General features: G+C 39.7%; 2 protein-coding genes and 1 long non-coding RNA gene across 18 annotated transcripts; 2 read left to right on the top strand and 1 right to left on the bottom strand.

The window, feature by feature from the left end:
* Positions 1–1,643: 1,643 nt before the first annotated feature.
* LOC104595029 (uncharacterized) lies at positions 1,644–9,728 on the top strand. 2 transcript variants are annotated; one of them, XM_010255573.3, is made up of 4 exons: positions 1,644–2,013; positions 3,187–3,456; positions 3,553–6,272; positions 6,362–9,728. In XM_010255573.3, the coding sequence occupies exons 2-4, from the start codon at positions 3,433–3,435 to the stop codon at positions 7,728–7,730; spliced, it is 4,113 nt and encodes a 1,370-aa protein (XP_010253875.1). In that variant the 5' UTR covers positions 1,644–2,013; positions 3,187–3,432; the 3' UTR covers positions 7,731–9,728. The 2 variants fall into 2 exon arrangements, with proteins under 2 accessions (XP_010253875.1, XP_010253874.1); XM_010255572.3 differs by having other exon boundaries at positions 1,927–2,170.
* Positions 9,729–11,831: 2,103 nt separating this feature from the next.
* ATH9 (ABC2 homolog 9) lies at positions 11,832–50,849 on the bottom strand. 12 transcript variants are annotated; one of them, XR_016082684.1, is made up of 17 exons: positions 50,368–50,812; positions 49,127–49,281; positions 48,699–48,824; positions 48,462–48,557; positions 48,208–48,308; positions 48,003–48,039; positions 46,821–47,039; positions 45,988–46,099; positions 44,713–44,804; positions 44,440–44,619; positions 43,999–44,112; positions 41,877–42,317; positions 41,083–41,688; positions 34,942–39,857; positions 34,731–34,828; positions 31,010–31,104; positions 11,832–12,182 (listed from the first exon to the last, which is right to left on the bottom strand). XR_016082684.1 is itself a non-coding variant. In XM_010255571.3 (12 exons), exons 1-12 carry the CDS (start codon positions 50,549–50,551, stop codon positions 42,117–42,119), a joined length of 1,617 nt encoding a protein of 538 aa, XP_010253873.1. In that variant the 5' UTR covers positions 50,552–50,849; the 3' UTR covers positions 41,702–42,116. The 12 variants fall into 12 exon arrangements, 1 of the variants encoding a protein (XP_010253873.1); XR_016082683.1 differs by lacking the exon at positions 31,010–31,104 and adding an exon at positions 30,788–30,943; XR_016082682.1 differs by lacking the exon at positions 31,010–31,104 and adding an exon at positions 30,803–30,943.
* Positions 50,850–57,599: 6,750 nt separating this feature from the next.
* On the top strand, positions 57,600–71,365 carry LOC104595026 (uncharacterized). Of its 4 annotated transcripts, none has more exons than XR_016083060.1 (4): positions 57,637–61,937; positions 63,104–63,208; positions 70,036–70,110; positions 70,873–71,365. It is a non-coding gene; the product is annotated as an uncharacterized LOC104595026 (long non-coding RNA). The 4 variants fall into 4 exon arrangements; XR_016083059.1 differs by having other exon boundaries at positions 57,638–57,996; positions 59,231–63,208; XR_016083057.1 differs by having other exon boundaries at positions 57,645–63,208.
* The last annotated feature ends 724 nt before the right edge of the window (positions 71,366–72,089 follow it).

The following is a 72,089-nucleotide window of genomic DNA, read 5'->3' as shown; positions in this document are numbered from 1 at the left end:
TTTGGGTCGATTTTTTGGTTTGGTGAGTCAGTTCAAAATATTTAAACTTGAATGAAGAAGTAGTGGGTCTTTCACCCTCTTTCTAGTGACTCGGGGAGCTGATAAATGCACTTCAAAGGGAGGGAAGCTAGGTTTCCCATGTTGGTATGGCCGGGGCATTAGTGAAACCAAAAGGCATGACAAGGAACTCAAATGCGCCATACCTTGTTACACAAGTAGTCTTAGGCCTTCCGCAATCCGAACCTAGCGATTAAAGGTCCAAAAATTAAATTAAATTTTAAAAATTATAGTGCAATTTTTAAAAAATAAATTTAAAAATTAGATTTATGATATAAAACATTTTAGACTAAGAAATATGGGAAATTTCTCACTTTTTCATATTAAAAGTTATATTTAAAATATAAAATATTAATATATATCCATGGTTAGGTCATTTAATTTTTGTCAGTTTATAAATGGTCAGAGTGAAACTAATCCAACTTGGTCGAATTGGGAAATTTTTGAACCAAATCTAACCTAAATATTAGAAAACTGACCAACTCGGGTCAAGTTGATCGGGTTAGTCGATTTCATCAATTTGATGAATAAAACTAATAGAAAATAATTATTGTTATTTTTGTATTATAAAAAATCTATTAAAAGTGGTATATAAGATATGAATAATTATTAATTATTTAAAAAAGTTGAAAATATAAAACAATTGTATACTCTTATGTGTTTCTATTAGATCACACCTTATAGTTTTACATATTTACTTAAACCTACCTTATAGTTTTAATTTTACTAAAAATCCCATATATTTTACAAATTATTTACTTAATCAACATTTCATTAAGGAGTGTTTATTTTGCCATTAAGCCCATATTTTTTTTTTATTTCAAAAATACCTTTAACACTTTTTTTGTACAGAAAACAAAATTGACCAAATATAACCAATAAAGTGGTTGTCCGTATCTTATTAAGAGTAAAATTGGTATTTATTTTTATTTTCTTTTAATTAAATTTATTTGAATGAACATTAAAGTCAATACTGTCATTTTCTAATGTCATTTAATAGAAGATTGATTAAATCCATTATAAATTATAAATGATGTTTTAATAGAATGCTAACTATAAAGTAGAGTTTACTAAATCCATAAATTATAAACACGGTCCCCGCTAGTTTGATTTAAAATAAAAGGTAGGAAAATGAAGGATTAAACCAGACACAACCATATTGAAAATCATTAGTAAGATAGAGAGGAAGAGAGAGAGAGAGAGAAAGAAGCGGGTTAATAGGACGGTTTAATTTGAATTCATAATTTTATGGAGTCAAGACTGTCGTTAGGTCTGGATTCGGTTACCAAATGGATTTGGAGTGACGTGTTTGGTCTTGATTGGATTTTTTTTTTATCTCTAAAGCTGTATTTGGTTGATTTGCATTAATATAAAATTATGGTAATATAAATTATTTTGATACAAGTTTTGATTTATTTTTGTTTTAAATTTTAGTTTACTTGATTTGATAACATTAAAAATGAAGTAAAATAAAAGACAAAATAGAATAAGGTAAAATCTAAAATAAAATTAAACCAAAATTTGCATTTTTTTCTTTTATTTACAATCTCATACATTTATTGAACAAGTACGGATACACACGATGCAGAATTCTGAATTCCAATCCCTCTTACTACTAGCCCCCTCCTCCCTGTAAACCATATGTTGTCCGTGCATCAATTCACGGTCAGAATGCATTCCCCTTGTGCTTTGGGGCTATAAAATTCTGATCTGGGCTGATTGATCATTCTCCCATACCAGTGTAACATAAAATTTCACTGCAACCAAACACAGCCGATGTGGATGCGAGCACAAATTTGTCCAGGAGCGACACGCGTCGGGAAAAGAAGTCAAAAAAAGACAAAAACCGCGTGGAATAAATCGCTTAGAACCGCGGAAACCCTAAGCAACAGGAACGAACATCAGAGTTCAGACCCCAAGAAAACTGCATGCTCTCCCGATTCTCTTCCGCTGCAAGTAAAATTACTCATCTCCTTCTCCTTTGAACAATTCTATCTCTTACCCCTCAGAATCCTCTGCTTGAAGATAGCCTTGATTGTTACGGAGGCTGCATCTTCCAATCTAGGTCGCAAAAGTCCTTTTTTTTCCTGAAGCGAGTAATGGTTGGCTCTAGGTACTTCTGCAAAAAGATGGGTTTTCAGTTTTCGATTTTAAACCTTCTTCTTTTTCAGGATTTAGCAGCTAGTTGGTAGGATTTACCCGATTTTTCTGTAAATGATCTTTCATGTAGAAATGTTTAGAATTGTAGTAGCTAACACAGTGGATGGCGCTCGAATAGATTGACTCAAACGTGATTATGATTGCTTATCTATCTTGGATTTGTATTTGCTAAAGCAAATTTTTCCTCGGCTGGTTAGGTTTGTTGAGGTAATTTCTTTTGTTACTTATAGTCTTTGGTGATGGATAAGGGATCCGTGAAGGAAGGGAAGTTTTTTATTTTTTTAAAGATAAAATATTCATTAAGAGCTCAGAATGATACAAACCTCTTCGTGACTAGCCTCAATTAAGAGCCAAGGAGGCTGATACAGGTGGAGAAATGAACCAAACATACGGGCTCTGTGAGCAATTACATGAGCAGAATTGTTTTGCTCATGTTTGTGAAGATGGATAGAAATTTGCCTTGTTTTTATTTAATTTTACCAATCACGCACGAGGGATTGCAAACATCACATGTTTATGAGGAACCTTGTCCTTGATTTGCAGTGCGTGCTTTTAATGTAATATATATATTGCTTCTTTCTTACGTAAAATGTTATACTTGCTACTTTTATACAGATGAGGACTTTCAACCGTGACGTTTTTTTTCCTTTTTTCGGGGATCTATGTATTTACAAGACTTAGAAAAATTTCAGAGTCATTGGTATGCGGCAATCTTAACATGTTTATCTCTTGCAAGAGAAATTTCAGCCTTTTATGGTGCCTAGTTATTTGCCTTCCTCTTCTCTACTGTGCAGCTTATCAAAGTTTTGTTTTTCAGGTTATTTTGTTTGAGTGACTATTTTCATTTTGGCTGCATGAGGACCTGATAAAATATAGAACATTTTATTTCATTCATCTTTGATATGGTGCGCTTACTGGATCGATGGATTATGCTGCCTTGTAATGATTAAATTTCTCATTGTTCTGCAGGTCATTCAGAACCTATCATTTCTATCCTCCAGTGATGATTAGGAATCTCTTTGAGGGTGCTAGAAACTGCATGGATTTGTATAACCAACTGTTTCTTTTGTTATAAATCAAATCGAATCGACTTTTGGTAGAAACTTCAGAGAGCAAATCTTTTCACGGAGATTAATCTGGAGTCTTATCTGGGACTTGAATTTCAACTTTTACGTTAGGATACAATTACTCTAAGAACTAGAGCATCTTGAAGACATGCCAGTTTCTGGACACGAAGAGGTGTTTATTCCTTTCTAAAATACTGCTAAATAGCATTAGGGGAGTAAAGATAATTCTGTTTTCTTCAATATTAATTATTCAATTTTCTATTGGCAGCGTGGGGTTAAACTCCTTGCCCAGAATTCTAGTGATTCTGCTGCAGTTGTGCCTATCAAGAAAAGGAGGTTTCTATTGGTTCCACCATCATCACCTTCATCTCAGGCACTGTCCTCACAGTCAGTTGAACCTAATCTACCAGAGAAGGAACAATCTGACTCAACACTAGTTTTTTCTTCTTCAAATGCCAGTGATACGGTGCTTTCTACAATTTCTTCTAACTCAAATCCTGAGAAATCTTCTCCAAATGTGTTCAATGCGAAAGAAGTTTGTGGGATTTCTCATACCAATACAATCTCTTCCCTGAAGACGGAAGGAAATTCTTCTGAGAGAAATGTTAACTTGGTCCCAAGCAATGCTTACACCCCTGGGTTGAGTATTCCAGAACAGAATCTCCTTTTATCCTCTGGTTCTAGGTCTGCAGTTGAGAGTAAAGATGGAAGTATGGTAGCTGAAAATTCTTTATTCCAGGAGAATACAAAACTGCAGTTAGTAGAAAATGAAGGTTTTGCACCACAAATAAGGGAACACATAAATGACAAGGGAGAGTATGGTGTAGAGAATAAAGTTAAGTTTCTAATAGTTCCAGGAAATATAGAGTTGTCTTTAGTGCCAAAGAAACATTCTGTTTCAGCCTTGGCATGCCAAACCAGTCGAGGGAGTTGTGAGAAGCAGGGGAGGTTGGATTCCTGTTTTTTGAATTTAGCTTTGAGCAAAGGGAAAAGTTCTTTTCAGAGTGAAAGCAATGATACTGAATTAAAGATTGGTTGCACTCCTGTACTTGCAAATAGGTCACACTGGGATTTGAATACTATGATGGATACATGGGAGGTTTCTACAAGCAGTGAGGTCATTGGTGATATTGATGCGTCTCATGCAACCAGTTTGCATGATGTAAGCACTGTCTTAAAAGAGATGATTAATAGTGAAGGGAGCACCAATCCTACTTTTCAGAAATATGACCTTGATGTAAATGAGAACAAATCCAAGTTGTCCAGCAGGACTATCTCTTTTCGTCAACAACATGAAATCCAAAATCTTCGTCTGCATCTTAGCACATCTGGTCCAGAGTCAAGCTTATGTCAAGAACACCCATATACCTCAGCAAAGGTTGACTTTAAAGAAGCAGGACCTAGTCTGATTTCATCTGGAACTCTAGTTTCACCTGCCAGTGGTTCAAACATGATTAGTTGCAGGAGCGTTAAGTCTGAACCATTTGATGACAGTAATAAACGGGAATTGAGGGCTGTGGAAGGCAGTTCTTCAAAACTTTATTATGGAATTGTAAAGCCTGAACCAGTTGAAGGGTACAACCAGGGGCCTCTTAAATCATTGAGTATCAGCAATATGCAATTGATAGGCCAGAGATTTGTAAAATCAGAACCAGTTCATGAGGGTCATCATGATAACCTCAATGCAGTGGAAGGGTCATCTAGCCAGTTAGAGATTCCAACTGATACTTCTGGAATGCCTATGAGTGGCCATTTAGAGAATTCTGCTTGTACATTGGTCACACCTACTTGTACAGAAAAGTTGCCAATTACTGGGGAGGTTTCAAATAATTCAGAAGTTCCCACTTGCACCAAAGGGATGCCCTATAATGTGGATGTAACCCAAAAAACTTGTGATAATTATAAGAGAATGCCTTCACATACAGTTCCGAATTCTGTGGTTCCTGATGGTAATGAGTCTAAGGTTGCCAATGTTATGTTAGATGCTCCAAATAAAGAAGTGGATTTAAATAATGCAGATACTGTGTCATCTACGCTAAAACCATTGGATGAGCATTGTGTAGTTTCACACAGGAATAACGAGATAGCTGAAAGTGATGAGGAAAGGATTAATATACCTGCTGATATGGAAGAAGAAGAGTCTTATGATATTGATTATGAGTCAGATGGTAATCATGCTGCAGGTTGTGTAATGGACGAAGATAAACAACATAGTGGTGAGGATGATGATTATGAGGATGGAGAGGTCCGAGAACCATTGCTACTTAATGCTGTTGAAGATAATGCATGTGAGGAAAAGGAAGCAGATCATGTTGAATATGGGAAATCTGATAATAGGGATGCCAATGTTTCTGGATATCTGGATGATCGGGGTGTAAATACTTCCTCAAATGTCAAAGAGGGAGATGTTAAAGTGGAAGATCTTAGTGAATCAAAGAATGCTCATTGTAGCAGACCATGTGACAATAATCTGGTTAATGAAAAGAGTGATCAAGACATTCATCAAAGTGCATTGTTGCAAAAACCATTGACAGTTTTAGTGCCATCCACTGAATTGAGTAAAAAGAGGCATGTCAAGATTGTTCGTAGGAAACCACCAGACCACTCAAGAGGTGGAGGTGGTCCACGGAGCCAAGAGATCAAAATAACATCTAATCAAGGACTTAGTTCTGGCCAAGAGACTTCAGCTGGAGTTGCTCAGGTTGACATGGATGTTCAACATGAGAATGCCAAAGTAACAGGCACTGCAGAAATGAGCAATATTATTTTTCCAAAAGTGGAATCTTCTGGGCTTGGTGATGATGCAGTTAAAGATGTTGATAATAGAGGTACTCGTGGCAGGATTATAACTTTAGTTGGAGGTTCAAGTGGCTCATCATCCAGTAAAACAAGGTCTATTCCTGGCAGAGTGTCACCATCGCAAATTGAAAGGGAACAGCATACTGATGTGGTGCTCCTGGGTGATAAATTACATCCCTGGGGTTGTAGGTGATTATTTTTTCTTTTCTTGCCTGCTATTTCTTTATTTTTCATGTAAGTGCAGTTTGTATTTGATGCTTATTGCTTATCCTTTTCAGAGATGCAAGCTGCATGGATAGACCTCGCAAATTTGAACAAGTTAGGAATCAAGATCAACCTGTTAGGTATCCTGGATCTGGTTTTATGCATGGCAGGGGAAGGGTTGATAGCCAGGTAGACAATCTACGTGGTGACTGGGATTCTGGTCGTGAATTTGTTGCTGAACGCTATAATTGTTCATCTGGATTTCGATACACTAGGCCAAAAAATGCAGCAACAACTGCTGCTGCTAAGCTTGAAAACAGTGGTTATATTGTTGCACCAGATGGTACTATCTTAGGTGGTGGTAGAGGAGGGAGAAAATCCTTAAACAATGAGTTGCCAAACTTTCGGCATCCCCTCTCTAGGAGACGGTCTCCTAGAGGGAGAGAAGGACATGTTTCCCATGGTGTGCAAATGGTACGTAGACCTCCTAGAGACATTAGCCCTGATAGATGCATCCGTGGAAGTGGTTCTGAATTTGTTGGATTGAGGCACAGAGAAAAACTTGTTAGGGGTTTGCCAGATGATGTGATGGATCCTATTTTTTCACGTTCCCAATCTCAGTATGAGCGAGGAGATTCCTTTGTCCGTGGAGAGAGGGGCTTTTCACCCCTTCAGAGGGGGCCTCTGCACATACCTCAAATTCATTCAAAATCTCCACCAAGGTCCAGATCACACTCTCCTGACCCTTGGTCATCTCCTAGAGGAAGATCTGATGGTTTTAATGGGCATCCTTCTCTATCTCATTGGAGATCACCAATTTACAGAACTGATCGGGTCCAGTCTTATCGGCGCCCTTTTTTTTCAGAAGATATGGTGGGAAGAAGACCTTGTTCCCCTCCATTCATTCCCCCAATCTCTAATGACCTTAGAGAAATGGGTTCAGCTACGGAGCATGATCATCCAAGATCATTCAAACTGAGGAGCCCATCTGGCAGGATAATGCCACAGGGCATGAGGAGGTTTGATATGTTTGAGCCCTGTGAAAGGACTGAGAATGATGATTACTTTGGTGGGCCAATGCATTCTGAAAGGTTTAATGATATTGGAGGTGATGGATGTATGGATGAGAGAAGGAAGTGTAGTGAGAGACGTGGACCTGTTCGTTCTTTTCGACCTTTGTACGATGATGCTGATATTGATAACTTCCGTTACGATGTGGAAGATACTCCTCGGCCTTTTAGGTTTTGTCCAGAAACAGAGTCTGAGTTCCATGGAAGAGGCAACTTAAGGGAAAGGGAATTTGATAGGCGTATAAAAAGTACAGTGGGGAATACACCTAGTACAAGATGTGTCGAAGAACAGGAAGATAATTATGGTCATTGTGACCGGAGGTGGAGTGATACTTGTTTCAATGATGTTGAAATGAAGAGGAGAAGATATTGATATTTTTGTTCTCGATTGCCTTGCATAGTGATGCTGTATGGGGAAATAAAGCAACTTCTTGGCTAGAACAAGCAGCCAGGTTTCTGACTTTATAAGAGCCCGAATCAATGTTATCTTCTTAGCTATTAAAACTAAAAAGATGTTCTGGCTGGTCGTACTTGGCTATTCTAACTTTAAAGAAGTTGTGGGCGATCCTAATTGCATTTTTGCTGCCCATCTCTGAATAATACATGCCACTGGTTCTGCTATTGATCTGTACAGTAAACTTTGCTTTCTATAGTGTCTGGATTACCTTTTTAAAGGGGACATACATTGTCAGTTGCTTCGGTATCTAGTTGTGTGGTTTTCAGTATAACATCAAGCGCTTTTACTGTCAGTTGCGGCCTCTGGATATGTCAGACTCATTCGTCTGCCTGTATTTAACAATCATGTAAGTTCTGGGATATTGTCCCCTAAGAATCTTTTGTCTTTACATGGAGTTTATACTTTGTTTGGAGAAGGTGTTGTGGAGAGCATAGTTGCTAGTTTCTTGAATATGGTATGGCGCCAGGAATCTCCACATAACTTGTTATAACCTAAATGTTATTTGTTTATCATCAACCATCTGTCAGATAATATCCATAAGATCTTCATTATGTGCCTGAATGTTTGTTATGTGGACTGGTTGATTTCCTTGCAGCAATGCAGCCTTGTTCTATTAGACCCTTTGTTTATATGGCCAACAGTAATTAACTGATTGGATTCTGTTTTGCTGCATACTCTTTAATGGTTTCAATAAATAATACTACAAGCAGGTCCCGATCTGGTTTTCTTGCTGACATGGTATCTCACCAAGTTCTTGCTTCTTGTATTGTGGTTGGAGTTTTGGAGTTACTGGTCTTGCCTGGTTGAATGAGAGATGTCTGTAGTATCATAACTTTGCAGATAGGGGACTTACAAATTCTGTTTATCGAGGCTGAATATTTAGAGGTAGGGCAGGAGTTTACATGGATGGGCCTGTTTGCTTTCTCGTTCTAAAAGGCTGTGAAGGATGAAATGGATAGAATCCTGTTTATGGGTGGATGTAACGTTCTGCAGTTGTGATTTTGATGATGCAGGTCATAAGGGGTGTTATTTTTTTTATCAGCAACACAAAATTGATTCATTAGATTAAAAAAGAGGTACAACAAAGATTTGTTGTTATTAGTTAGCTGGGTTGGGAGTTGGACTTCCTTCAACTAATGTAGTTGGTGATCCGAAAATTGTACCTTGTCATCTTACAAATTGTCAGCATTAGTGTGGTTCTGATCATGAAGAACTTCAATTTTGGAGTGTTAACCATATCCAAATGTGAATGACAGCCTGAAGTAACTCCCCTGCGGGGGTTAGATATTTCATATTTGCATGGAGTTGGAATACAATGCTATCTGATCTTCGGGGCATAGAAAGCAATAGATGAATTACATTGAATCTCCGGTGAGCTGCTTATTAATGTCTTCTTTAAGCATTGTTTTTCATGGGGTAGTGCAACTCTTGAACCTTGGTGTCCTGGTTGCTGATCTGATATGGGAATTATCTATATCAAGAGAAAGGGGCTACTCTTGAACCTTGGTGTCATAGTTACTAATCTGATACGGAAATTTACCATATTAAAAGAAAGGCGAAGTTAACAATCTTTTAAACTGTTGAATAGTACAGGTTACTGCTTGAACTGCCAACTTAGAGATTCCAGACAAACATATGTGACAACTGACAACTTTCCTCTAAGAGATGGTTGTCCACATCTGAGGGCTAGGAATGATCACCCCTAATCGAATCTTTCATATATTATAAGTTTTCATGCTTTTTTACTTGTATAATAGAAAGTTTGCAGAAAAATGAAAATGCGCCTAAAAGTATGCTCTGGGGTGCAACTTGAGTCAAGAATAATTTCGACATTTTAAATGGGGTCAAAGTTCAGACCCGAACCTGAGCTCGTTGTAGTTGAAAATTTTTAAATTTTACTTTCTCATTTTCATCTCTTTAAGTCTCCCTGCATAAATCATTTGAGAAGTGGTTCAAATTTCTTTTTCAGTTTACTGGAACTGGAAAACGTATCTTGGAACTGGAATTAAGAGGATGGTGCTGGGTTGGTTGTCATTCTGACCTGGTGTTCTGTAAAGAGAGGAGGGGCGAGGGCTGTAGAGTGTAGAGTTGGTTTGTACTTGAATTGGGTTGAGTGGGAATAGAGAGTTTCTTTAAGCATCATGGATAATGGTGTTCTGACCAAGAAAATGAAAAGAAGGCTTAGCTAGTTATCCATGGTTGAATAAAATGGGTATACCATGAATTCCTGCACCCCCTCCCAATCCTTGTGTTCTGGGTTTCGATATTTATGGGTACACCATTAATGAATGTTTGCGACCTCGCCAAATCTTCTGAGTTGCTCCCAAGCACCTCTTTTCCCCGACTTGTGCGGGGAACAATGTTGTAAAAGCATATGTTAATACGCTTGGAACTTTTTTTCTTACACAGTTCTATGATTTTGTTCTATTTCATTTTTTTTAAGAAAAAACAAGGAGCATGTAAAACAAAGATTCTCCATGGCATTAATAGAACCATGTAATTGCAATTGGGTGGATTGGGTTGGGTTTGGTTTGGGATGAGGTTCAACCCAACCCATCTGACCTGTCAACCCATTGACCCAGTTATATAAAATTAAATGGGTTGAGTTTGACCCAATCTAACCTGTTCAATCCATTAATCTTATATTTATGTACTTAAAATTACAATTAACTCCATTTTGATGAACAAGTTGGTCATAGTTTGGTGGTAATAATAGTTGTTATTTGCACAAGTGGTGAAGGTTCAAAATTTATTTACATGCATAATATTTTTACAATGAGAATAAAAGGCAATTAATCTCTTGAAGCCATCTGATTATATTTGGGTTTTGGGTTTGATAGAACCACTTAGGTTCAAAGCGGTCAGACCAACTTGAACTATCTAATTGGGTTTGTTTTCGAACTAATCACATAAAGAGTGGCAGATTGACTTGGGTCGGTCCATATCGGGTTGTGCACAGGTTTGGGACTGAGTTGATCGATCAGAACCAGGTCAGGGCAAGTAGGTCAAGCCGGTCCAAATCGGGTTGTGCACAGGTTTGGGACTGAGTTGATCGATCAGAACCAGGTCAGGGCAAGTAGGTCAGGCCGGTCCAAATTCAGGTTGGGTTGGTCTGAATTGCATGACTGGCAGAACCAAACCAGATTAAAATGAGTAGACCAAGTCGACTCGGGTTGGGCTGATTCAGGTTGCACAGGCTTGAGACGAGCATGCTGATCCAAACTGGGTTAAAACGAGTAATCCAAGTTGATTTGGGGCAAACCATACTTATTCTGAATTTGGGTTGGTTTAGATCGATGTAACCCGGATCAGGCTGACTGACCTAAATGGGTCAAACCGAGGTGATTGGGCCTGTTCATATCTAGACTTGGGTTGGGTTGATTTGGATTTATGTCGATTTGGGTGATGTGTATTAATTTGAAACAAAACTAATTTTAATTAATAATTAATAAATATGATCATTTGCCCAAGACTTCTCCCCAAGTCATGTCCTTTCCACACCCGTATTTGCTTTTCTAACCAGATAAGATAATTAACCATATCCATTATTTGGTGTCATTCCTGTGCTTTTATTTTTTTTTCCATACCCGTATTTGCTAATACTTGGAACCTGTCACCGCAGACATACAGTTGTGCTTCAAGCTAAAGTCACCCATACTTTGGGCCTTGGCACTCTTAGATATGGTGCCAGAAGGAAAACACCTTGTCTAAGGCTGTTATCTGGACTCTGGAGACTACAAGCGATGAAGGGAAACATTGCGTGATAGAAAAACAGAAGAATTGTACAATTCAATGTTTATTTATGACCATCTCCCATGCCCCGACGTCTGTAAGTATGCATAACCTTTGCATACCTGAACACATGGATCTATAGAGTAATATAAACAATACACACTTAACACAGAGGAATGACACCAAAACTTGGCCACGCCACTTTGCACATCTCAGTCCATTTGGATACTGATATTATACGCTTTATCGGATGTATTATATCTATCTATATTTTGAACATCGAGATTAGATTTACCCTTGGTGGTGGTATCCATCTTTTATAATTCAATTGCCACAGGACATTGTACCAAGCTGTACACGTCACCAACTTTTGTCAATTACTATGCCACGCACGCACAAATCATCGACATGCTTAAATATCACATCTTAACGAGCATATTCTAATTCCACAAGCACAATCCCTTGGTGGTGGGTTCAATCTTTCCCATGGACTAATGTTATCAGGTGTTGCACTGCGCTTCCTACTTTTGGGTGGAGTCCTCTTCTTTGTTTTAGGATTCCTGCTGTAACAAGGGCTTCTTGATCTCTCCTCATGCTCAACGCGCTTTGCTCTTTCCTTGGGGTGATCTATATTGGCTGGCAACAAAACAAATCTGTGTTATAACGTAATTAAAGGGCATTAAAATTAAAATGTAAACCATAGAAGCAGACAGATCTCATTGTGAATTATGCAATGTCAACTTGCGCGCCTAGACATGACCTCCACAGCATAGTTTTCAAGGCACCAAGGTGAGGCTAGGCAACAGGGGGGTGCCTTGTCGCCTAGGCGATGGATTTTTTTATAAGTAAAACCATATATCCTAGGGTGGTTCCCTAGGTTCCATAACCATCTTTCCTTAATAATTATCCATAATTTTCATAAGAGAAGTATAAATTTCATGTTTAAGTCTATAAAATCAACATTTTGAGAAGAAAAAGAAAAAAGGGAAGAAAATTCAAAAAATATAAGGGCTGAACCCCTACTTTCGTTATAGGAAAAGAGGAAAAGAAAAGGTGGAAGAAGACAATGTGTTGATTAGACAAAATTTTAAGTTCTTCCCTTGCTTATTGGTTCAGGTTTTGAAATCCTTGAGGGTTCAATCAAGGATCAAATTTTCAATACCATATGCCCCGTATTGGGCGTATTGTATTACATCTTTGGAGTCCCGAACAGGTGTTTTTGGGGACCTGTTTTTTAAAAAATATATACATATATATATATTTAAAAATGAAATTGAAAAACAAAGAAATAAAACAATAGGGGTATTGGTACAAGTACCGATACACCTCTGCCGATACAGAGGTGTATTGATACTTTGAACCATGGGTTTGATACAACAGTTAGCAATGTTTGTGTTGATTAAACCCTAACAAATAAGAAAATAATAAAAAGAAATTAGTATATAAACACATAAAATTAATATTTTAGTTTAATAATATCTATTTTATAATTATAACGTCAAAAAATTAAAAATATAAAAGTATTTTATAACACAGTGCACAAAACTGCTTGGCGATTGGGCGAGGCGAGCCTTCAAGGGAGCCTTGTCACCTAGGCGTTGCCTTGACAACTATGCTCTACAGAATACAATTTGACCATCACTAGACACTTTAAGCAAAACAATGGAACCCATAACCTTTTGAGGTGAGGGGAGTTATTCAGCACCGTTATATTGAGCTATCGGGGCCACTTGGGGAATTACATTCTACAAGGAGTGAAAAAATAATTTCCCTGTCAAGGTAGTCCAATCCAAACATTGAAGAGGATTTTAGAGAGGCGATGATTGGTTCTTGTATGGAACTAAATTACCTTGGGCTCTTAGACACTACATCAGAGAAAATGCATTTGTCTATAGGTTGAATAGCAGCTTCCAATGAATACTTAGATACAGAAAACAGGGATAACAGATTTTGGTTAAATGGGGCACAGTGGGCCCAAGAATTTCAGGCAACCAGCTGATTGTAGTGTCATTCTCACTATTTGTCTGAATCAGCATCATGCTGATTGTAGTGAATTAACCTATAACTTTCTTTTTTTTTTATCAATAACAGAAATCTTTATTAATGAATAATACTTGTGAAAATTAATTACAGAAAATGTGGAGGTAAACTATCTTAACTCCCCAACATCAAAATGGCAACAAAATACTAAAAATGTGCCCAAAACAAAGAGTCCTTAGCCACCCCTTGTTTAGCTAACCCATCAGCCATTGAGTTAGCACTTCTCTTCACCCAGCTGTATTGCACCTCTAAGTCCTTACACAGCCAATTAAATTTTTTCTTTCTCATTGCTGTAGTCCCACAGCTGTATTGCTCCTTGATTAGGTGTGATAATGGCTGGAAGAACTTTCTTAATTCTTAGAGACAAGACTTTTGCAACTATCTTGTACAAACTATTCACCAAACTAATCGGCCTGAAATCCCTTGGATGTGATGCCTCTTTCTTCTTAGAGACCAATGCAATGAATGTGGAGTTTAACCCCGGATTAATGATTCCCCTCCTGTGGAACTCCTCAAAAACCAACACTAGGTCCTTCTTCACAATATCCCAACAATTCTGATAAAATGCCATTGCAAATCCATCTGGGCCTGGAGCTTTCATTCTATCCATTGAAAATACTGCTTCCTTTATCTCCTCTAAGTCAAAGATTTTCTCTAATCCCACTCGGGTTTCTAAACTAAGAGTTGGCCATTCCAGCCCCTCCACCCAAATCCTCTCATTTAGAGGCCTTCCAAAAATTGATTTAAAATGGGTTGCAAAAGCCTCTGCTATTTCTGCTGGTTGGGAAATAACAACTCCATCAACTTCTAGCTTAGAAATGATATTCTTCCTTCTTCTAGTGTTTACCACAAAGTGAAAAAATCTAATGTTTCTGTCTCCCTCCTTTAACCATTTACATCTAGACTTTTGTCTCCAACTTATCACTTCCTGCAATAAGAGATCCTCCAACTGCTTTCTAACCCTCTATCTCAATTCTCTGTCTTCTTCTCCAAAAGAACCCCTTTCCTCCTTCAAGTCCAGTTCCTCAATTTGCTCCATTAAAATCTTCTTTCTTTCCTCCACTCTTCCAAATTCCAGATGGTTCCACTCCTTTATTTGAGATTTTAGGAATTGAATCTTTTTGTTGAATCTCATCCCCTCCCATTCAACTGACGGATTGTGTTGTTCCCACCATTCTTTGATCTTCTCTATGAATCCCGGATGGATCAACCACATATTCTCAAACCTAAAGGGAGCAGGTCCACCTCCTCTTAAGTCCTCCTTACACAACACTATAGGCCAATGGTCTGAAGTGAGTCTAGGGAGTGCTCTAGAATTTAGGTTCCCCCAATGTTCCTTCCTAATCTGTTGAGAACAAGAATCTATCTAACTTAGAGCAGATTGGGTTAGATTGAAGGTTGGACCAAGTGTAGATATTGCTTTGGATCGGGAACTGCTTAAGCTCAAAAGTATCCACAAATTGATTGAAATTTCTCATGCTAGTTGTCACTCTTTGTCTGGGATTGTTGGTTTCCTTTGTGAATCTTACTACATTAAAGTCCCACCCCCACACCAAGGTCCTTCTCATAAGCCCCTAATATCACTCAATTCTTCCCATAACCTCTTCCTCTTCCTAGTCATTGGGGCCATATACATTTGTTAGTACCCATTCAAAACCATCTTCCACCTGCCTGAATTTCATAGAAATTGAATGATCCCCTATCAATTCTTCCAAACCTACCACCACATCTTCCTTCCACAATGTTATGATCCCACTGGAGGCTCCCCAAGATGGAGTAGCCACCCACTTTATCCCTTTAGAACTCCAGACACTTCTTGCCCATCTACTATTAAAGTCCATTCTCTTGGACTCCTAGATTAACACCACATCCGGATTGAACTTCCTAATTACTCTTTGATAGTTGCTCTCTTCCTTGCATTACCCAATCCCCTCACTGTTGGTTCGGCTGATTTAGTGTTTATGTTAGTCATATTTGTGTCTTAAGTTCTTAGTTATTGGGCCTAAACTTGCTTAAATTTTTATTTGTCTAGGTGTCCCATCACTAATCAGGGGCATTCTAGTCCATTCATGTAACATTACTTTGTAAACATCTATATAAGATTGTAGGGCCGGCTGAAGTGAGTAAGCCGCCATTCTCAAATCTTCTTCTCTCCTTCTTCTTCTTCTTCTTCTTCTTTGGCTGTTGCTTTCCAGCAAACATGGTATCAGAGCACTAATCCGTCTGTCTGGTTACAACTGCCTCTTTTCTCCTCTTCTCTATTCCTTTTTTTCTCTCTCTCTCTCTCCTATCTTGGCCGCTGTGAAGAAACCCTAGGGCTGACCGTAGAACACAACAAGGTCTGTATCTAGGGTTTCCCTTGGTTGTAGGGCCCAAGGGGAGTTTGTTCCAGAAGCTTATGCCCTACTAGACACCCTGCAGCAGGTAGTAGCCATTCAGCTACTAAGAGAGATCTGTGTGGAACAGATCTAGGTGGAAGGACTGAATGAGACAGTCCTAGTACAGATCGTAAGGGTGGTCACAGTCTACGACAGCAAAAGTCAAAGCCCAACCTAGTCCAGAAGAGTTCAGCACAGTACAGAGGTGGATTGTTCTTGGTTCCAAACCTGTTACGAGGGGTTCTCAGACTTGTAACAACTTTGGTAAGTCTAAAATCGTGTTCTTTGTACTGAGTTTTCAATTGTGATCACTGTAAGAGGAAGGAGATGTCTTCAATATCGGGAGAAGTGTCTTCTAGGGATAATAAAACTGGTGGGAGGTCTTCTAATCCGGAAAACCCAAATCTGCACAGCTTGCAGATCACCAGTGTATTGTTGGATGAATATAACTTCAAAGAATGGTCTGTTTCAGCCATGCTCTTCATTACTTCCCGGGAACTTACGGGTTATTTAGATGGACAGAAGAAGGAACCTGAAGTGGGTAGTGTGGAGTACGCAATATGGCGTAAGGAAAATGCTACTGTTATGTCCTGGCTGCTTGCTTCGATGACTCCAAGAGTGGCCAGGACTGTTCAACACTTTCCCACTGCTGCTAAGATTTGGGAGAAAGTGTCTAAAACTTATGGACAGAGAAAGAAGAATGCAAGAATTTATAGGCTAAACCAAGACATTGCTGCATTGAGACAAGGAGATATGACAGTTGCAACGTATTTTGCAACCCTAGAAGGACTATGGGAAGAACTTGATCATCATCTTATTTTTGGCTGGGAGAATGTAAAAGACAAGGAGAGGCATGATAAACAAATTGAAGAGGGTAGAGCCTTTAAGTTCTTGGCTAGTTTAGACCCAATGTATGAGAGCATAAGGTCTCAAATTTTGGGAAGGGATGAAATGCCAGATTTATACCATGTCTACTATCTAGTAAAGAATGAAGAGATTAGGAGGAAAGAGATGCAAGTTGACACTCAAATACAGCTTGTTGAACATTCAGCCCTGATTTCTTCAAACCAAAAAGGGAGCAAGCATTCAGACAAGAGGCATCTTAAGTGCACTCATTGCGGAGGTGAAAGGCATGTAAAAGAGACTTGTTGGGTTCTTTATCCTCATCTGAAACCAGCTGCGTTAAGGAAAGACGAGAAGCCCCAGAGGAATCAAACAACAAGTGGGAACCTTGTTACTAGTCACAATGGTGATAGCTCGAAGAACACATCTACAGTTACACCTCCTCCCATGGGACAGACTGCTAATTCCACCACATCCGGGTCCTTGGGTTATGGCCTTGATGGGAAAGTGTGTAAACTGAGGAAAGTATTATATGGTCTTAAGCAGTCTCCTCGGGCTTGGTTTGAGAAGCTCTGTGGGGCCATGAAGAGAGTGGGATACACTCAAAGTGGTGCAGATCATACCTTGTTCATAAGGAAACAGGATAGCGGACTTACGACACTCATCGTCTATGTGGATGATATGGTGATTACAGGGAATGATCTAGAAGAGATAAAAAGATCGAAGGAGTTATTGGCTTCTGAGTTTGAGATCAAAGACTTGGGCCATCTGAGATACTTCCTTGGAATTGAAGTTGCTAGGTCACAAGAGGGCATCTATATATGTCAACGGAAGTATGTCCTTGATCTTCTAGAGGAGAGGTATGATGAGGAGTAGACCAACAAATACTCCAATAGAACAGAACCATGGTCTACAGAAATCAGTAGGAGAGGACTACCTTGATAAAGAGAGATACCAAAAACTGGTAGGGAAGTTGATATATCTGTCTCACTCGACCAGATATTGCTTATGCTATACATGTTGTCAGCCAATTCATGCACTCTCCAAAGATTCCTCATATGAGAGCAGCCGCAAGAAAAGGAATTCTGTTCAAAAAACACAATAAAATTGAAATTGAAGCGTATACTGATGTAGATTGGGCTAGTTCTGTTGGAGACAAGAAGTCTACTTCTGGGTATTGCACGTTCGTTGGAGGGAATTTGGTTACATGACAAACTAAAAAGCAGAATGTGGTTGCTAGATCAAGTGCAGAGGCTAAATATCGAGCTATGGCTCATGATGTTGCTGATCTATTGTGGCTTAGGACCCTTCTTGGTGAGCTCGGGATAAAGGTCGAGTGTCCTCTCAGGCTGTACTGTGACAACAAGGCTGTCATCAACATTGCAAATAACCCAGTGCAACATGATAGGACGAAGCATATTGAGATTGACCGACACTTCGTTAGAAAAAGGATAGTCTCAAGGGAACTCTGCATTCCTTATACTCCTTCCGAGATGCAAATTGCAGATTTGCTAACAAAAGGACTAGCTTCAACGAAATTCTTAGACTTAGATGGCAAGCTAAACATGACTGACATCCATGCTTAGCTTGAGGGGGAGTGTTGGTTCGGCTGGTTTAGTGTTTATGTTAGTCATATTTGTGTCTTAAGTTCTTAGTTATTGGGCCTAAACTTGCTTAATTTTTTATTTGTCTAGGTGTCCCATCATTAATCAGGGGCATTCTAGTCCGTTCATGTAACATTACTTTGTAAACATCTATATAAGATTGTAGGGCCGACTCAAGTGAGTAAGCCGCCATTCTCAAATCTTCTTCTCTTCTTCTTCTTCTTCTTCTTCTTCTTCTTCTTCTTCTTCTTCTTCGATTGTTGTTTTCCAGCAAACACTCACATTCCAGCTTAGAATTCTCATCTCATCTTTAGAATTTAACCCTAAAAAACCACCAGATATCTATTTGAATCCTTTCCTTCTATCCCCTCTCACCCCAAACTTATTATCCCCCTTGATATCTCTCTTCAATCTCTCCACTTCACTCAATTTTCTTTTCTTAATCTTGCTCTCCTCCTTTCTTTTTATTAGGAAAGCTTTTAGATCATTTAGATTCTTCAGCTTACACCCCAGCTTTCCAACAAATTCAGCTATCGAATCATCCTTCCTAGTCTCCTTCCCTTTTTCATTTCTGTTCTCTTCATAACTAGTCCTCTCCTCCATTCTAACCTCCTCCTCATTGCACACCAGCTCAGAACCATTTGTAACTCTCCTTTGTAGCTCATTTTTCTCGATTTCACCCATTATGCTCTCAATGATTCCCCATATTCTTTCTTCCCTTAAAGTTCCCTCCATCCTCACCTCTCCCCCTTCTTTCCTTGGGGACTCAGTGTGGCCTCCTTCTCAAGGGCTTCTGAGACTGGATTGGGAATGGAATCTGGAACAAGAGAAACAGAAGCCGCATCAATAGCAAAAGCTAAATGAACAGGGTTAGCAGGGTTAGCAGGGTTCGGCTGGGCAAAGGGAATTGGGATTGTAGGCGGACAGATGGTTGTCAAGCCTTGTGTGTCAAAATTGGAGTTTTCTGTCTCCTCGTTTTGGAGGGAAATATTCCCCGTCATTCTGTTTTCACAATGACTGCTCCCCTTACACGATTGTTTACCATTCTGTGATGTATTCTTGCTCAGTTTTGGGTTAACGTAAGCTAACACCTCGGTTTTCTATACAGCACTAGTGCTTAAGGGAGGCTTTTCCAATTTTGGGCACCAGAATTGCCCCCCACCTCTTTGATTGTGAGTCTCTCTGTTTTTAGCCTCTGTGTTGTGCATCTCTGCCTCCTCGTTCCCTTCTTGTTCTCCCACCAAATCTCCATGGAATAGGCAGTCCAAGTTTAGGGACTCCCTGTTATGATCCTCTTGAGATCCTTCATCTTCCAAGCTTCCAAAACTTGAACTCTTTTCGTCTGAACTCTCCTCCTCAAAGTTACTGTTTGAACCACAGCTTATCCACCCTTGGTCTTCTACATCCCTCTCTTCTTTCTTATCCCTCAAATAGCGCGGATTAGGGCGATCTGCTGCCCTACCTTCCTGTTCCTCAACACCCAGTCAAGGGACCCAACATAGAGATTGAGTTTCTCTCTCTATTCGGCATTTTTCCTTTTTTCAGTTCGGCCAGCGCTGTTTTGGAAGATGATAGATGGGATTTTTCATCTATCATCTCCCTCTTTCTTTCCCGACCCACGTGACAACTTAAAGTGTCATGTGAGCCTCTAAGAATGTTTATGCTATCGGGCTCACCCAATCTTCAAACGGGCTCAGAGTGTGTGCCCTGTTTATTACCATCCGAACCCAAACCCCTTCTTGCCACATTAGCATAGGACTGTCAACCATAGCCAAAAGTCTTTAGTTCAAAAAAAATTGAATTAAATGCTTTAAATAGAGTGCTTTGGGACTGGTTAACCTCCTGCGACTGTTCCCCTTTTGTTTTCATTGTACCAGTCTTCTTCTTCAGCCGCTGAAAGCCACGTGTACTCCAACCAGCCACCTCAACATCTCCCTTTTCAGCTGTTTGTCTTTCCCAAAGCAACGCCTCAGCTTCTGAGGCAATCCAAACTTTGTACCAGGCATCATCTGAGCATATCTCAATCGAACGGGGCACTTGTTCTGGTTTCAATCCTGCAACTCTAAGTTCCACTGCTCGCAAGCTCCTCTGGTTTATCTCCAACACTACTCCACCCAAGGTTTTTGCTATTTTTTCAAAAGTTGTTTCATTCCAGAGATGAAAAGGAAGTCCTAACAACTTAGTTCGAAAGCTACCTTCTTCTGGTTCGATTTTGTTGAGCAAGAGAAGAGAGGAGGAAGAGAGGAAGAAAGAAGAGAAGAGAGGATAGGCGAGAGGACTAAATGCCTCAAAAGAATGCTTCAGGCGAGTGAAGCAGTTGTTATTTATACTATATTGGTCGTACAACATAAAGTATGGAAAAATTACAAAAATACCCCTACGGTACTAAATCTGTGTACAACATCTGTCAACACTCCCCCTCAAGTTGGGGCATAGATATCAATCATGCCCAACTTGTCACAGAGATCATGATGTCTGGAATAGTTTAGCCCTTTTGTGAAGATATCTGCCAGTTGGTTTCAGAGCTGACATAGGGAGTACATACTTCGCCTGTGATGACTTTCTCTCTGATAAAATGCTTGTCAACTTCGATGTGCTTTGTTCTGTCATGTAGTACCGGGTTAGCAACAATACTTATAGCTGCTTTGTTATCACAGAATAGAGTTATGGGTTTGTCCACTAGGAAACCCAACTCACTCAACAAATTCTTTATCCACATACCTTCAGCTACTCTATGGGCCATTGCACGGTATTCAGCTTCAACACTGGATCTAGCCACCACAGTTTGCTTTTTACTCCTCCAAGTAACAAGGTTCCCTCCTACAAAGGTGCAGTAACCACTAGTAGACTTTCTGTCACTTTGAGATCCAGCCCAATCCGCATCTGTATAAACTTCAACTCTCAAATGCCCGTGCCTTTGTAATAACAAGCCAACACCAAGAAACTTCTTAAGATATCGTAGTATCCTCTCTGCTGCTTCGAGATGAGTAGACCTAGGTGCATGCATGAACTAACCGAGGACACCAACAACATATGCGATGTCTGGACGGGTCATAGAGAGATATAACAATCTCCCTACAAGCCTCTGAAATTGTTTCACATCTTTAAGAGGTTCACCCTGGCTGTCACTTAATTTATGGTTGGGGTCAATGGGAGAGTCAGCTGGCTTAACCCCCATCTTTCCAGTGTCTTGAAGCAAATCTATGACATATTTCCTTTGGGAGATAAAGATACCTTTTTTTGATCGAGCAACTTCAATTCCAAGGAAGTATTTGGCAGGTCCTAGATCCTTCACTTCAAACTGAGTGGCAAGGAAACCCTTCAACTTTTGAATTTTGTTGTTGCTTGTGGTGATTGAGAGAGAGAGAGAGAGAAAGAGAGGTACGGATGATAGAAAGAAAAGCAAACTCAGTACTGGCAGTCGTCAGTCTTCTATTTATATTAATCTTTATAAAAAAGACAAAATTACAAGTATGCCCCTGGCGGCATATCCTAGGATAAGAACAATAAGAAAAAAAAAAAGAAAGAAAGGACTAGTAGCTGAAACTGTCTCACTAACATCAGTTACAAGGAACACTTAAGCCTTACAACACCCCCCCTCAAGTCGAGCTGAAGATGTCATGCCCAACTTGTCACATAGCTCATTGTGCCGCGAACACGGAAGTCCTTTTGTGAGGACATCAGCAAGTTGTTCCTTGGAGTTGACATAAGGGATACAAATTTCCCTTTTTTCCAGTTTCTCTCTTATGAAGTGCTTATCCACCTCAATATGCTTAGTCCTCTCATGTAGGACCGGGTTGCTGGCGATGTTTATTGCAGCCTTGTTGTCACAGTAAAGAGACATAGGATTATGAACAGAAACTCCAAGCTCACCTAGGAGGTTCTTTAGCCAAAGGACTTCAGCCACCCCATGTGCCATAGCTCTATACTCAGCTTCTGCACTTGATCTTGCTACCACACTTTGCTTCTTGCTCTTCCAGGTCACCAGATTTCCTCCCACAAATGTGCAATACCCACTAGTGGACTTTCTATCATCCACAGCTCCTGCCCAATCAGCATCTGTAAAGACTTCCACCTTTAGGTGATTGTGTTTACTGAATAGTAGGCCTGTTCCTGGATGTTTCTTCAGGTATCTAAGGACTCTCTCTGCTGCCTCCATGTGTGGCTTCTTAGGAGAGTGCATAAACTGGCTCAGAACTCCAACTGAATAGGCAATATCTGGACGGGTCATGGATAGATAAATCAGCTTTCCCACCAACCTTTGGAACTACTTTACATCTTTCAGAGGTTCACCAATACAGTCACCTAGCTTGTGGTCCGCATCCATAGGAGTGTCTGCCGGCCTTGCACCTAATTTACTTGTATCTCGTAATTAGACTTGTTCATGGGCCGGGTCGGGCCAGGCTTTTACTCTTCATTAACAGAAATATGTTAGGCCCGAGCCCGAGCCCGGCCCTAATAAAAAGCCCGAAGCCCGACCTAATAAAAAAAATTAGAAATTTTCCCTATTCAATAATCAATATAAATCAGAATTTATTTACATTAAAAAATATATAAATTCAAAATTTATTTATATTAAAAGAAAATATATAAGGAAGGGAAAGAGGATGTGGAGAAGAAGAATTCGGTTGGAAAAAGGGAAAGAGGTGAAAAAAAGAGGGGTATTCAATTAGGGTTTTTAGGTTTATTTATAGGTCAGGCCGGGCCGGGCTTGGGCCGGACTATTTTAGCAAATCCCGAGCCCGGCTCGAATTTATTGTGGGCCGGGCTTTTTGGCCCGAGGTTAAGCCCGCGGGCCTATATACCTGTTCAAGCCTGTCCGGGGGCCAGGCCGGGCCGGCCCGTCGGGCCACCCGACCCATGAATAGGTCTACCCGTAATAGATCAAGGGTGTATTTCCTTTGAGAGACAAAGATATCCCTTTTTGAACGGGCAACTTCGATCCCAAGGAAATACTTTAGGAGTCCTAGATCTTTCACTTCAAATTTGGATGCAATGAATTGTTTCAATTTCTGTATCTCTAAACTCCAACTCCCTGTAATGATGATATTGTCTACATACACTACCAATATGGCAACCTGCTCCTGACATCTCTTCACAAAAAGTGTATGATCAGACTGGCACTGTTGGAACCCCATCTCTTGAACTGCCATGTGAAACTTGCTGAACCAGGCTCTGGGAGACTGTTTTAAGCCGTAGAGAGACTTCCGTAGCTTGCACACCTTGTTTTCACTTCCCTTGGCAGAGAATCCAGGAGGTTGAGCCATGTATACCTCTTCTTCCAAGTCACTATTCGGGAAGGCATTCTTTATGTCCAATTGATGCAATTCCCAGTCAAAATTAGCAGCTAAGGATAGGAGAACCCTAATCGAGTTCATCTTAGCCACCGAAGCAAAAGCTTCATCATAGTCAACTCCATATACCTGTGTGTACCCTTTGGCTACTATTCTTGCTTTGTACCTTTCAACTGTTCCATCTGCCTTGTGCTTAACTGTGAACACCCATTTGCACCCCACAGGTTCTTTCCCCTCTGGAGGATCCACCAATTCCCCTCATAGTAGACTTTATTAGAGAGGTCGAATACCCAAGTTGGATTGTGAACGCAATGCTCATGAAGGCTAATGGGAAATGACACATGTGCGTTGACTACACTAACCTGAACAGAGTTTGCCCAAAGGACAACTTCCCACTCCTTAGGATAGATCGGCTGGTAGATGCAACCTCGGGGTTCAAGTTGTTGAGCTTCATACATGCCTATTCTGGTTACAACCAGATCTAAATGGATCTTGCTGACCAAGAAAAAGCCACCTTTGTAACTGAAACAAATCTCTAATGTTATAAGGTCATGCCCTTTGGCCTAAAGAACACTGGGGCGACCTACCAGCAACTTGTAAATAAAATTTTCTTTGATTTGATTGGCAATAAAGTAGAAGTTTATGTTGATGACATGGTAGAAAAAAGTAAATATCCCAAAACTTTAATTGCTGACCTAACCGATGTATTTGCCATACTTAAGAAAATTTAACTTAAAGCTTAACCCGAACAAATTCCTTGGTTATATAGTGAACCGACATGACATCAAGGCCAACCGTGAGAAAACCCAAGCCGTTTTAGATATGTGAACTCCTAGGTCCGTTAAAGAGGTCCAAAGGGTAACGGGTCAGATAGCCGCCCTGAACTGATTTATGTCCAAGTCGGATGGGTGATGCCTTCCATTCTTTAAAGCCATAAAAAAGGCCCAAGACTTTGAATGGACCGAAGAGTGCCAACTCGCTTTTGACGAGCTCAAGAAATACCTTAGCTCCTTGCTTTTGCTACCTAGGTCAGAACCCGGAGAAGAACTAAAACTCTACCTCTCTACAAGTGACGAGGTGGTCAGCTCGGTCGTAATCCAAGAGGTAAATAAGGTGCAACAACCTATTTATTACATAAGTGTTGCATGCAGTCGAGACCAAATACCCAAACATAGAGAAGTTAGGCTTCTCGTTGGTAATATAAGATCGCAAATTGTGCCCATATTTCCAAGGCCATATGATCGTCGCCCTTACCGATAAGCCTCTTAGTCAAGTTTTACAGAAACCCGAGGTGTTGGGAAGGCTGGCAAAGTGGGCAATTGAGCTTAGCGAATACGATATTCGATTTGAGCCTTGCCCAGCAATAAAGGCCCAAGTCTTGGTTAACTTTGTCGTCGAGTGCACATTCAACATGCCAACCCCTGAAGTTGGAGAACTTGTGACCACCTCGGAGGCTTCAACCAATGCGGCGCCTATCACAACCTAGGATGAAAAGCCTTGGATTCTCTATGGACAATTCATCCAACTAGGGAGGAAGCGGGGCCGAACTAATTCTCCTCGGACCAAGCGAGGTCAAGCTGGAGAACACTCTCCGATTCACGTTTCGAGTGTCGAAGCGTGGCGGGCCGGTAAGCCACATCCTCCCGGAGATCTCGGACACGCAATGTGAAGCTCATGACTACTTGCACCTATATAAAGGCGCCCCCTTCAACAAGAGGAGGTGTGCGCAGTGATTTAAAAGGTGCGCCTAGGTGCACAAGCGATGCGCATTTCAGGGTAGGCGCCTCGCCAAGGTCCTAGGTGCAACCCTTTCAAAAGGCACACACCTTGTGTGCCTAGGCGTGTGCCTTGCACCTCAGCCCAAGTGTGTGCCTTTTGAAAGTTTGATGCTTTTTTGCTTTTTTTGTGTCTAGCGGTTGGGCCGAGGTCTCCACCCCTAGACCCCCATGCCACACCCCTCGAGGCAAGCCCAAACAAGTCTTCTTAAAAAGGCATCATGTCTAGAGGCTTCGAGAACCCCCTATTTGATGATGTTGTTCATTCATTCATCCTTATAAAATGTCTTCTTAAAAAGCAATTAAAACTATAACATCATTATTTTTTGTGTGAGAACTAAGAATTTAAGACCTAACGTGGACTTGTTTGGGCATGCCTCGAGGGGCATGGTACAAAGGCAGCTCGTAGAATCAGGAATGTAATATGTTTTACATCACATTAGCTACTTGAAGTAATGCAATTGAGAAAAAAAAAAAAGAGATTGTGGGTTTTATATGCTTGAAAATGTTTTATATGTTTGATTTTATTTTTAAATTCTCATTTGAATATGCTTTACATGTTATATTTATGTATTTTAATATTAGATAATAGGTTTTTTAAAATTAATGTTTATATTTTTATTAATATTATGTTTAATAATTTTTTTGATTTTTTTGGCAATTTTTTTTATTTTTAGCCTTTTTTTATTTTTGCACCTTTCTTAAAAAGGAGCGTGCCTCACCTTGCGCCTTTTTTGTGCCTTGCGCTTTTAAAACACTGGGTATGCACAATTTAACTCTCATAACTCTCTTGCTCTCTTGCTTTCTAGCTCTTTCAAAACACTCATCGCTAACTTAAGCATCGGAGTGCCCACCTCAAGTAAAGCACCCCGGGTACTCTGACTGTCTTCTTGCAGCTCGGCCAGCCAACCTCGTCAAACAAGCTTCCAAGTTGTCCTCCAACAAGGAGCACAGAGCACCAAATCGTGCACCATCACCTTCAATTTCAATCCCATCTACTTAGCTACCTTAACAACTTGATCATCATCAGGCCTCCTCATTACACTCACAATCCCTTATAGTTTCACCCAAAGAACGTCTTCATCCACTACCCTCTCCTTTTGTTTTAGTTCTTCAAACCTTTCACAAATTAATTCCCAAATCCATTCTCCAAACTCTCTTTCCACTCCATTTTCTTCATGCCCTCCTTCACCCTTTGTTACCCCAACCACCAACCCACCTCCCACCCCTTTCTCTAGTCAATGGTTGAGACGCAGAAACCTCTATAACAATCATAGGGAAAGGATTAGTATCCAAAACCAAATCACTACATGTACCTTGGTTATGGGGAGGCGAAGGAGATATAAGGAAGTAGATTCTTTCCAACACTAAAGCATTAGACTTTATAAGGGAAGAGACTTGTTGGGGACTGACACTCAAAAGAGGCTCACACTTATCTGGAAGACCATAATTTCCTTGTATTCCTTTGCCTAGAGCACCACAAGAAAGCCTTTGAGAAGAGTTTTGTTCCACACACCGGACACTTTGCATTCGTTGAGGACTTGGTGTGGCAATCTTATTGCTAGGGGGTATCTTCTCTTTTTTTTTTTTTTTTGAGCATAATCTTTTTTTTTTCAGTGGCAATGCTCCATTTTCCATCTTTTGTGGTTAGTTTTAACTTTTAAGTTATAAGTGATATTTGAGGTAAATGCTTCCAGTGAATTTATATGGGTAAACAATGTACAAAACCATCAATATCTTTGACAATTTATTTAAGGTCTAGTCAATGATGAAGTGCATGTTCAATGATAAATATAATATGTTCATATTGGCATCAAAAAGTAGAAGCACGGTTCCATAAAATTTAACCCATTCAATTCCTAAAAGAGAAGTGCATCTGTAAAGCAACTAGTCTTAGATAACCAGAATGCATACTTGAGTTTTTTTTTTTTTTTTGATAAATGAGTAAAATTTTATTAAACCAGCAAATAAGAGTTACATGCAACCCATAGAAAGGCACGAGATGCGACCTTTCCTTTAAAGCTAGTTACAGAATTATAAGTACAAAAGAAATTACACAGCAGTCCAAAATAAAGTACCCCAAAGAACCCCTTGTTTTGCAAGTGAATCAGCAATTGAGTTTGCTGATCTGCCTACCCACTGAACTCTGATTGTCATATTCCTTGTTTAATCATTTAACCTTTTTGAGAAGATCTCTAAAACCCCAAATCACAGTGTTCGGATCCTTCAGCCAACCTAGGAATCCCCTTCAATAATCATATGCTCTATGCCTAGCTGATTTGCAAACTGGATTCCTTGTACAGCAACAAGTAATTCGACCCTTAACAAGTCTCCCACGCCTGCAGAACCTGAGTACAAAGATATAATGTTACTATCTTTGTTTCTCAGGACTCCTCTTATGCCTGAAGGTCCTAGATTTCCTCGGCTACTCCCATCAAAGTTCAGCTTGATAAACCCCTCCCCTGGTGGCATCCATTCAACCCCATGTCTGTCCTTCCTGGTAGAAGTATTAGCCACTGCTAACCAGCTTCTCCATAGGTCATCAAAAGAGTATGTCTCAAAGAGTTTTAGAGTTTTCAGCCACTGAATTGCCCTTGTCAGAATACATTCTTCAACTTCTGAGAAGCTCCTTTCTTTTTCACAAAAGATTCCGGTGTTCCTTTCTTCCCAAACTGTCCACAACAAAGCTGCTCTTATGCACTTCCACATAATTCTCCCTCTCTTTGTGTGCCATTCAAAAATAGACAGACTAAACAACAAGCTAGTATCAGATGGCAAGTTCCACCTACACTCAAACAACATAAGAATCCAATTCCATAAAGTTGTAGCAAAGGAGCAAGAGATCAATAAGTGGTGACAGTCCTCATTCTGAGATTTACAAAGAACACACCAATTAGGGGATAAGCACCAATTTGGTCACCTCTTTTGTAGGTTTTCAAAGGTATTAATCTTACCATAATAAACTTCCCAACAAAAAACAACAACCTTTGGGGGAATGGGCCTAGTCCAAAATTCTTTAACTGAGAAATTCTGAAGTGCAGAAGTGGAACAAAGGGACTTGAAGAAAGAGGAGCAAGTGAAAAAGCCTTTCGGGTTAGGGGTCCAAATTCTTGTGTCAGGTTTGAGGGGATCTAAACAAAAAGACTCAAGTGAAGACAATAAATCTGAAACACAAGCATTTTCATCATCACGTAACCCTCTACGGAAACCAAAATCCCAATTTAGGGCCACAGAAGAAGCTAAGGAGGAAATAAAACTAGAAACCAGCTCTTCCTTATAAAGGGAAAGAGAGTAAAGAGAGGGAAAAAGGTCTTTAAGAGGTTGGTTGCCCACCCAAATGTCTTCCCACAAAAGAACATTGTTTCCAAAATTAACATCATACCTGACCAGATTGAGAAAATGGGGTAGAATTCTATGAATGGCCTTCCAGGGTGTTGCAAGAGTTGCCCATCGAGATACCCCGGCATCCCAACCGTTCTGCAAACAACCATGAATACTATTCACCACCTTGTGCCACAACCTCTCTCTCACTAATGGCCATCTCCAAAGCCACTTCCCTATTAGAGCTTCATTCTTAAGAACTAGATTTCCCAATCCTAATCCCCCTTCTTCCTTACTCCTGTTGACTATCTCCCACCTAATCAAATGATCCTTCTTCTCTTCCCCTGGCTCCCACAAGAAATCCCTCATCACCTTTTCTAGCTTCTTGGCTTCCCTTGAGGGTATCTTGAATACAAAAAGTAAATAAACCGGAAGACTAGCAAGTGTCGCCCTAATCAAGGTCACAATGCATACTTGAGTCTTTGGAGTCAAAATATTAACAATTTATATGTTCATGTACCAGAAACGTTGCTTAGTGAAGCCCAAGCCCCAAGTGCAGCTAAAATGGTTATTAACCCCTTGGAAATTGCAATGGCTTGTTTTTATAAATAGTAAGATGAGATTTCATTGATGAACAGAGAGAGAGGTTTCCTAAATAAAATAAAATGAGCAAGGGCCTAAAGGCACCAATAAACAAAACTAGTTACATCAATAAAGTTTCATTGCACAGCAAAAGCAGGATAAAAAATAAATACTGTTTGACGAACTAGAATGCAGCTCCTGCCCAATACTATTGAAGTGTTTAAGGATCCCCATCCATCTCACCAGCACTGTTTTTGATAATATATAAAAGGAAATTTTTCATTTAAGATAAAATGAAGCTGATTACAACCATTCCTAAGGTGATAAAGTAAGGAAAAGGGAAGAGAAGATGAACAAAGAACCTAATCAGGAAGGCAACAAGCATTGGGACGAAAAATGTTTCAAGCCAGGAGGATGAGTTTGTGGTGGAAGGTTGAGGCTTTGGGCGTGCAGCAAGAAGGGTTTAAGTTTCTGTTTAGGTGTGGGTTTCGAAGCTTTTGCTTTTATGGGGATTCTTGGTTTGTTTTCTTAGCTTGTGCTTGAGATTGTTTTGAGAAAAGCTTTAAGTTTCTGCCAATTTTGGTTTTATCGGTTTTAGAATGGGACTTTTGAGATCTTTGTTGGGCTCTTTTAGTTTGTTTCCTCTTCGGGTGATGTCTTATCACCTTCCTATCGTATTCCGTTTTCTTTTTCTATTGAATTTTTATCTTATTCTTCAAAAAAAAAGTAAGACCTTGCACTCAATCTTTTGACATCCAATAACAAAAAAATATAAGCACAAAAAAAAAATCTTCACTAATTAAAGTTCAACAACTCTCCATCAGTCTCCCAAATATAAACTAACGAAAGAGACATGAATCCCTCCTCCAGAATTCCAACACCTATCCCCCACCCTCTTCCTACAACACCATCGCTAGTCCTCCCCATCAAACACTTCCTCTTGGCCTTCACTGTCCTTGTTCCACATCTATCCTTCCCCTACAGCACTTTCTCAATTTTGCATATCAATCTCCCTTTTGTGAACTCCTTTGATTTAAAGATTCTGTTATTATGTTCTTGCCACATTATCTAAAATGAGATGGAAAATTAGCATCATAGGGTAAATTTTAGCAGCCATTGAGTCTTACATTTACATGAGCAAATGTCTCAGTGCCTCAGTGGCTATTAGCAAGCGAATATAGGTTTCTAACCCGAGTATGCAACATCAACATACACTTCATCAATCACTAACTCATAAATCAAAGTACTTTTCAAGTTTGTTTAAGGTATATGCATGCATGTATTATAAGATTATGCAGCTTTTTTCTTCAATATGAGAACCAATTAATGCATGGAAATGCATTTCTGCAGGTAGACATACAAAACAAAAAGCAGAAAATGGAGTTATCTTTTCCCTTTACAAACCCGTTATGTCATTACCACAAACTGGGAAATTTGGATTTCCATTTAAGTTTGTCTACAAGATAATTCCATCTCCCATTATACCAAAAGATTAGTTGCCATGTTATGCATCTCTCTAACTTGAGGAAGACTGTTCATATATGGAGCCCATTCAGAATCCTATATAAAACCCAAAAGAAAAATAATGAATGAATTGCTCAGATATTTCATATTCTCCAGCATTACCAGTTCTTTTCCAAAACAAGGCATAGCCCAATAGACAAAGACACTTCTAAAGATGTTCATCATGCACCCACCAATCATCACACTGATTCAAATACCTATAGACAACAAAACTAGCAAATGATTCCTCATACATGACTCGTCTACTTCTCGACTAAAATGACAATGGAAAGACATTCTTTTTGGTAATAAAATAAAAAAGAAAATTTTATTGATAAAAGAAAAAGTACGATGATAAGGGAGATGAGGTATCACCACCAACTTACAAAAAGCAGAAAGACTAAGCAAGAAAAAAAAAGAACATAGCTAATAGTTCAGATCCAACTCAAGAAATGACCAGAAATTAGCAACAAGATCTTCATTTGTACTTCCTTCAAAATCTGGAAGGATGAGAACCTAGTCCAGTCCATAATTCTTTTTTCCACATAAAAGGGTAATATGACCTCTTCCCTTTAGTGTTGCCTTCAAGTAATCTTATGTTCCTTTCTTTCCAAACTTCCCAGCAAATAGCAAAAGGTATTCAACTCCAAACTATCTTCGCTTTGGTGTTTCTGATCATTGTGGCCATTACATATATGTCTCTGCTGGTGTCCTAGGATCCACAAAAGTTGTCTTGAACAGCCCAAAGAAAAAAACCAAATGAATTTTGAGAAAGGACAGTCAAAGCTGTTGTGAGACATAATGTGTTAGTGGGCTAAAATATATGTTTTATTCTTGTAGTGGGCCTAGACCCAATATCTTTTGTGTCATCTGCCACCTCATTCTCAAACGTCTCTAACCATTCTATTCTCTCTTTTTCTGCTAAAAATAATTCATGGTATCTATTATCTTGGTAGAAAGTAAGAGAAAAGGAAGAAAGAGATAAGAGTAGAAGAGAGAAAGAATGATTGAAAGTCAATATTGTGCTGGCAGTGCTAGCCTTTCTATTCATAATAGGACAATACAAGATAGAATAAAAATAAAACAAAAAGACAAAAATGTCCTTGCAGCACATAAGTACTAAAAAACACAAGATAAGTTCCCCTTCTAGATGGGACATAGATGTCTATCATGCCCAACTTGTCACACAAATCATTGTGCCGCAAGTGATGAAGGCCATTCATGAAGATGTCAAAAAGCTGCTCTTGAGAACAAACATAAGGAGTGCAAACTTCCCCACTTACAAGTTTCTCCCTAATAAAGTATTTATCCACTTTAATGTGTTTTACTCTATCATGGAGGACCGGATTGGCTACTATATTGATGGCAGCCTTATTATCATAGTAAAGTGACATAGGACTATCCACTATGAATAATTCACAGTTCTTTATCCACATAATTCAGTAACTCCATGAGACATAGCCCAGTTCACTCAGCAAGTTCTTTATCTACATAACCTCAGCAACTCCATGAGACATTGCCCTGCATTCAGCCTCTACACTAGACCTAGCCACTGCGCTTTGTTTCTTGCTTCTCAATGTAACTAGGAAACAAGTAGAGTCTATAATAGGAAGAAAAAAAACAAAGTTTGGGGAGAATATGCAGGGGAAGGATGGATCAGGAGAGGAGTTAAGGGACGAGGCGGAAAACAATCAAGAAAGAGAGATGGTAGAGAGGCAGGAGACATCAGTGGGAAAGAGGAAGGTGGGCATCAAAGAGCAGCAGAAAGACAGATAGAGGTAGGCAAAGCTTTGGGCCTATTTTTTCTAGGGGGAGAAGTAGTGAGAAAAGCTATTGATCAGTATGAGAGGTCTAGAAAGGAGAAACAAGAAGAAAGAGCTAAATGGGGAACTGCTGAAGGAGGGGAAGAGGGGGAAGGGAGACTCGCAGGGCCGACGGAAGAGGAATAGAAGGGAAGATAGAGGGGGAGAGGGGAGCAGTGGAAATGAAGCTTCTATCTTGGAATGTAAGGGGTTCGAAGAGAAGGCTTGTAGCAAGGAGAAGATGGTTGTGGCTGTGGGCAGAACAGTGGTTGAATGGGTGCTGATTCTTCATGAATTCAATCAACTAAAGAAGGAGGATTTTGGGAGTAGGTTAGGAGAAGTCCTGGGATATCAGATATGTAATGCAGAGCCTGTCATCTAGTTTGAAAGATGGATTATTTGTTTTCTTTGTTCTCGGTGCTGACTTAACACCCTTACTTGTAACTTCTTTTCTTTTAATAAATTTTTTTGCTATTTACTTATCAAAAAAAAAACATGACTAGGTTGCCCCCCATAAAATACAGTACCCATTGATGGATTTTCTATCCTCCACCAACCCAACCAAGTCAACATCTGTATACACTTCAACTCTCAGATGTCCATGCTTCTAGAATAATAAACCTGCTCCTAGAAAATTCTTGAGGTACCTGAGAATCCTCTCTGCAGCCTCTAAGGTTGTGTTTGATTTGAAGGAAAAGGTAGGGAAAGGACGGGAAAAGTAGGGAAACCTGTACAAACTTTGTATAGGTTTCCCTTCTTTTCTTCTTTTCCCCACCTTTTCCTTCAAACCAAATACAACATAAATGATTATCTTTAGAGGCATGCATAAATTAAGGACACCCACTACATAAGCAATGTCAAGTCTAGTCATAAACATATACAAGAGTCTTCCAATAAGCCTCTGGAACTATTTTACATCATTTAGAGTTTCCCCATTACAGTCTCCCAACCTATGGCTCAAATTGATGGGAGAACTAGCCAGATTCACTCATCATAGCTTGTAAGCATCCTACAACAAATCTAGGATGTATTTCCTTTATGAAGTGAAGATACTCCCTTATGAGCGGGCAACTTCAATCCCAAGGAAATAATGTAAGGGACCCAGATCCTTCACTTCAAAATGAGTGGTCAAGAATTGCTTCAACTTCTGTACTTCAAAGGTCTAATCACTAGTGACCACTATGTCATCAACATACACTATCAAGGCTGCAGATTTTCCTTCCCCCTCTTCACAAACAATGTATCAAGTGGTTGTAATTTTGAGAGCAGATCTACACACTCCCCAATCTCCAAGTCCAACAACAATCTTCTGAAATTTGGGCACCACACCCACTCTTGAATTACTTCAAAATTTTCTGCATTGAGGTATCTCTTTTGCTTAACTGATATAATCATGAGTACAAATCACACAATTTTCTAATCTCTAGCCAATCGTCTTCCCAAAACTTTATTGCCAACCTGTTTTCAACCTTAAATGAGACAATTCAAGAATGTTGACTGAAAACCCATAATTCCTTTCCAAACACTTACTCCATTAGAAGTCTTGACCTCTTCAGTATCCCACAGTCCCACCCAAAACTCATACAATGCACATGAAAACAATTTTGCAAATTTAAAAGATGATAGCATACAACAATGAAAGGAACTTCAATATACAATCTCCAGCTTGTATTAACTTCAATGCAAATACCTGCGGATTTGGATCACAAATTCTTAGAGAAGGCTGAGGTGAGGTCTACAGAGCATGTATGAATACAAACACAAAATTATCACTTATGATTTATAATTAAGCAGTCACTCCAGAAAAGTTGACAATCAATGAAAGGTAATAGTTGATGTAGGGTTGTATGCAACTGAACTCAGCTTTAAAATCCCAACTATTGGAGCGGACAACACAAATCCCTTGAGTTTGTTTAGCAAGAAATTTATTCAAATTTATTTGAAGTATATTTTGAAGCAACTCCCAAAACATAAAGATAAAGTAGGGAAAAAAAAAAGCTTGCACTTCAGAGCTTTTTGAATGATAAAGAAAATAACAAAACCTTCCATACGCTGAGCACCCAATTAAAAGCACTGATGAAACCTTGGGTCCTGGATATGGCAAAAACTCTTTGCACTTGTCATGTAAGCATGGTATAACCTGAAAACAACAATATATTTTGAGTTTTTGACTTCAAAGACATATAATCTAAAGCAATCAAGATTGAAGTATAAACAGGTGGAGGCAGAGCTAAGATCTTGTCGTAATAGAACCTTAGAGTATGATGTAGAGATTTGGAATTTGAAAATTAGGGCCTTCAAACCAGACGCTTGTGATGTGGATCCCTATTCACATATCTTTTCTCTTGATACTTTTGCAAACTTACTGCACCAGTGTTTTGCTCTGTGCCTTCATGATTGCTTGTTCCCTGGCTGCCATTAATCTAGGACAGTGTGTATCTTGCAACAGTCATCTATTAGAGATGAAAATATCCGATACCAGTATATATAGCCTTATCTAGAATTGCTGTTTTTTTTGGCACACAAACAAAAGAAACTCCATTCATTTATATCATAATTACATTGTATCTCCTGGATTTAAAGAGTGCAAAAAAGATTTCTCATCCAATCTGGATGTTCAGCTTTGAATTCCGTATCTCCCTTTACTATTCTAGCTCTGTTAGCTATTTCATGAGCTACTTGATTCTTCACTCCAGATACATATATAGTTTGACAAAAAATAAGACTGCACCAGATATCTGACTTCATCAAACAGACCCTATTCATCCAATTTAACTGACTATTCATACTAGTTAAACTATTTACAATATGTTGGGTATTCATATAAAGTCGAACTTTGCTAATCCCAAAATCAAGAGCTTGCCTTAAAGCATAGTGAATAGCCCACCATTTGGTATGTAAAGGATTCTGAGCCTTGCAGTTTGTTTCTACTGCTGCAACAAATATATTAGTAGGAGAAAAAAATAACATATGCAGCAGCTGCATCATTATTATTAACAAATGACCCATCGGAAATATAGAAAAATATCATTTTCAAAAGTATTTGGATGGATTTCATCTGTACTGATTTTATGTATCTGCACCGCCTCTTTCTTCTTGTATGAATTGACATCTCCCTTGTTGTACTCAAGTTGGATCAGATTTTACCCCTCTGAAGATGTAGTTGTTGACTTCCTCTCATATAAATTTGGTGAAGATAATCCAATTTGTTTTTTTCTTTTGTTGACCTCTAAATTACTTTTCCATTCATCTATTATTTCTTGAAAAGTTGACTCTAGATATGACTGAGGATTAAATCACAGACAAGCACGATATGATAGAGAGTTTCTTCTTTCCCACTGCACAATTCACATTCTTTCTCATTTCTCATCTTTCTTTTACATGATTCTACTTTTGTTGGAAGTCCCCCCCCCCCTCCATACATGTCTTCCACATAAAAAGTTGCATCCTCGTGCATATCTTCAATTTCCAAATTTTCCTCAACAGATTGCTACCTACAGTTATATTGGACTGTTCATTAGTTTCTCATATGCTGACTTCACTGTATAAATCCCTCTTGGTGTATGCTTCCAATGGCAACTTGTCCCCCTGCTCCATTCTAGTTGGAAAAACATTCAATATAGCCTCCATTCTCCCCCTTTGAATCACCTTTCAAAATTTTCTTCGTCCCACTTTCTATCCCCATTCAACAATTCATTGACTTTAATCCATGGTTTACTTCCTTGTACACTATTTTTTCCCTTCGGGATTCCATCATCTAACATTGGAACCCAAGGATATTCAAAAGCCCATATTTCCCTTCCATCACATAACTTCCAAATGAAATTGTGCTTTACTTTCTCTTTTACTCTCAAAATCTATCTCCACCATAGAGATTGACCACTGGCTGGTTGTGCTTCAAATCTTCAAATATGTATGTTCCTTTTAAGTATTTTACCCTTAACACCTTTGCCCACAAAGCATCTTTTTTACTCATCAGTCTCCACAAATGTTTCAGCAACAAAGCCCGATTCCATTTTCCTTCTTTTTTTAAAATCAAGACCTCCCTCCTTCTTAGGCCTCACCATTTTTGCTCAAGCTATTGTCTTCATTTCCCACCTTTTCCACTCCACCAAAAATTTGCTTATCTCCTCCAAATTGTTAATTATTTTTCTTGGAATGAGAGTGGAATTCATTTGATAAATAGGAATTGTTTGGGCAATTAATTGTATAAAATTTGTTCTTCTTGCTTGCAATAGAGATTTTGCTTGCCACGGTTCGATCCTACCTTTGACTCTCTCTCTAACACCTCATTGAGCACTTAAGTTCTCCTCTTCCCAAACCATAATTTTGCACCCACATATTTATCATTGTAATCCATCTGCTTTAACTGTAAACATTGTCTTATATCTGATGTTTTCTTGGGAAATTTTTGCTAAAAAGCACTGCAGATTTCTGGTAATTTATGCTTTGACCTAAAACTTGGCTAAAAGTTTATAAAACCTCCCTTAATTTCCTGATTTGGTTCATTTCAGCTTTGCAAAAGATGATGTGATAACTGGAGCATGTCTAGCAATTTTGATTCCTTGTATATTCTTTTTTTCCTTCCTCTTGTTGAAGAGATGAAAAAATCTATAACCCTGTAATGAAAATATATGAGATTGGATCTCCCTGTCTCAATCCTCTTTTTGTTTTAAACCATCTGGTTTAAGTACCATTTAAGATAACTTAGAAAGATGTTGTACAGTGACTAATTAATTCTCTCCACTATGGTAAGAAGTTCATCTGCTCCATTACCTTGTGAAGAAACTACCAACTCATCCTATCATATGCCTTAGACAGATCCAATTTTATTGCCAACCATCAGTTTTGCCTTATTGTGTTCTCATTGTATGAACAATTTCTCTAGCAAGGATTATGTTGTCTACTATTTCCTTCTTTTAATAAATCCTGACTGATTTGGTGCAATAATTTCTAAGAGAAATTCTTGTAGTTGATTAGCCAAAGTATTTTACCACCTCATCTTTCACCACTTCCCAATATTTTTCAAAAAAGTAAGTAGTAAATCCATTTGAACCCGAAGCTTTATTAAGATTCATTTGGAATACTACTACTCCAATTTCTTCTTCTTTTAGTACTCCCCATAACTCGTCTTCTTTACTCGGTTCAACTTTGGAAAATTCTACCTTCTTCCAGTCAGAGTCTAATACCTGTTCTCCAATTTCTTCTTCTTTTAGTACTCCCCATAACTCGTCTTCTTTACTCGGTTCAACTTTGGAAAATTCTACCTTCCTCCAGTCAGAGTCTAATACCTGTTCCTCAACTTCATTGGCCTTTGAGAATTCCTTTTGCAGTTTTTCTCTAATTTCTTCATGACTTGTTAATTTAGTCTCATGCTCTCCTTTCAACCATTTAATACTGTTCCATTTCCTTCTTAGATTTACCATATTATGAAAAAATTGGTATTTTTGTTGCATTCTCTCAACCACAGCTCCCTCGGTTTCTGTCTCTATAGTTGTTCTTCATTTCTCAGCCACAGATTCCTGAGTTTTATTCACTTTGTTTATTGGACCAAGTAAAATTCGGGCCTATAAATCTCAAATTCATTAACTTTTGCTTCAGCTCTTCCAATTCTTTTGATATTTTCAATTCTTTTTTTTTTTTGTAAGTCATTGAAATCCCCCCATCAATAACCATGGAAGCCTATTAATGTTGCTAGTTGATATTATGTGCTCCCAAAATTTTTTTCCTTTCATTTTTAATATGAGGGCCATAAATAAATGGTAACTGCCAATCAACTGATGTAGGGTGATTTTTAATAATCAGTTCTATGCAACTCATAGTCACCTCCTTAACTTCAATATCAATCCCATCCTTCCAAGTACAAAGCAATCCTTCTCTAGTACCCTGAGGCGGCATGGTTATTCTTTCATCATATTGATGTTGTTCCACAAATTTGTATCCTTGTTCTTCATTTAGTTTTGTTTCTGAACAGAAAATTATATCCGGGTTCTATTGCTTCCTTTTTTTCCTCTTTCCCACCCCCACTCCTCACTTCCATTCCAATATCTTAATAATATTAACATTCAACTTGCTACTTGTAATCTCCACTACTAAACTGAGATGGCTGCGATGCTTAATACAAAAAACAAATGGCTGCAACTAAAGCAAGATAACCCAAACACTCACAGTATTTTTATCGAATATCAGGGTGGTTCTGTGAGCATACAGGATTTCCATCGAACAAAGGTAGGCATTCCATCGGCACAAGATAGGCTGGTCGCGGGGTCTATCTAGACGGTCCCTGCTCGATGATCCACGACACAAGATAAAACGCCGGCCCTTAGGCTGGTCGCCAGGAACTACAAGCCGGTGACGAATCTACCTTCCGTTGACGGAATATGATTTTTCTACCGGTTGGTCGCCAGATCTACAATCTGGTGCTGGAATCTACAGCCGGTCGTCAGATCTACAGGCTGGTCGCCGGATCTAACAGAGTGAAGCTAGTTGCCAAATCTACAGGCTAATGCCGTAGTTCAGGTTGAGGAGAAGACGCAAACCACAAATATTACAAATTAGAAACCCCTCTTCCCCAATCTCGAATTGCCGTTTACCTTCATATTCCAGAGAGTCTTCAGTGCGACAAGGAGGTGCCCGTGCGGGAACGACAAGAAAAAAAACAAACAATTTTGTAACTGATGCCGAATTTCTAAAGTTTCCAGTTTCTGATATTTTAGCAATCCGGAATTTCGGCCGTTTTACTTTGCTTTTCGTGGAAATATTTTCGCTCGCTTACCATGATTTGCAAAGGCCATGGTATTAACGGTACGATACCTTTCTACTGAAACTTCGCTTTATTTTGATGTGAAATTGTAATTACATATGATTTTCTTTTTGAAAGATACACACTATTACACTATATTAAGAAAGCGATAAAGAAATAAGGTCTTCAACCCTTGGTATCCCATCTTGATAATCATGAAAAACAAAAGACGACAAGCAGTGGAATTTAGTTATTTGGAATACTTTGTGGGCTGTACTATTATATACACGATTTACAAAAAAGAAGTTTACACTTCGAAAATTTAAAGTTAAAGATCTGCTTTTTGTTGAAGTGCTTGCACCACTTGTTTAGCATCCGCATATATACAAACTTCATGACAACTCCAGCTTGTAAGTTGCAGTAAGACCTGCATAATAGCATAAATCTCAGCTTGAATTACTGAGAAGACTTAGTCAATTCTGCCACCAATACTTTTCAAACAGGAAAGATTTTTAGACAGAATAATGAACCCATAAGTATATAACGAGTTTGAGATTTTGCCTGCAGAAAACACAATGAGGTCCGTAGTATGGTTGCTGATGACTGAAAATTTATCTATTGTGTTTCTTACTGTTGAGGCACCAGTGTTATCCGGGGGACAACTAGGGTGGATGATAGAATGATTAATTCTATGGAGCAGATTAATCGGCTGGATTAACTTATTTCTGAAAACTTTTTCATTTCTGGCATGCCAAATGTAATACAAGGCTGTAGCTATCCAAGCTAGCATGTTCATGAATAAAGATTTATCTGCTGTTTGGTTGTAAAGGTTTTGAATGCATAAAATCCATGAATGGTTTTATTTGAAATTTACTATACTGCCCTTCTATTTAAATTTGTCACGGGGCTGTATGTGTATATATTCCTCGTTTAATACATATATTTAAGGGAGAATGACTGATACTTCTAATGTCAGAATTTGTAGGTTCAAAGTACATTTGGGGTAGGTGTCAGCTTAAAATTGATGCCAATTCATGGGTGGATACGGGTGCATAGAGTGTGATATTTGGACGTTTTGAATGTTTATAGCTATGCAGTGAGAATCAAAAAATCTGCATTGGGTGTATCCGTACTTCTCATATATTTAATGCTATTGATGTTTTTTATGATATATTTAAATTTTTGTAACATATTCTCAATGCATCTCTTAAAGATATGACCTTTTCCAACTTCCAGGATGGCAGAATAGCCAACTCTTGAATCCAATAGCTAAAAAAAAATACACCATATTCACAACTTAGTTTCTGCCAATCGTGGGAAATAATGATAGATGAGAAGATCTTTCAGTTTTAGGCATCTGATATCTGGCTCTGGCCTGGTATGATCAGGCTCAAAGGAATAGCTTCTAGCTTCTCTGCATAGAAACGTGTTCTACCAGCTTGGCACGGAAACAAATATAAATATGTAGAGTGCAAAACCTTGTATTTTATATGTATTTGTATTGTACATATTTATATTTGTAAAGATTATAAATATAAATACATATTTGTATTTGTACTCTTTCCAAACTGAGCTTAAGATTGCCCATATAAGAGGCTTGCCAAGAAATTTAAGCTCAACCAAAACTGGAATGAATTGTCTATTCCTCTCACCTGTTTTGTTCAGACTGGAATTGGAATCAGAACCAGAATCAGAATTGGCTGGATTGGAATAAACTATTCACTTGACCTGTTTGGTTCAGAGAAGTGTTTGGTGCGTATAGCTTCTAGCTCGAGCAACTATCCTACAACAGCTTCTAGCTCGAGCAACTATCCTAGTCAAATTCTGAATCTTCACACCACCTTTAATCTCCCAAAGTATGTTGCTGCAGCTCTTTGGAAAACTCTACTAGGAAGAATTTTGTCTCTTCTTTCCTGTTAACTCTTTTTTGGTAACCTACTCAAACTTAAGGAACGGTAACCAAGATACACTGCATATAAACCTGATTTACAGAACCTCCATATGATATGAGACGATCTTCCTGATTGGAGAGGCTAGTCTCAAAAATTTCCTCATTACCTAACGCTTGCCCCAGGCTCCCCCAGCTATCTGAGGTCTTAGGAGGGGTGGAGAACAACTTTTGGCCTTTTTATTTTCACAAAGTGAGTGCTCTCGTATCCGCGTATTCGTGTAGGTGTAGTCATGCTCTGGAATAAAGTCCAATTGGAAACCGTAAATGAATCATTAGCATTCGAAGCTTTGCCTCTTGCATCTGCACTCTGCAGAAACAACTTTTAATCTAAATGTTTGTAAATCATCAAAGAATTCTTAATAAATTCCACAGTATATATTCTTTGGCCCCATCCATGGGGTTATACAACATGGCATCATTTTTTGCCTTTTAAGACAAATACAATAAAATAAATAAAACATTATTTGCTGTGACAAATAAGGGAAAATAACCAACATGTAAATCTGAGCTCACACAGCCTGCAGACTGGCTTGAAGCATCATGCTGTGCGGACAAAAAAATTGTGAGTGAAGAACAAAAATTGGTCTGTAAAAATATTCGCCTTTCAAAACTGTTAAAGCCTGTCAATTTTGATAAAACAAACCTGGGCTCCAACGAACCAACCTGTATGTCATAATCACTAACCATGAATCTGGTGAAGAATCAAAAGCAGAAGGGTCACTGTGGTATTAAATTTCACCAAGTCAAAGCCTTCCTCAACTGTAAAAGCCACAAGGCTATCTGCATGGTAAGAAGTCGAGCTTCCACCAACACCTCTTCCAACCATATGCATAGCCCTGACAAGAAGGATTTCTTTTGCAACAACTTCGCCTCAGTGACTGCATCTGAAGAAACTCTTCCAATGATCAAGAACGTCTCTAGGCTAGATCCCTGCAACTGTCGATGAAGCCGTGTCAGGGGAAAATGGTTCAGCCCAGATTTTCATTTTGCCATGCGAACCAAGGCATTTCTTACCATTCTAAGGCACACAACTTTATTAAAAAAATATATATAGCCATGTCCAATGAACTCCAACCTAAAAATCTTAGGTAGTACTTACTGCAGGATATCAGTAGTGCATAAAACATACATAGTTGAGATGAGGGAATGTTGAAAGCTTATCAGAAAATCTAAATCAACACACCAACTACCACCATATGTCAATCTGATGGTTCCTACCAAGGAAATTTTTGAAGGCCAAGACGAATTTCTTCAGATAACCTTAATTGATCTATCCACTTATATTCTCTTCCAATCACCAATGTTTTTTATCTAATGAAAGAATGCAACAACTTGATGGTTATTATACAATAATTTGGTTCATTTTTCACCAACAGGTCACATAGTCAAGAAATATTCATTGTGCACCTGCAGGATGTATGTCTACAATTTAGCCCATAGATGGCAATAAATATCAGATTCAAATGTTACAATTATTATTAGACATACGAATGAAATGTGACAATGGAAAAAGAAACAAGACCAATTGCAATGAAGCACGACAGCCTATTAAATATCCAATGAAAATTTTGGATTATGGACTAAGTAGTCAAACTTTTGCCCGTTACTTGGTGGAGAATTCCCTTGAATACTATTCCCCAAATCTTTTGGTTGTCCTCTGTTTCTGATTTCCTTTTCCATGGGATTCTCGGGTGCACACACACACAGAGTCAACTCCTAAGGAGGTTTGTATGACATGCTCATAACTGACACTAGGATATGGTACCTCCAAGCCTGTTCCTCTCAAGGATATCACTGACAAACCCAGGAATTGAACTACTAACTTAGCGCTTTGCATGACATTCTCATGTAGGTTCTCAACTTAGATCATATTTTGACAGTTGTAATCTATACTTTGCTGGCAAAAGCTATGGACTCCTTTAAAAGCTAAGCCACCATCAGTTGGTAAGAATTGGTCATGCTCATCATTGATTACTTAATAAGGATGGTGCACAGAGAGAGAGAATTTGAAGATGAAGAGGTGGAAGGGTTCAGGGATAGAATTGGATTTTTTTTACGTATGTCAAAAAGTTGGGGGAGGTGAATCAGCATGGAAGGATTGAGGAGGTCAAAAGAAGTTGTAGGAAAGAGAAAATTTTTTTTAATTACTGATCAAAAAATTTAATTTATAAAATTAAAAAAAATACTTGTTTTCTAAGCAATCAAAGAATCTTTATTACAAAGAAAATATTTTCTTCATGTGTTTTGTTTTTCTTTCCTCTTATTTTCTTTGATTCATTTTCTATGCAATCAAATCTAATACCAAAGAATTTTTTGCATTAGAAATTATTTAGATAGATAGATTAAAAAAAAAAAAACAAAAGTTGCGTTGTCTATGCTTCAAAACATTATTATGTGGCCAAGGGAGCACTCCTATAGTTTGGATGACTGAACTTTTCCAGCCTTTGTACTCACTCCATTTTCTCATTAATTAATGAAATTTATGTTGCTTATCGAAAAAGGGACACTCCTATAACATCATTACCAAATATTATGTCAAACAACTCTGAGGAGCAACATAGAATAATGTGATATTTTCAACAAATAGCATTTACTGAAAAGGAAAAGATGGCAATACCAGAGAATTATTGACTGCTCTTAGACAATCATTGGTCTTCAGCATTAACAGAATTACACGGGGCAATCTCCTTAGAAGTTCTGAGATCTGGGGGAAATACTGAGAAGCATACATCTGCCAAGAAAGAGAGAAAATAAACTGCATATTACAATGGTAGAAAATCTGTCTACTTTGGCCCAAATTACTGCAATGAGAACATTAACCCCACTTGTAACACGAACCACGATCATAAAATGCAGGAAATAAATAAAAAAGAAGAAAAAATTAATGAATACAATCCAAAATCACATACTGTATGAATACAATTACTGAGCTAGTTTTTCCAATGCAAATAATTATTGGTACAATGTCAGCCTGGATGGTGTCTTTTGGCATTTCACTTTCACCAACATTGGAGGGAGGGGGGAGTCGTTTAACAATGAGAAAAAGTTGGAGAATAACCTGCAGTTCTGAACGATCACTATCACTTCCTTGTAGAACCAGATGGTCAACAGCTGGGTCAATGACCCTATTCCAGGGTCTCATTGTAAGAATCCCTGCAAACAACGCACAGAGGTCCTCTCCAGCACCCAATTTCACACTATTTTCCTTTATTGCATTAGCATCAGCAAATATCAATGCCTGAAAAAAGTGTTACAAGACAAAGAAAGGAAATGTCAAAAAGTCAGAAACAGTTCTCTTTTTAGCATGGGTTCAGGAAGGACAATGCAATACCTTCCAGAGTGCAGCATAGTTGGTTCTAGTAGGAAAATCAAGCTCTTTGTATAAACCATGGTCAAGCAGTACCAACTGTGGCTTTCTCTTGCCTGCATATGAGAAGCAAGTATAAATTGATAGGAATGAAATTAACTGAGCTAGTTGTCATTGTTGTTTCTTTCAAGAATGAGAAATCTTGGATATGGTAGTTACCCAACAGATCAACCATTCTCTGTATGTATCTATGATATTTTGATATTTTGAATTACCTTAAAATTGTTTCAATCCAAACAATGATGGTTCAATCCACTTTTGCTTTATGGAGAATTGGAGATGATAGAGAAACCATCAGATAGATACCAATGACCATGACTAACAACAGATTAACTAATAAGAGAAAAGACAACACCAAAAAGGAGGAGTTTCTAACATGTTCATGATTTTACAATTAAAAGATGTTTCACCTTTCATATTTCAAAAACCTGGGGTGATAAAAAAAGGGTAGTCAAAACATATTTTTAATCCCTAAAGGCCCAAAGGGATTCAGATGGGTTTTATTAATTTGGTGTCAAACAGGGCTCAAATTCACATGTAGTTTAGATAAAGGTGATGGAAATGGCTATGATAATCAACATACCAAAAATATTTCAAGTCTATATACAGATCTACAAGTACAGTACAACATTAGGGAATGGCATAGTCTATAACTCTATATTGATCGTATTGATGTATGAGCAGGCAAAGAGGATCATGTGATCTAGGAGCACGTAGACAACTTCATGTCTACCAAAAAGGAGGGTCTGGAAGGAATGGAAAGTTGTTTCTCCATAAATGCTTTCCTTTCTTCCAGAGTTGTTTCTCCATGGTTGTCATGGAGATTGAGTACATGGAAATTGAAGGAACATCTCCAGACCATATGTGGAAGGCAATATGTTGGGGTGATAGATCGCGCTATTTCATTATTTTGTATTGACTTTACATGTCATTCCCTATTGAGAGGCTTCTTTGGGTTTATCTCCTTAGCTTCCAAGTTGGCTAGACAATTGTACTTTCTCCTATATTAATTATTATCAGTTTATCACTAATGAATCTTTGAAAATCACTGACAATATAAGGCATTTCTATGGTGTAAAAATATGGAGCAGAAATATTCTGGGAAGAATTCACTTTATAGCTACCTTGATGAGAGAGAAAATCAATATCAGAGAGGCTAATAAATAAATGCTGAAACAATTAAAATAACTGTTACAGTGGGGATTTAATTGGTTATGCCAACATAAAAATCAATCTTACCTAAAATGCTCCTCTTGCCAGACGGCAAAGGGCGAACCAGCAAGTTGGCAGCATGCGGATCACAATGTACAAACCCATGCTTGAAAATCATTTCCGCAAAGACTTGGCTAACCTGCAAACTTTAAAATTAGCACTTAGTGACCTGCTTTACACATTCTCAAAAGACAAAACAAAACAGAATTTATATGTGATGGCATCCATGGATCCAACCTATCAGTCCCATCTCCATGACACACATGCAGGAAACTTTTCCCTCCCCCATAAGACCCAACATCAATGATCTTTCTAACATTTTTAGGACAAAATTTGACCTTACTGGATCATCCATCCCCATGTATAATGTAATTTTTGTGACAGTCAGCACAAAATGTCAAGTGAACTAGCAAATAAATTACAGATAAGATGGTTAGGAGTACTACTGATTGAATACCTTTTTTACCTAGTGGATCCTTGAGTGAGAATAGAACTATGAAATGGCTGGCTAAACCATAGTTAATTGATTTGGTGGTTCATCTAATTCGAACATGGGTTTGCAGTTTGCAAAAACCTAGCTAGTTAAGGGCAGGGTTATATATATATTTGGAATCTTCACTTCTTATCTATACATAGAGGACATGATCGATATAGCTTCTGGTGGACCTTGTTTCAAGTTTTGAAGCCATAGAACACAACAGATATTTCAAACCTATACGAACCAACTTGTGACTTGGTTTGTGAGGAGCCAATTCACCAGTCAATGGATCAACTAGTAAATAGGTAAGGCTAGAAACACATTTATCTTGATACAAGTAGTCCAATAAGCAAAATTATTTGGTATGAAGTAACAGACTTACTAGTTTTGCAACTTCACTTGGTCGAATTCCAAGCCTTTGAATTGTATTGACATCATTTATTTCTGCACCATCTATGAATTCCATAGTCAACAATTTTGAGGTACTCAAGTTCCAATAAACCATTGGTGCATGTACTTGGTCTGCAAGATGTGGAGATAACCTCCTAAAATTATCCAAACATTTCTCACTGTTCTTGGCCTCAACCAAGAAATCCAATTCCTGAGAGCCACAATTGCAACTAATCAAAAAGAATATCCATGTTCTTACACTCTTTCGACAGTGTATATATTTATACAGAATGCGTGGATGCATATTAAACTATCAAGAGAGATGTCTAGTTGATAACACCAGTGCATACTTCGGATTTGATAATAGGGGAAATCTGTTTGCATGCCAGGGTGCATCACCCAACTTCAATAATGCTTAAAGATACGAAGCCCTATGAAAATAACACTACAAGACAACTTTGGCATACTTTTCAATGGATTCCACCATGTCATTTAGCAGTAATTAGGTCACACAATGGACCCTAGCATTGCTTGTTAGCATTCTAATGTTAAAGTCACATGACTATTTTGTTCTCTATTTTTCCCCTTTGCATAAATAACAAATTATAGAAAACAGCAATAGACGGAATTAAAATAATATGTGCATGTAAATAATCATTAAAAATTTTACCATGCTTTGATGAACACCACTCAAAAGACCAAGAGTAGTCAGAATTGGGTTAACTATAGGGGTTGTTTGGTACTGTGGTAGATGCTCATTCCATTCGGTTCTGTTCTTTTAAGTTCATGACATGTTCTAAAATGGGCTGGTTATGGAATACAAAATATCATAGATTTTGGAACACACCAAAATCTCATGTTCCAGAACACACCACACCTTGGGACACTCAATAAACATTAACTTAGTTTATTTTCACAAAAAATATTTATATTTTAAATCCCAATGCTTTGGAATACACCACACCACCATGGTACAGAACAGGTTCTGAGATCCATAACCTACCATTTCAAACACACCAGAACGGGGCCCAGTAGTATGGAATGCACCACACATTTCATGGCCATAGTACTGAACACCCCCCCCCTATATTATCTAGTACTGAAGCAACAAAAATCAAAAGATTTTCCTTTTTTTTTTGTATTGATGTTGTAATCAAAGATATTGAAGACTTGCCTTCGGTAAGCTTTCACGCATTTCAGCAACCAACCACCTACAATTGAATTTCAAAGCCTTTCAATTAATCAGGGGTGTTATAAATTATAAACAACCCACAAACATATGATAGGTAGCTATGTGCAAAACACAGATGGAGACCCACAGTTTTCTTGATAATTACACCAATAATAAATAAATAAATAAAAAGATTATCCAAAATTACCTATAATCAAATGTCGGGAAAAGCCAATGCAGGGTATTCACTATCAACTCTACAGTGGCATAATCTGCAGCCGCAGTATCTGTCATGTGAGTGTGTTGTACCTGTACATGATAGTATGAATGGAACATGGATGGAGAACTCACTTAAGAAAAATTTATTCTTCAAACCAGAAAGTTGCAACATTCAATATGATGTTATGATTGTATATTACTAGAAAAATGAAGGGGAAAGGAAGTAAAAATCGCAATAACAACCTTAACAGCAACTTTTTTGCCATCATGCGTGCAAGCAGCATGAACTTGTGCAAGGGAAGCACTTGCTAGAGGGACAGGGTCAAATTCATCAAAAATCTATACACCAAATAAGTGTTTGTAAGTACTGTAATATCAAGAATTAACCTCAATATTCCAACTGAACCAAATGATTCGCATATATTCAGAATATTCATAACGGAGAATCTTGACACAAGAAAATGAAAGGTAGAGGCATACTTCATCTGGCATCCCTCCAAGTTCCTTCTTGAACACTTCGCATACTTGATCATATGAAGAAACTGGACACCTATTCAACATGGAAGCCCTCATTGTCTGAACATATTCTTCAGGAACTAAGTACTCCTGCAAGGAGAAAATATGACATTTGGAGCCCAAAGACGAGGATTACCTTTTCATCTAAAAGTAAATGAAAATAGATTGATTGAACATTTACATTTTTACTAGATAATATAGCATTCTACTGTATATCAACTCTAATGATACCACAAAATATTTAGCCCATAATGATTCTTAAAATCCAACAAGGGCAATTTACTTTATCATATAATACCAACATAGGCAGCCTAGTTAAATCTAATTTGAGAAATAAAGATAGCATTGAAATTTCCCTTTAGCTATTATAAAAAAGAATATTAAAAGCATACCAGCTGACCAATGTGTTGACCAAGCTTGATATAAATTCCTCCATTCCTGAAACACAATTCTTGAAGCCTACGTGCACATCTAGTGTGGACTTCATGTTTGGCTCTTGACCTCTCAACACTTCCCTCTGGAAGCCCCCACAGCGAGTACTCATAATCTGACAACAGAGAGAAGAAATTTAAATCGAGACGCAAAAGCATGGGTATAATCTACACTCAGAAAACACCAGAAAGAAAACTCTGACTTTAATTGCCTGTCTAAACATAAAGCAACATAAAAAATACTGGAAATGTATACTCTCTAAAGTACCAAATATATCAAGAACAACAAAAGGTTCTGACTAGACAAAAGCAACTTTCTAATGTAAGTATGTGATGTATAAAGAACAGTTTAGGATCAAGGCACTCACTTTTTGAGGTGAAGGTAAAATCTGTAGGCTCAGAATAACTTTCTAAATATCCATATAACCTTGACACCTCAGGATCAAGGTGGACACACAACCTTGATCTGAACCCGATACAACCCCTAGTGGACACACAATTCTTCGATTGTAACTCATAAGTCACTCTATGAACCTTGATTGAGATTGACACCTCCTTATATAACAGAACAGACATGTTTATTGGACCAATCCATCATCCATCGTTGTGCTGATGACATGGTTTATAAAATATACGTCCTCTATAGTCTATACTAGCATCAACTAAATTTATCCAGAGTTACTATTCTTTCGGTATTATCACCTCCAATTAAAGGAACGATGTATTATGCATTTTCCAGCGAAAATGTTTAATTGTTCAGTGTTTGTAATGCAATAAGAAAAATGTAATTGTCCTACTAGTAATATGCCCTCTTAATGGTCCTCACCATTGGATCTGGATGTTCTTCAGGATCCTTGTGCTGGTGATCCTGCGGGCTGTTACACCGACCATTAATGGTGTAAGCATGAGTAGGTACTCCTAAGACGAGCGTCAACTAATTCGGACAATCATAAATTCAAAATAGCTATACAAACATTCACATGCTCCTAATATTTCAAACCTACTCAATTTTGTACCCGTGTAAATACAATTTCACCATTTTGTGATGAACTAGCGTCCAAGTTCTCTGTCTGAATACCTTAGTTAAACCCTAAACATATAAAGCTCAACTAAACGGGCAAGTTCGGAAATCTAACCCTGATCTTGAGATAGAAACCATAGAAATCAAATAGACAAAAAAGAATTCAGAGGGAGAGGCAAACCGAATGCCATGGTGGCAGCGGTAAATGAATCGCGAACGAGGCGAAGGGGAACAACGGTACAAAGCTTCAAGGTGGTTGAGGGATCGTCGGAGGTTGAGATCGCCGCCGCAGCAGCCCCGCCACCGAAGGCGGTGAAGGCCAGCGCTAGCTTCACTCGGGAGCGCCACAAAGATCTCGTGGCCATTCTGAGATAGCCCGATACACACGCAGGGGCAGGCAGACAGCCGGGCGAGAGGGATTAAGCTTGTACCGGTTTCTCAGGTCTCGCTTTGTTTGTCTGATAAGTATGGCAATAATCTCGTGATACTGCATTTAATACAATGTAATGACCCACCTCTACAAACCGTTTGATTTGCAGATACGACGTGTCAAGATTTATAATCTCGATCATGATCACATTCAGACTCGGCTGCTGAATTCCTCATTCGATGTCACACGGACTCGCGGTTTGGTTTGGAGCAACGAAGCCAAAAGCCCCAAACACGAGAGCGGGTAGTTCAGTTGGTTGGTCTTAAAAACTTGGTCGAACCGGAGGATCAGAAGCAGACCGGTTTTGTAAATATTTGCGGCTCGCCCAGCGCGTCAAATATTTGGCGCCAGTCGGATTGGCCCCCGTCGTGACACAATGCCGCAGGTTGGGGCTTGGGTCCTTGGGGCCTAGAACCCTCGTTAGTCGTTAGTCATAGTTAACACGATTCTTGGGAGTTCGGAAAAAGAACGTATGCTGCGAATGTAGATTTCCTCTATACAGAGTGGTCTTGACGGTTTCCGGCTTCTATCAGGGCACAGTCTATGCTCGCACCGTTCTTGCAGCATAAGAACGTGCCACGCGTCTTTTAATTCGTGTGTTGATTTAATGCGTGCGAAACGAATTAAACGGAATATCCCTCACGCCATTAGCTTTCCATTCGTTCCATTGCATTTCCTGAGACTTGCCAGAATCTGCCCTCGCCAGTCACTCTCATTCTCTCCTTCTCCAACCGGCGGCGACCAACAGCTATCACCGGCGATTGTTAATACCGGCGGTCGGAGAAAAACCTCAGGTATTTCGGACTCTGCCCTAATAGAAGCCGGACCCAGGAGAGAGAAGATTGTTCTGTCGAGATGTCATACATCAAAGGTCGTGGAAGTAAGAAATACGGGTGATGGAAGTGATGGAAAGTAGGAGCGGGAGGGTGTGTGTAGATCCGCTAACCGTGTGGAGAAAGACACTCTTATTCAGTTGTAATGGGTTTACGGTGATCGGTTCTGACAGATTGTTGGATTTTAGGATCGACAATTATATGGACAGTAATAGGGAACAGATCCTCCTCATGAACGGCTCAGGCAACCCCCCTCCTCACCATGCGTCGCAAGGTCTCTCTCTCTGAATTCTCAATTTTTTTCATTAATAAAAGAATTGATCTCAGTTCTCTTGTTGTTTAGCAGAAACTTATGACATTTGTAGAGAATTAGCTTATATTCAAAGTCAAGGAATCTGCGTAAGGAAACACATGAATCTTCTGAGCTCTAATTCATGTGTTTACACTACAGGATGATCTTCTTCATCCAACACCAGATTCGTTTACGTGATTGAAGGCTATTACTGCCAAAGATCGTGCCAAGTGCTCGATGAGTCGAGGAAGGTGATGGCAGAGATCAAGAGAAAGGAAGCCATGTCGCAAGGAGGAAGAGGAGGAATCTCTTTCGGTGTCGATGTCTTTCTTTTAATCGTATGATCCGGTTTCAATCTTGGTCTTGCAATGGCCCTCGTTTTACTTCTTGACCAAATGTTCTCTTGATTCCTTTTCGTTTATCAGATACCCAGAAAAAAAAAAAAATCAAAGAATCAATTAAAGGAAGAGAAAAATATTTTATGTTTCGAACCTGCACTGGGTCGGGAGTCAAAAAAAAGAAAAGTAATAGAATAGCAGAATGAGAGTGACTGGCGAGAGTTTAATTCATTTCGCACGCATTAACCAACGGACGAACGGTGCGAGCATGGACTGTGCCCTGATAGAAGCCGGACTCATGTTCCCCATGTGGCCATTAGACCTGTTCATGGACCGGGTAGCCCGATGGCCCGGCCCGCACCCCGGTCGGGCTTGGTTATGTAATTAGGCCCGCGGGCCTGACCTCGGGCCTAACACAGTAAGTCCGACTGTGTTTTGGGCTGGGCTCGGGATTTGTCAAAAAAGCCCGGCTCAGTATTATATATTTTATAAAATTTATAATATGTATTTTATATATTATATAAATTTTATATATAAAATACATAAATAATATAATATTTATTAAAATATATATTTATAATTTAATATATACATTTTTTATTCTTTTCTCTCTCTCTCTCTCTCTCTCTCTCTCTCTCTATTCAGACGCTTCAACAGTAGTAACAGTATGGGCTAAATTTCGGGCTCGGGCCCAGGCTCAGGCTCAGGCTTCGGGCTTTTTATGAGGGCCAGGCTTGGGCCCAAGTTGTAGGCCCGATGGTCGGGTTGGGCTCGGGTTCGGGCCTTAGAAAAATTTGTTAATACTGAGTGAAAGCCCGGCCCATGAACAGGTCTAGTGCCCATGTGCAGCTTTCAACATGCTTTGAGATACGAGTGAGTGAGTAAATGGATAGGTAGAATAAATGAATAACGACACCACGTAAAAAGCGGTGCATTAGAAAACGGCTTCTTATTTGGTATCATTTTTTTTTCAAAAAAATATTGTTTCAGACCATGTCTTATAAATCGAGAAAGTGTGGTAATGCCAAATTTAATATTTTTTTAGAAAACAGCTCTTTGCCAACAATGATGCAATGATGTGGCATCATCTTGAACATTGGATAATATAGACTAATGCTGAAAATAGTTCTATAGCATTGATATCAAACAAAACCAATGTTGCTTTCTCTGAAAACAGCATATGTGACAGCACCATTTCCAAACAAAAAATAAGAAAAAACGGTACTTACAACTCAAACATAAGAAAACGGTGTTGTGTTCATAGCACCGATGCCAAACATCTACTTTATTTTGGAACACTTAGGCTGGTTTCAAGGTCTAAGGGATCTAAGGGTTTACTTGGTCCCTACTCAAATCGATCTAAATCCAACCTAGAAATTAAATTTATCTTGAAATAAATCCTAAAATATTTTAAGGATGTGAAAATTTGAATCAAATTACTCGTGATTACAATGACTAAATTAAGACACTTAAATGATTTCATCATTTTTATTCCACTTAGCCATGTCTAGGAGTAGAGGTGTCCTGGGCGGCCCACGCAAAGTGCAGGTCGTCCCGGACCGTGCCTTGTTGTGTTGTGCTATGGGCTAGGCTAGCCCATGGGCCGAGCCTTGGGCCACGTCGAGCCATGCATCGGGCCAAAGCTATTTATTTAAAAAAATAACAAAAAACTTAAAATTTTAATTTTATATGAATTTTGATGTATAAAATTGCTTATATATAATAATTAAATAAATTAGTATAATAGAATTAAAAAATAAATTTATTTAATTAATATATTATACTATATTATTATATAATTATAATTTATATAATATTATATAAATATATATAAATAATATATATGGGTCATGTTGGATCGGGCTGCGGGCTGGGCCATGCCGGCACGTGGACCGCAAGCGTATCAGCCTGTGTCAGTGCTTTTTTTATGTTTTATTTATTTTTTTCAAAACCGGTTCAAAGGGCTCGGTTTAAGTCCCAACTACCCTCTGAACCATGGTCTGACCCGATACAACCCCTATAGGAGTGTATTGGGAAGCTCCCGGCATGATACGTATCGATACTTTGAATCTTAATCTGAACAACCACTTTTCTTAAGCCCTCTCGTTTTATTGTAACTCGTAAATATGTCTAAATGTTTAAGTAAAAAAGCATACCAGCTAAGAACGGAGGGGTTCCTCGATCGATGCGCCGATCTGGAGAGTTCTGGCTAAATCTTCCTTCGAGACCGGGATGTGGTCCGTCTCTTCAGTTGGCGTAGCTCGCTCCTCGGGATACTCCACAGGTCGCTCGAGCTTGACATCAGCCGCTATCTTGGCTTTCCCCTTGAGAGTGGCAACATAGCACTTGCGAGACTCGAGTTGCTCGCCTCGCACTACCCCTACTCCGTAGTCCGTAGGGAACTTCATGGTCAGGTAGCAGGTGGAAACCATTGCAAGAAGTGCGTGGGTAATAGGCCGACCTCTACGGGTACTAAGACTCGACCTAGTGGTCTGACCTCTTCTCCGCTAAAGCCCACCAGGGGTGTATCTGTTGGCTTGAGGTCACCTTCCTGGAGCCGGAGTTTGTCAAATGCGTCCTTGAACAGGATACTGAACCCCGCGCGCATCGTTGATTAGGGCACCGTCATGGGGCATCGTCGTTGATCCTCATCTTTATGATTAGGGCATCGTCATGGGGATACTGAACCCCGCGTGCATCATCCTTTGTAAAGAATATTGGATCTTCGAGTCTAGGTCGCTTCGGTGGATTCTTCTCTTCACGTTCCAGTTCACGAACTGAGGCTTTCCCTGCTGCCGAGGTGCAGCCTGCGACAATGGACCCGCCAGTAATCATATTGATTACCCCGCGGATTGGTCTCTCTTCGGGCAGCTGTCTCTGAGGCTGCTCACTCTGTCTGCTACTGGACTCTGGAGCATCTCTCCTTTGCTCCCCCTGTCGATCTGTCTGGTTTTTATTATCTTTTTGTACAAATTTTTTCAAGTATCCACGACGGATGAGCTCTTCTATCTCATCGCGGAGATTTCTACAATTCTCGGTGCTATGACCGTGATCTTTATGAAAATGATAGTAAACATTTATATTCCTAGTGGCGGGATCTCCCCTCAACCAAGGTGGCCACTTCACATAAGAGGCGTCCTTGATCACCATGAGGATTTCTCCCCGCTTCGCGTCGAGGGGGGTGTAGTTCGTCCTTTCAACAGGAGGAGTTCGAGAATGCTAACCTGTCTTGTTTCCCCCCTGGTTGGGGACTTTCTTTTTCTTCTTTTACCGCCACCGTTGTTCGGGTTGTCATCTTCCCTTTTTCTCTTCTCCACTGGGGCTTCGGTCTTCTGGTTCATCTCCTCTTCTGTCCCAATGAACTGATCGGCGAGCTTAAGGAATTCAGTGATGTCCTTAGGCTTGTTTGCCACTACGTGCCACTTGAATTCCCTGTGGGTGATACACTTCTTTGCTGCCGTGAGTCTTACAGTGAGATCCAGGTCGGGGATTTGCAAACAAATGTCGTTGAAGCGTTTGATGTAGCTTCGAATCGACTCCCCTTCCCTCTGGACTATGTTGATGAGGCTTTCTTATGACCTCGGACACTTCTTGCTGGTGATGAAGTGCGAGGTGAACATATGCACGAACTGCGCCCAACTCTTGATTGTCTCGGGCGCGAGGTTCCTGTACCATGTGCGAGCTACTCCTTTGAAGGTCGTAGAGAAAGCAACACACATGCAAGATTCATCAGCCCCAACTAGGTGCATCTGGGATTGGAAGGAGTCTACATGATCATTTGGGTCGAATGACCCGTCATACTTATCCAACGAAGGTATTTTAAAGTCATTCAGCATCGGGGTGGCCAAGAGCTCGGAGGACAAAGGAGATGGCACGGAGAGGAGGGGAGTGGTCTTCATGGTTCCCGAGCTTGCCTCCTCTTTACCTTTAGGCTGTTCGGGCTGACTGGGTCCAGTGAGCTAGCTCGGAGCTGTTGCCCGTCGTGCCTTAGGACGCTGCCTTTGCTGCTTCCTGACTAGCTCACATTGGTGCTGCTGACCTCTGTATTATCGGGCAATGTCCTGGCATGAAGTGGTTAAGATTGCTGACGCTGGCTACTGTGAACAGAATGGCATCTGGAGTCCGCGGCCAGAACCCCGAACTGGTTCCCTGCAAGCGAACCTTCAAGCTGCGAGGGCCGAGGTGAAGTAGCTCTGGCGGGCTGAGTGTCTCCTGACCTGTTCACTTGCTGCGAGGCGAGAGGAGTGACTTGCCTTTCCCTCCTGCCGCGGGACGAGACCTGGCTCCCGAGAGGATTCTGGATCTGGGAAGTCTCTCATCGGCGAGGAGGGCGAGTGTTATGACAGCGAGACTTGTTCTGCTGTGTTGCCGGATGCCGAGGTGGAACTGGCTATTGATTCTACTGCAGCGGTGAGAACTGTTGCTAGTAGATGTGGTGCAAAACTTGTTGTTGGTAGTGTTGAAATTGCTAGACCTGTTGCATTTGGGTTTGAATAGCCCGCACGTAGTGTACCAGGTCGTCAAGCTGATTCTGTCCAACTCCAGGGGGAACCACAGTTGGTTCAGCAAACGTCACACCCACTACAGGAGGAAGTGGGGCATTCACGGGCACAGTTGCTTGAGGCATAGTCAGCGTTGGGATCCTACCCGTGGAGAGCGGTGGTGAACTGACCGGTGCACACAGTCGGGATCTGAGGCTACACCCCGGAGACGTTCACTTCACCGTTTCTGTCCGACATTGCTGGAGGATGCCATTGATTATGAGTTCGAGATTTTTGGTGGAAAGAGGCTTTTAGTAGCGGTTCCCACAGACGACGCCAATTGATTGAGTGCGATCTGGCTACTCCCAGCTGGAGGTGACCTGGCTTCTAGACGGACGACAGACTAAACCTGCAAAGATATTAGAGAACCCCGGGATGCTAACCCGACGACAGACTAAATCACACATACCTTGCACCCCAGGGGGGTGAAGATAATGCTAGCTGCTATGTGGCAGCCCCGAAGATCTCACCACCAGGCTCCGGGCCTCGCGAGATCATGCTGTGTAATAGCTAGCATTATCTTCCCCGACCGAATCGGGCAGACTCGATAAGCCCCATCAGTTATCCCCATTATCGCGAAAACGGACCTCATCGTGTCGAGGATTTCGGAACCACTCCACGAAACCCGCGAGGACTCCACTATATAAAGGCTTCACCCCCCGGGGTGCAAGGTATGCATGATTTTCTACTCTCAAGCTCTCTCATTTTCAAGCAGTTTCAACTCGCTACCAGCCTATTGACTTAAGCATTGGAGCAACCTCGTTGGGTTAGCATCCCAAGATTCTCTGATATCTTTGTAGGTTCAATCCATTGTCCGTTTGGAAGTCAGATCACCTCCAGTTGGGAGCAGCCTGATCACACTCAATAAAAAATAAAGCACAAAAATACGAAGACATTCCCAATACAAGATTGTAAAGGTTGTTTGAACGGACATTGGCCTACAGAAGCCGAACTCTTGGGATAGTTGGATATTCTCAAATATAAGGCTCTAAAGACGAGATCGGCTTCAGTCAGTGCAAGCCCGTACTCACACTGTTGAAACAGCCTCTCGCAACTTTACATTAGTATCTCGCACGGAAATATTTTTAATGCAAGGCTGTAAACGCTGTTTGAACCGGCTTTTCACTGACCGAAGCCGAACTCTCTAAAGACTGTTCGAACGGGCTTTGTCTGATCCAAGCCGAACATGTTAGGCGCGCCCAGTGGGGACGCTGATGCGATTTCGTTTTATGCAAACAGCCAAAGTTTTCCCGCCGGCGGTTACCCATTCCTACAGATTTATTCATCGTTGAGTCTCATTTGAGTGAGTTACAAGATTAGCTATTCTTCACCGGCTTAAAGTGAGTTCGTGCTTCCCCGGGCGCTTCATGAGATTGGTATTTTCTCTCATGTGGACTTTGTGTAATTCGAGGGTTTTTTTAGTTACAGTACATCCGTTCAAGAATATCAATTTCTGAGGGCAATTGCCAAGTCTATCTCCTGGTTCTCGGTGCTAAAAACATTCAGGGATGTTCCTTATTCCTTCAATCCATGTTTTCTGTGAACATTTTTTTTTTGTTTAGATTATTTTTTGTTTGGTACGTTCGCTGGCATTTTTTTGTGTGCACAATCACTCACTGTATATAAGCTGGTTGATACTTCTACTACTCATCTAAATGTTTCCCTTTATTAATGAATAAGATTGCTTTCCTTTGTCACTAAATACTTTTTCTTTTCTCAAAAAAGAAAATGTAATTTGTCCAAAAACATCTACAATTGAAAAGGTAGGAAGATATCAGCTCTGGTTCTAGCTGGTCTGTTAAGAGCAACCATCAATTAGACCATTCAGATCAGAAAGTAATGGGCACGTACCGGAAATTAACAAGTATAGCAGTATCAAAATTCCTCAGCGTAAACGATGAGACCTGTCTAGTTTTGACAGTTCAATGATGTACATTTTAACGCTGCTTAATTTATATTGATCAATGATGTACATTTTAACTGGTTAGTGGGGAAGAATAGTGGTTCTAGCCGAGGCTAGAGACATTTTGAGTTCCTTGAAACTTCAATTGGATTCGTAGGGAGTTAAATGCAACAGCTGATGGATTGGCCAAATCAAGTGCCCTTGGGGAAGCTTTATATAGTGATAGAATTTTGCCTGTGTAAATCTTGAGTAGTGTGTTGTTGCTTCCTTGTACATCATCTCATATACCTTTCTATTTCTGTTTTGTAATACAATCAGTTATCTTTCATCTCAAATAAAAGGTGGAAGCTCTTATAATTTTTCTTGATATGTATTAATAGAGGGAATAATTCCCTCAAAGCCAGAAGAATTAATACAAATTAACTAAAATCATTCCATATTGGGAAACAGATACAAGAATACTCTCCCCTTAAACAGTAAAAGAAGAATAAATAAAATTTGACTGTTGATTTCTGTAATAATATTATGTGAGACAACAAAATTCCTTTAGGATGCTCACCCAATGCACAAGAGATTGTTCTACTCTCTCAATGATCACCTCCTTGGTTGCAAGTTTCCCTTCTAATATCTTACTTTTGCCTTCTTTCCAAATGGCCCAACATAGAGCAAATGGTAACAAATTCCGCAATATTCTACCATGTTTGCAGAATTAAGCAACTGGCCATGAAGATACCTGTTTATGAAGATTTTCCAGAGCCACTCACTGTCTATTGAAGAGTTCAAGGAATTGCATCCAGATGGCATAAGGAAAGATACAGTGGATCATTATATTGCTGGACTGATTCCAAATCCTGACTCCAGAGACGACATATGTTGTCCAAAATCATCCCTTTGGATAAAAGATGATCAACAGTGAGGATTTTTTTTTGCCATTGTATTCAACATGAGGAAATTACTTTGAAGGATGTGAGGCTTCCAAATCCATTTGCAAGGAAATCTATCAATGCTAAACCTCTCCAGAGCCTTACAAAAAGATCATCATCAACATCTAGGCCTTGTCTCAACTATATGGGGTTTTTAAGTGCCATATCCATTATTAAATATTCCAGATTCGGATGCCTTCCATAGCCCAATGTCAGAACTCTCATATTATCTACTTACAAAACAAAGGACTTTTTTTTTTTTTGCACTGAAGTGACAAATATAGGACTGTTACTGGTAAGATGTGCAGGGACAGCAACAGAGTCTAAACTGGTATAATTAAGTTTTTGGTATAGAAAAATTCACCTTTTTTGGGTTCAAAATTTATAGAAAGCAACACAATAGATACCTGAGATGTAGAAAGCAATACAAACATAAGAAGAAGCTCACACACCTAGGAAGTTTCTTCTTAAGGAAATCTTTGATTTGGAGCAGGGGATGGATTAAAAAAAAGAGCCCAGCAGCAAGAGCATCTTCAAAAGGAACAGAGCCACCCATCACCCCTGAAAAATAAGACATCAAATTGCTCATTCTTCAAAATTAGAAAACCTAGAACTTATTTATTTGAAACAACTAGAAGACTTGAAAACTGGCAGTCAACTGCACAGAAGTCTTTCCAACTCCAAGGCAGACAGTGCCATCCACATCAAAGAAGATTGTATCAGCATTTCACTGGATGTCAAGAACCTTTACAAGCAACTGTTATCCATGGTGATCATTACTTGTATCAACGTTCAAACCCATTTGAATAATTCAATTGCCTCTCAGTTTGACAACCAAACTCCACCTTCGATAAAATAGTGAATTTGCCATTCATTAGCAGTGCTGAGTTCAAAACCCATAAGCTTATAATCAATTTCAAAGTACAAATCCAAGTTTATGAGCATAGATCAATAATGAACCAAATACTTGTATTTTGAATACAACAGAGAACTGATGGTTGTTGAAGTGAAACCGAATTGAGGTGTAGTTTCTGGATTGGTTGGTCACTCCAAGAAGGTTTTCATGCAAACATTCTATTAAAAAGAGATGGGTTGCACAAATATGGAGATTATTGGCAACTACCATGAGGGTGAACTGGGGTGGCATTTATCAACCCGTCAATGAAAAAAAGGAAACTCCAGCCCTTATGCAAACATAAGGGTTGGGGATTATTGGCAACCTCCATAAGGGTGAACTGGGGTGATGCCAACACTTATCAGTTATCAACCCTTCCATAAAAAGGAAACCCCAGCCCTTATCAGGCCGACATGTTCTGTACATGGAATTATTTATATTGGCATATAAGTTAGCTAGAAACTATCCCAAATAGATCCAGTTTTGGGCTTATTTGACAATTTGTAGAGTTTTGCCATCCACTCTATATTGGTTTCAGAACATTAGTCTATTCACATGTAAAATAGAGGAAAACAAAGAGGCTCAACCAGGCACAAAATGAAGCAGGCAAGATCCATGAAGCTCTCCACTCCTTATTGTATTACTGGGTTTCTATAATCATAAAGATCCAAATCTTTTTTTTTTTTTTTTTTTTTTTTTTTTTTTTTTTTATCTTTGATGGGAAACAGTTATCCGCATCTAAAATTTCATACAACCCTAAGTCCGAAAATCTAAATCTGACCAAGTCTGGATAATATATGGTTCTAGTTGTCTCTTTATATGTATTTTCCTTCAAGATCCAATCTGCATATGCAAATGAATCAAATATGGACATATACCATGAAGATCTTACTTGTAATTCAATTCGGGCCAGGCTATCTTTTCTCCCCACACCCCACCAGTAAATGTGCACGTTTGATGTACATGGTGATTTTAGATGATGACAAAGACAAGTAATTGAAGCGTGGTGTAGTGCTGGATTTGTTGCTTTCCAACCTAAATACCCAAATTTAAATATTCCTACATGTAGTTTTTATCAATGTTTCGATCCTTGGTTGAACTGGATAGTCAGACCAATTGACTTGTCACCTGGCCAGATTTTTGGCTCTGGTTCATCCAAAACCACTTCTTTGCAAAAAACTGTTGACTTGGTCACTAACCCGATAACTTGACTAGTTTAAACAATAACTTGTTTGACCCATCCAACGGGTCATTGGTTAGATATTAATTATATTCTTTTTTTTTTGTTTTTGTATATTTAGCCATTTCCATCATTAATAACAACAGTTCTCATTTATCACACATTTTTTTTTGTTTAATATGATGAATATATAATATTAGAGACATGCCCAATTTTTCTACAAAACTTGTGAAAATTTTTATATTGTTTTTTGTATGTTTTCTATTTATTTATTTAATTTATGACATCATATTGGGTGATTTTCTGTATGAAAATTAGGGGCCATTATTTGGTATAATGGTAAAATGTTGGGCTGGCAAGCGGGAGAACATGGGTTTGAGTTTGAGAATGGCCACTTTGTGCAAAATATACCAAAGGTTAGGACTCTGTCCAATCTACCCCTCCCAACACCCCAAATAGTTGGGACTTACATTTGGAACGACTTTTTCTAATTTATGACATTGACTCATTTGACCCAGATAGTTGAACTGTTGACCTACCACCTGGAGGGAAATGCAGTTCCAAATGGTTTTAAAACATTAGTTTTTTTTTTTTTTATTCAGTGTTTTCAACCTGTGGTCAAATTAGCTGATTTAACCAGCGAACTCTTCACCAACCATGATTCTGTGTCCATTTCACCAAATTACTTGCAAAAACTTTTGACTTGATGAATGACTAGTGACCCATCTCATTGACCTGTTTGACCTAGAGTCATGAATTAGACATTAGTTCTCTTTTTTGACTTTTTTGTATTCCATTTCCATCATTAATAAAACATTGTTGTTTACCAAACTTATTTTTGTTTAATATGATGAATATATAATACTAGAGATGTGCCCAAAATTTTCCTACATTTTTTTTTTGTATTTTGTATTTTTTATATTTTATCTAGTTCTCAATTTTTATTATTTAATTATGATGTCATGGGTTGATCCATTTGACCTAGACAGTTGAGCCATCGACATGCCACTAGGATGGAAAGACAGTTTTATTTGGGGCTCAGTTTTAAAAACATTAGTTTTATACCATTAAAATCATGGGCTATAGAATTAATTAGTGGAATTTAATGATGAGAAACAAAAAATGTCTTACATATTTTAGCAAGAAAAAAGTAAAAATGCCTTAAATATAGGAGTTAATAGAGAGGAACCAAATTCAGAAGTAGGGGTGTTTCAGTCAGGAAATAAGCTAGGAATTGTCTGCTTATTTTTTTTCTTTCTTTAAATTTGAAATTTAACTAATTGAATAGCATATCTCGTATATTAAATAGTATCTTATCCTTCTCAACTAAAATGGCAATGTTGTCCTTTGACTTGATCTCTTAAGTGAGGGTTTTCTATTTATAAGTGTCAGGATAAGCTCTTCCAACAACGAAAATTAAATTTGATTTAATGCATCTCATTCTTACAGTCTATATAAGCCTCAAACTGAGTTATATTTTGTATAGTAGAAAGGCAGCGACATTCTTCTATCTCCGTGACATTTTTTTTTCTTAAATAGGTAGATTATAAATCTAATGTTATAGCCTTGTGGCCATGGCTAGGTTCGGTGGCTTATTCAAGCATTAATTGAGAAAATTTTCTGTGAAGATATTGGTTGCTGTTCATGGCATTTCAATTAGGAAATTCAATTGGGGCTGCAATAGCAGGTAAACCTTTACCTTTCTCTATATTTCTGTCTGTCTCTAGCTTTTAATATGTATATATTAGTGTTTGAAAGTGAAATGATGTGGTTCAAATCACTTTGGATCAACTTGATACAATACTTGGCCAGATGCTGATCTTATTAAAACTTAGACTCAACAATTCAGACCATTGAATCATCAAACTAGGTTATTAGATTGGCTGGAATAGATGATCCAGATCAACCAAAATAATAAAATGTATTAAAAATTAAAAGGTAATTGCAATTATTAAAAATATAAAGGATGAAGTCCTATTTTATTTAATTTCAATGAATCCTTTTCTGTATTGCTGATAAAAAAATCATAACTAAATGGAGATCTAAGATGGAATTTGTTATGGGCCTAGGCGTAGGATCGCGTCACGGGTTGGTCCACGGGGAGAACCTCTAGTTTCCCCTTGCTCCTTCCCTTACGTGCAGACCCTATCGTGGCGACCTAGGGGGGGAGGGTGATTTTTTCAAGAGATCACCCTAACTCTCCTTACTCCTTCCTTGACCGAAAATTTGATGCTTTATTCTTTAATTCCAGCTCCTTAAATAGGAGATTACAAGAGGTAGGGATACTCCTTATTGGATTCGACTTCTTACAGATAAGATTCCTATCTTGAGAAGGATAAGACTCCCTAGATAAGTCAAACTCCTACTTTAAGACTCCCTACTAAACCTTATTGGACTATATAAATGAGAAAAACAAATAAGATAATTGTGAAAGATAAGATAAAGTGAGCTGTGGCCTAATCCTACGTGGACACCTTGTCACTGCTGTTGCTGTTGCCTGCGGCAGTATTTCTTCCCAATGAATGCATCCACAACATTACATCCCTCTAGAACTACGAGCTTGTCCTCAAGCTCGAGATCGGGATATGTGTCCCGTAGTTCAGTGAAGGGCATCCAGGTGGCTTCGGCTGATGGTAAGTTGTCCCATTCCACAAGGACCTCGAGGACACCTCGATTGATTCTGGAGCGGACGAAGGCCCGGGGTTGGAGGATGAGCTTGCCGTCTTTGAGGGGCGGCAGAGAGGGTACCTAATTCGGTGGATCTTCTGTGAATGGCTTGAGCAAGGAAACGTGAAAGATATCATGGATTCTGCTGTTCGCCGGTAGCTCGAGCTGGTATGCAATTGGGCCGATCCGCCGTAAAACCTTGAATGGTCCATGAAATTTAGGAGCTAGTTTGGGAGCAGCCCGCTGTCTCAAGGATCGTTGTCAGTAGGGCTGGAGCTTCAACCACACAAACTGACCCTGTTCAAACGATAGTTCCCGTCGATGCTGGTCATAGGTGTGCTTCATGCGTAACTGCGCTTGTTGCAGGCGGAGAGAGACTTCAGCCAGGAGGGCATCGCATTCCTAGAGGGAACGGTCAATCTTGTCCAGTCGAGTCGATCCGGGCTCGTATGATAGCAAGCGAGGAGGATCTCGGCCATAGACTACTCGGAAGGGTGTCATGCCCAGGGACGAATGATAGGCCGTGTTGTAACAGTATTCAGCCCAGGGGAGCCAATCCACCCACTGTCGCGGTCGGTCTCCTACAAAACAGCGGAGGTACATTTCGATCGTGCGGTTGACTGCTTCCGTTTGGCCGTCTGTCTGAGGATGGTAGGCGGAGGAGAAGGCCAAGGTCATTCCATGTAATCGGAACAGTTCCTTCCAGAAGGTACTGGTAAAAACGGGGTCCCTGTCACTGACGATGGATTCCGGTAACCCATGTAGACGGAAAATATGTGTAAAGAAAACGTGGGCGACTGAAATGGCATTGTATGGGTGTGCCATAGGGATGAAGTGGGCATATTTAGAGAAGCGATCTACCACAACGAATAGAACTGACTTCCCTCCCACCTTGGGTAGTCCCTCAATGAAATCCATGGATATATCCGCCCAAATCTGCGTAGGAATTGAGAGGGGCTGAAGAAGGCCGGTTGGATGTAGGTTCTCACATTTATGTTGTTGGCACGTGGAGCAGTTGTTGATGAAGTCCCGGATAGAAGTTTTCATTCATGGCCAATGGAAATCCGCTTGGACACGATGCAATGTCTTTTGGATGCCCTCGTGAGTGGAGTTATGTATACCGGAGATGATTGCGGGGATTGAGGAAGAATCGGCCGAGAGGTATATACGTCCTTTGTAAAGTACTAGCCCGTTGTGAATGGACCAATTGGAGTCGGTTTTCCCGGACTGTATCTTCTGAACAAGGTCTTTCCACTCCGGTGATTGTGGTAGCGTGTTTTGAATGTCTTCCAGTAGGGTGACTTGGGGTTGTGAAATTGCATGAAGGAGCATATTGTCTTCTTCCCGGCGAGACAAGGCATCTGCGACACGGTTTAAGGATCCCGCCTTGTAGTCCACCCGAAAATCAAAACCAAGCAGTTTGCTGACCCAATGCTGTTGCAGCGAAGTGGTAAGCCGTTGTTCCAACAAATATTTGAGGCTGTAGTGGTCCGTCTTGACGACGAAGGACCTTCCCCATAAGTATGGCCTCCAGTGTTGCATTGCCTTGGCCAACCCAATCAGTTTGCGTTCGTAGGCGGGTAATTTAAGATGGCGGTCAGCCAGTTTGCGGCTGAAGAAGGTGACCGGGTGCCCTTGTTGCTATAGTATGGCGCCTATGCCGGTGCCGGATGCATCGTATTCGACTGTGAACTCGAGATCAAAGTTTGGCAACTACAGGACTGGCGTGGAGGAGAGGGCTTCTCTTAAACTCGCAAAGGCTGCATTGGCTGCATTATCCCAATGGAAGGCATTTTTCTTGAGCAGATTGGTTAGTGGGGCCGCCAAAAGTCCATAATTTTGTACAAACTTGCGGTAGTAACCCGTCAACCCTAGGAACCCGTGGAGAGCCTTGGCGGATTGTGGTTTGGGCCATTCTTTGATAGCCTGAATCTTGGAGTCATCCACCGTGACCCCTTGCCCGTTGATCACATGTCCTAAGTAAAGGACCCGACGTTCCCCAAAGGAGCATTTGGATCGCTTAAGGAAGAGTTTGTGTTGGCGAAGGAGTTAAAAAACGGTCCACAGATGCTATACGTGTTCTACCCATGACTTGCTGTAGACTAGGATGTCATAAAAAAATACTAAGACAAATCTGCGGAGGTGTGATTGAAATACCTCGTTCATCAGAGACTGGAACGTGGAAGGAGCGTTGGTGAGGCCAAATGGCATAACTAGGAATTCAAAATGGCCATGATGTGTTCTGAAGGCCGTTTTCTCCACATCTTCGGAAGTCATCCGGACCTGGAAGTAGCCCGACCGGAGGTCTAATTTTGAGAAGTATTGGGCGCCATGGAGTTCGTCCAATAGCTCATCTACGACGGGGATAGGAAATTTATCCTTGACTGTCTGGTTGTTAAGCTCTCTGTAGTCCACAAAATCTCCAAGTCCCATCTTGCTTGGGTACCAACAGAATCGGCGAGGAGAAGGGGGAGCGACTATGACGAATGATTCCCTGCTGCATCATATCCGCACACTGCCTTTCTATTTCATCCTTCTGTCGGTGTGGGTAGCGATAGGGCCGGACGACGACGGGATCTGATCCGGTTATCAGAGGGATCCGATGATCGCAAGCTCTGGAGGGTGGAAGCCCCTTGGGTTCTTGGAATATAGCAGAGAAATCCGTGAGGAGCCTCTCCATATCTGCTGTGCGCATACTCTCGCCCTAAAGTGTATGCAACTGCGTTTTTGCCCTTATCCTGGTTCCCTGCCAGGTAATTGGTTTTCCATTCAGGTGGAATGTCATTGTTAGGGCGCTGAAATCCCATAAGATTGGCCCTAGAGTGATTAGCCACTTGACTCCTAGGACGATGTCGAACTCATCTAAGGATAGCACAAATAGATCAGCAAAGAAGGATTCTGATTCGACCTGAATTTTGGTGTTCTTGCAGATTCCAGGGCTGAACTCTTTCCCCGTTTGCTACGGCTACCTGTAGTTGTGGCCTGATTTCCATAGGTAATTCTAACTGGCGGGCAGCCTGCTCACTGACAAAGTTGTGCGTGTTTCCTGAGTCAACGAGGATGCATACTGGTTCCCCTGCTACCTGCGCCCTCAATTGCATGGTCTGTGAGGTTTTTATCCCCGTGATTGCGTGAAGGGAGATCTCGGGTTCTGATGTTGCGGGTTCATCCTCGTCCTCTTCCTGTTCGTCTACCAAAAGACAAAATAGTCTCTTGCATCTGTGTCAGGCGAAATACAGATCATCGCAGTTAAAGCACTACCCCCTTGCGCGACGCTCTGCCATCTCGGCTCGGGACAACCGTCTAATGGGTGGTGCTGTCATGCTGCTCCCCATGCTTGATGCCGTCCTGGGAGTGTTCCCGGTAGGAGACCTTCGTTCCCTGCTGGCTGCCGAAGAAGGGGACACTCCGGTTGTCTTCGGAGGTGCCCAGGTCATCGCCGGCCGACCCACACTGAAGGTCCCGCGGGTGAGCTGCAGTTTGGGTTCGAAGGCGCGTGCTAGGTTCATGGCTGTGACCAGGTTGGGAGGTTGTTGCATCTCCACGTCCACCCTTAGGGGTTCTGCTAACCCTGCGGTGAACTGTTCGCTGCGAGAAGGGTTTGAAACTGGCGCTGGTATTCAACCACGGTTCTAGTTTGCTTGAGGTTAATCAATTCGCTCAGCGGGTTGCAGGATTTAAACTGTCCCCAACTAAGCCCGGGTTCTTCCTGCTCCAGACGGTAGAACCAGAGTTGTGCCTCTTCCATTAGGTGGAAAGCGGCCAGACTGACCTTGTCTCTGTCATCCGTGCGCTGGTTACGAAAGAACTGTTCGCAGCGATATAACCATCCCAGTGGATCTCCGATGCTGTTGTAAGACGAAAATTCTAGCCGGCTATACTTGGGAACAACTGCGGCTGCTGGGACGGCGGTCTATTGTTCGCCGGACGTCTCTGCCTACTCTGGTCGGCAGCTGTTGGTGGTGGCGGTTCCCTCAGAGTTCCTTTCCTTGTTAGAGAAATACGATTCCAGCAAGCGTCGTAGCTCCCGGACATCGTCTTTGACCTCACGAACCTCCACGCTGGTTTCCACGAGCCTATGCTCCAGTTCGTGGACCCTAGATGATAGCTGTTCCAGATCTCCCATGACGGTAGGCTCTGATACCAAGATGTTAGGCCCGGGCGTAGGATCGCGTCACGGGTCGGTCCACGGGGAGAACCTCTAGTTTCCCCTTGCTCCTTCCCTTACGTGCAGACCCTATCGTGGCGACCTAGGGGGGGAGGGTGATTTGTTCAAGAGATCACCCTAACTCTCCTTACTCCTTGATCGAAAATTTGATGCTTTATTCTTTAATTCCAGCTCCTTAAATAGGAGATTACAAGAGGTAGGATACTCCTTATTGGATTCGACTTCTTACAGATAAGATCCCTATCTTGAGAAGGATAAGACTCCCTAGATAAGTCAAACTCCTACTATAAGACTCCCTACTAAACCTTATTGGACTATATAAATGAGAAAAACAAATAAGATAACTGTGAAAGATAAGATAAAGTGAGCTGCGGCCTAATCCTACGTGGACTTCTACGTGGACACCTTGTCACTGCTGTTGCTGCTGCCTGCGGCGGTATTTCTTCCCAACGAATGCATCCACAACAGAATTAACTAGAGAGGAAGGGGATCAAGTTACTTTCCATTTTTGTTTGGATCTCTTCCATTTAAGAAACTTAAAATTTTTACAAGAAATGTACAATTAGATGTCTTCAAGAAGTTGATTGAGATCATCATAGTTCTAACTAAACCAAATCTCCATTCCAACTTCTTGGTGTTGTTTAGTATAAAACCAAATACCCTTGTTCTTGATCTAGGGTAGTAGCAAAATCTATGCTCCAACGTTAGATTATATTGAGGTCCTTATGCACTGATTGTTTTTGTGTCAAAGCTTAACCTTCCACTGACAATAATGATGTATAGAGAGAGAGAGGATGAAGATGAAGAAAGTTTTGCTCAGCATGAGTCTTTGTCTGGATTTTGATTAGCACAGTTCTTAGAAGAAAAGGAAATGTTATAAACAACATCCTCTAGATTAAATAGTCAAGGGCTTTTATTTTCCAATCAAAACATAAACCCTTTATATATATTGTTTTATTTCTTGTTTTAAGATACTAATTTGATGAGATCAGTACAGCAGAGAAACTCAGATGAGTTTGGATCTAGATTAACATAGGAGCCCTGCCAATCTTTTTGAGTTTCCTGGTTTTTAAATATAAATTGAATGCTTTTGTAAACCCCCTCTTTTGTAAGTGTACATACCCGATTTTATATCCTTGCATTTTTAATAATGGTAAACCTGGAAAGACATGATATGTGAAAATCTTTGACCAATCAAAACCCCCCATGAATTCTGATGAAAACCCATCTGATTGATTATCACTTCTATGATGCCGGTTGATTGGTTATAAGTTTTTCTGGTATCATGTCTTTCTGGCATCATAGTCGAACCCAAATATAAATAGAAAACATGTAGCTGCATGTTGGGTTGAGTCAGCTCAAACCCAGCCCAACTTAAGCAGAGATAGTTTGGCCAGATGTTTTAGTGTACTATAGGTTTTAATAGGGCTGCAAGTTGAATTCATGCTGGACTTAACAGATATATGTCCTACACATACTTGACCTGGCCCTTCCCTGACTTGTATGAAATTTATCAATGTGGCCTAGCATAGGCATACTAATCCATATGGCTTGGCCCAAACCTAGCCCACCTTGAAGCAAGGATGATCTTTCCAGATGCGTTGCTTTAGTGTGCTAGTGCCTCCCTACGTTTTATTTGTGCTGGAAGATTAATTCATGCTGGATTCTAATTGATACAGGTCCCACATATACTTGACGTGGCCCTTCCCTAACTTTAACTTATATATGAAGTTTGTCAACGTGGCCTAACTTAGGTATGTAATCCATATTTAAACAATTTTTGTAGGGTGTTTTGAACAATGAGGGGTTTTACCTCATTTTTTTTCCTTTTCAAATGGTCATACATCATAAGTGATATGCACCTAATTTTTTTTTCCAATGTTCATAGTATGTAATATTAGCCAACCCCATATAGTTGGGACAAGGCTTGGATGGTGATGATAATGATATTTTGTAATATTAGACTAGGAATTGCCTATTCATATATTATGAAAAGACCTTCTACATATTCTACAAACAATTAGAGAGCATCTTTTCAAAATTTTCTTTAATCTTTTACATGCTATCTCTATTTTCTATGTTTCTTCTGTTTTCTATTTTGAAGTACTTCCTTATTAATTTAAGAATTAATTCAACCAAATCACCATTAACTCAAGTAGGTATCTTATTAAGTAATAATGAAGTTACAGTTTATTTAAAGAAACAAAGAAAGTGCCAGTGACCCAGCTGCTAAAGTCGGTGGGTTTCACTGACTTGTGATGGAATTCTGTCTTCACCTCACTCTAACCCAAATTTGCATGAAAAAAATGAGGCACTGCATCAATGATGCTAGATTCCAATGCAAATCTTTGATCTGGCTCCATGAGTGGTATGCCAAGTACGACTTTTGATCTTATCTAATTGATGTGTCTGACATTCAACATTTGACCAGCCCGTCCAAGTGACGTGTCAAGATCCAGCCGCTGATCAGCCAAGTGTATTCGGTTGTTGATTTTGATTTTTTGATGTTTCTGCAGGAACAAGAGAATGGTTGGTGTACTTTACTTCATTCTTCCTTGATATTTCATGCATTCCTTCCTTCTGAAAATCTTCAGTCATCATGTAGATGCTTGAATTGAAATGACACTCACATGCCATGGCTGCTGCAACTTCCATGCAAAGTTGATCAGTATTCAGTAATAGGCTGTGGAGAGAAGAAATGAGGGCAAAGATGCAGAGAGATGACAACACCAAGAGGAGGATGTCTATGGGCAAAAATGTTTTTTTTTTTTTTCTTCAGGGGAAAATCCAAGAACTCAACTATGGTCAACAGAAGTTGTAAAAGATGATGGGAAATCAATTTTGAGTATGTAATTTCATATCTATAAGTTTAACAAAATTTGAGCACCTAACTTCATATCTGAAAATCAAATCTGAGCATGTAATTGCATAAAATGCAGAGTATTTCATGTCCCAAAACAGGGTCGATGATTTGATAATTGAAATTAGTTGGAATTGTTTTTGATTCAATGTTTAACAAACTCAATTGGTTCTTAACAGAGGTATTTTTCTCATACATTTTAGTCTGAACCTCTTAAAAGTGGTTTTCTTGCAAGGGGGCAGCTGTTGCCGAATTAGAGTATTTGTTTCTGGTAGAATATGTGAATGGATTGGCATAGGGTTTATGAATAAAGAGAAATCGAGCTTTGGGAATTACTGTTCAAAGGAAAACCAGGGTGTAAGCTTTTGGAATACAAAGGAAATCCAAACACTTGTTTGAATATCTGAAAAATTTGGAATATGGGGAAAAGGACTACTTTAGATTTGTATCATCATGTTCTTGTTGGTTTTGCTTTTTTGTTATACCAGACTGAAATTTGTTTGAAGGGAGCATGCTTTGCAACATTGCTTGTATTATTTTAGGTTGAGAGGAAAATCACTTGTTAAGCATTTTATTATGGCAGTGGATTTAATCTTCAGTAAACCGCCCTATTCTTTGTGCTGTGATCATGTAGAGGCATTCGGTATCAATATACATAGGAGAAATTTACTTTGATCATCCAGCGGAAACATATTTCACCTGAAAAAGAATCTTTTACTACTGGATGAGTTCTGTTTGCTTTCCCTTGTTCTTTTATCCATTTCTGAGAGAAGAAAGCAGCGACTTTATTATTAGAAGAGAGAAGATTGGAAGGGGAATCTAAATCTCGGAATGTTTAAGGTAGTGTTTGATTTGAAGGAAAAGATAGGGAAA

Source organism: Nelumbo nucifera, chromosome 2, assembly GCF_055504915.1.
Source record: "Nelumbo nucifera cultivar China Antique chromosome 2, China Antique-T2T, whole genome shotgun sequence".
NCBI classification, from domain to species: domain Eukaryota; kingdom Viridiplantae; phylum Streptophyta; class Magnoliopsida; order Proteales; family Nelumbonaceae; genus Nelumbo; species Nelumbo nucifera.
This window is presented reverse-complemented; position numbering and strand designations above follow the sequence as displayed.

Coding starts and splice junctions, on each gene's coding strand:
- LOC104595029 (XM_010255573.3), top strand. CDS start 3,433: ATGCCAGTTTCTGGACACGAAGAG. Junction 3,457..3,552: donor CAGTTTCTGGACACGAAGAG/GTGTTTATTCCT, acceptor TTCTATTGGCAG/CGTGGGGTTAAACTCCTTGC. Junction 6,273..6,361: donor TTACATCCCTGGGGTTGTAG/GTGATTATTTTT, acceptor TATCCTTTTCAG/AGATGCAAGCTGCATGGATA.
- ATH9 (XM_010255571.3), bottom strand. CDS start 50,551: ATGGCCACGAGATCTTTGTGGCGCTCCCGAGTGAAGCTAGCGCTGGCC. Junction 49,282..50,367: donor CGCTGCCACCATGGCATTCG/GTTTGCCTCTCC, acceptor CTCTGTTGTCAG/ATTATGAGTACTCGCTGTGG. Junction 44,805..45,987: donor TGGCAAGAGGAGCATTTTAG/GTAAGATTGATT, acceptor TCTCATATGCAG/GCAAGAGAAAGCCACAGTTG.